The sequence below is a fragment of the Loxodonta africana genome, chromosome 18 (assembly GCF_030014295.1).
Source record: "Loxodonta africana isolate mLoxAfr1 chromosome 18, mLoxAfr1.hap2, whole genome shotgun sequence".
NCBI classification, from domain to species: Eukaryota; Metazoa; Chordata; class Mammalia; order Proboscidea; family Elephantidae; genus Loxodonta; species Loxodonta africana.
The window spans coordinates 80,655,194-80,727,282 of NC_087359.1; the positions used below are offsets into that span (position 1 = coordinate 80,655,194).

Below are 72,089 nucleotides of genomic sequence, written 5' to 3' on the forward strand. Positions count from 1 at the left end.
TCTCCTAGCTGTGCTTATATTCACAGGTCGAAGACTCAGGTTGTCTAGAACAAAGTGACTGGGATCCTCACAAAGACGGAAGAAGAGTCTCTCTCTCTCTCTCCTTTGTTTTGGCCACATTTTCCTCAGTCACAATAGCCACGTTATAAGTGCTCAGTAGCCACACATGGCTAATACCTACCATTTCGAATAGAGAAGATATAGAACATGTCCATCAGCACAGAAAGTTCTATCAGACAGAGGTGATAGATAAACAACCACAGAAAGTGTGGTGTTGCTGGCAATAATGTCATAAAATGTATTTATGGGAAATGCCTAGAACAGAAGCTGCATTAATCTCAGGAGAGAGCCAAGTGTCTCTGGGATGTACTCCAGTGTACTTAAGAAATTAGATTAGTAGAAAGTCAGACAAATAACTGAAAAACCTCATCATAATCATCTAGAAGTTATCTGAGCTCATTGAATGATAGGAAAAAAGAGAGCTTGCTGTGGAAAAGTAGCCCTACCGCCTCATCTGGAGCCTCTAGAGTTAAGTCAAAGATGTGAGGCAATTCCAAAAGGTATTTTGAAGCTTTAAATAGGAAGTGGTGGTCTTCAGACTATTAAGTTTTTAATTGATTTAAGAAATTGGCCCTTAAGTTGAAAAGGCAAAAAGAATTAGGTGGTATTTAGCTCAGAGAAATGAACATTGGGAGATAAAGTATAAGAGATAGTAGTTTATCTCAACCAGAAGACACTATTGGATGACCCCCCCCCCCCCAGACCCCACAGCTTACCCAGGTCTTCTTCAATATATTTCCATAATGTGTTACTTTCAATACTACCCCTTGGTCAGATTTGGTTTTACCAGCCATACTGTGAGTCTCTAGATGGGACTAACCATCTTCTTTCTTCCATTCTTCACATCACAATCAGAATGCTGTTTTAGGAATTAGAGATTATGTTATTCCTTGGCTTAAAACACTCCAATGGCTACATATTGCTATTGGGATCAAGATCAAACTCCCGTATCAAGGACTTGCTACATAATTTGAAGGGTCCAGAGAAAAATGGAAATATGAGTTCCTTGTTCAAAAATTCTTAAGAATTTCAAGATGGTGACAGTAGTGCATTAAACTAAGCATGGGTACTTCTCAACACAGGGCCCTGTGTAACTGCATAGGGCTCATACCCACATAAAGCCAGCCTTGCCCATATCTGACTCCTGTATATAACCCGTTGCCATCAAGTTGATTCCAGCTCACAGCAACCCTATAGACAGAGTAGAACTACCCCATAGGGTTTCCTAGTAGTGGTTGGTGGATTCAAACTGCTGACCTTTTGGTTAGTAGCCATATCTCTTAACCACTGCGCCACCAGCGCTCCTGTGAATAGCTCCTTAAATTACTGGGGTGGTGGGGGGAAGGGAGGAGGAGGGGTCTATCCCACCTCCACCACATTGCATATTGTTTTCTTACCTTAAATGTCACAACTTCAAGAAAGCCTTCCAGGATCCAATCTCTATGTATCAAATTCTCACAATTACCGAATCAATGTGTGATTATTTAATTAATATCCACCTACTCCACTGGACCCTAAGCTCCAAGGGAAGAGACCATTTCTACCTTGTTCATCATTTTATCTCCAGAGATTACTACATGTTAGAAAGTACTCAAGAAAAATTTATTTATTCAGTGAATGGGTAAATGAATGAATTGCAATTTTTCACATATTGTATCTTCAGAGAACTGGCTGGTGGAGACAGGAGGAAGATAACTGCAGGAGCTCCCAGCTCCCAGTTCAAGTGCCATTCCCCAGCAGAGTTTCACTCAGTACACCTGACTTTGTTTCTACAAGGAGTCCAACATTTTGATGTTTTCTCCATCTCCCAATTACACTCTAATTATGCAGATTTCTGTAAAATTGTGCAAAGCCAAAGACTCATAAGGATATGTGTCACCAAGCTCTTTAAAATTACTAGTTTGGGATTTGTACAAAGTCCTTCAACGACGTTGTGTAGCTCACAGCTTCAGCCCACTTGTGCCTCTCCCTCTAGTTGTCCAGCTGACAACTCAAACTTAACAGTAGAAAATCCCAAGCTTCTCTTATTTGTCATAAGGAGAATTCAATGACGGTATAATACTGCTGTGTAGACATGGATATATATGTATTGTATTAGGGATAAGGTAATATCTCTTGTATCTAACAACTGTATATTTTTTTAAAGTAATGAAAAAGTAAGACAGAAGAAGAATTGATACATTTAAATTGTAATGCTAAGAATATTGAATATACCATAGATTGGCAGAAGGACAAACAAGTTAGTCTTAGAGGAAATACAGCGAGAATGCTCCTTAGAAAGTGAAAATGGCGGGACTTCAGCGCACTTACCGGCGACACATCATCAGGAAAGACCAATCACCAGAAAAAGGCAGCAGGTTTGGTAAAGTAGAGGGTCAGCAAAAATAAGAAAAGTCTTCGGTGGGATGGACTGACACAATATCAGTAACAATAGACTCAAACATACCAATAATCATGAAGACGTCACAGTACTAGGCTGCATTTCCTTCTGTTATACATAAGGCTGCCATGCGTCGAAGCCAACTTGGTGGCAACTAACAGCAACAACATAGACCTTAGTTTCCCTGTGTGGTCTTTTATCCTATTTTCCATTCTTCCATCAGGCTGTATTTGTATACTAGTGCATAAATTATGACTATACAATGCCACCTATTCCAACTGGTATGTTCTCGCATTTTAGTTCCTCTCGGGCGAAAAATGGCTGTCAATGCTACAATTTAAAGCTATGAATAGAATAAATCCAAGCTCCAGATCTAAATCAAGGCTTTCCAATGCCACCATTAAAGTTATTATTAAGTTGCTTTATAAAATAAGCATCTGAAGCTATTTGGTCTTGCCTTATCTCCCCAAACCAAGCCCCTTGACTCTGACTCTTACTAGGGTTTAAATAACCTTCACAATAAGATACAAAAACTCCAGCCAAACAGGACCAGGTTCCTGCACAGCAATAGTTACCCAGAGCAGATTCATAGCCCTTCTTTAGACAGGGCACATATTCTTCAGTTTATCCCAGGCCTGCTCTCCACACCCCAACACTCTGTTGTTTCCCCAGCACAGAAGTTGAATTTTAGCTGCCATTTATCCTCAGGACTGAAGTGTTGTTTTTATTATAGCACAGCTACACCAGGAAATAAATAATCTTTATTTATGTCCCCTGGCTGCCCTAGTTGGCATTTAAATTTGCCATGGCAACCCTACAGCCTTTAAGAGTTTTGACATTAAACTTCTTTGGGTTGTTTTGGCTCTTATAGACTTGGAAACACCTGCACCTTTGGGCTGGCTCCTTCAGTGTTTAAAAGGCCTTCCCTTGTCCTATTTCCAATCCTAAATTTAGTCTTAGCCTGCTACTTCTAGAGATGAAGAAGGCACTTACCCCAATTTCTTCGCCAGCACTACTGCCTGCATTCTGGGAAAGCACAGAGTCTGAGTTTCACAGTAGAAAAATGACCACTCTTTATTTAGTCCCTGCATTCAGGTGACGCTTGTGGCTAGTGTTCTCAGTTAGGATAGCCTAGGCTGTGCTACAATAACAACTCAAGAGTGTTAGTAGCTTAAAACTACAAAAATATGGGTCTTACTCATGCTACATGGCCACTGTGGCCAGCGGGGAGGCTCTCCTTATTGTAGTCGCTCAGGGAACCTCTCACGTGTTGCTGATTGTCATGTAAAGGGGAGAGAACTTTGGAAAGTCTCACACTGGCAATTAATACTCAAGCCTGAAGAGACTCACATCCCTTCTACTCATAGCTCATTGGCCAGAACTAGTCACATGGATCCACTCACCTACAAGGGGGCCAGGAAGGTGGAGTGCTGGAAATATTTTTATGTACAACATCAATGACTACTACCATGGTTGGTAGCCAATGACAAAGTTTAACTAATGTGGCAACATCCTCAATTTTTTTCTTAGTCATAGCTTTTGCTCCAAATACAGAATAAACCATCATGTGGCTTTCTCATTTCTGCGTTGTGCACAATGGGTTTTTTCATCTCAAAATTATTTTATATTTTACAAATGGAGCTATCTTAGCCTGCTAAATTCATGCTAAAATTCTTTCCTGTGAAAACCAATCACATGTCTGTTATTTAAACACTTGTCATATAAAAAAAGTAGGATATAAAACAAATCACCTAGATATTTTACATGTAGCTCAGTCTTATGCCCCTGGTGGATGACTACCCCTTCAGTTTTCTCGTCTTTTAAGCAGGAACAAAATATCTACCAATAATCACTCTGGAATATTGGCACTCCCAAATGAGTGTGATATGAAGATCGTAAGTGAAAAAAAAAAGATACAAGGTATTCTCTCCTATATGTCTAACTACTCCTTCAGCAACAGTGTCTTCCTCTCTAAGTAATGAGACTAATAATGACTTTTTCTTTAATAATTATATTCATTCAAAATCATTATAAATTTCTGTGACCTTTTTCCAAGAACAAGTCCAAACTCCAAACCATGGTCAATTGGTTCAGACTAAACAATCTCCTACCAAGGTGCTATCTTTGCACAATTCCAGTTGGGATGGTGTGGTTTGTCTCCCTCAATGTTGCTGTTCCGTGCCATGGAGTTGATTCTGACTCACAGTGACCTTATAGGACAGAGTAGAGCTGCCCCATAGGTTTCCTAGGCTGTAATCTCTACAGGAGCACATCACCAGGTCTTTTCTCCCATGGAGCGGTTGGTGGATTTGAATCACCAGGCTTCCTGTAAGCAGCTGAGCACTAACCATTGCACCACCAGGGTTCCTTTGGTTCCCTCAATATCTACTCAAATATCTAACAATACTTCTGAACATATGCCTTGCTATACTGTAGAAGCTTAAACACTAAAAACTTCACCTCCAGTCTGTCTTACAACTCAGATTCTGCATGTGGTTTAGTTTCCACTAATGAGATGTACTGGTCCAAGGCTAGAATTTGGAACCGAGCTATGTGGGAAGAGAGGAAGGGTGTGTGGGGGTGGGGGAGCAGTGAATTTTACTCCTGTGGACAACAGAGGTCATGATCCTGGAGTCAGTAGCTGTGCCTGCAGCTTCCTGATTTACTAGAGGCGGTTTCTGATCCCAGCAGAGGCGGCATAGCTATGGATCTGGTAGCTGTAGTGGGGGCTTCACAAATGGACAGGCAGTTTCCTAGTCCTGGTAAGAGGCAGCTTCTGTGGTAGCCAAACTTAGCGATGTGGCTTTGGGAGCTGTTCAGGAAGGTCAGCCAAGAGTCTGTTTCTTCAGATCTCCAGTGACCTTACGAGCCATCTAATACCTTGTAATGAATCCCTTTCTGTTTAAACTAGTTAGAGGAGATTCTGCTCTCTATACCTGAAACTGATCAGGTGAGATGGCCATTGTTTCACCACCAGTTGGTCCTTCTCTCCCAGCCCTGAGCCTTTGCGCTTTCCCTTCCCTTCAAGATAAACGTTTATCCTGTTGAAGGTTGAATGCGAAACACATCTCAAAACTTCTTTCCTCAATGAAGGTACTCACCTGAATACCAGCCAACCACAACTCAAATGACTCTTGAAATTCACACCAAATGGCTGTGTCTGTAGATTTTTTGGCTTTTTATTGACTCTCGATCTCTATATTTCATAACTGGATTCCTCTCTACACTCCCTAACACTGCCAATCCACAATGCCTAGCACTCATTCTATTAATACACTACTGTGTATCCTAAGCTCAGTTTGAGCAAAGAAATACATTGTAAGATAAGGATTTTAAAATCAACAAGACAAAGAAAACCAAAACCAAAGTGAGAAAGAGAGGGACCCAGTTCCAAATTTCCTTTTCCTCTCTAGAGAAAGTTAGCTATTTCTCTAGCTACAACTCCCTGTATCGCTGTAACTCAAGCTTAGATGACAATTCAAGATGCATACACATACAGGAAAGAACCTATTTTGGTTAACTGGACCAAAATGCCAGTGTTAAATTGTCAATAAACACAATCACTTCCCATTTGGAATTGATTGTTCTTGAGGAGAAATATGCTGCCAAAGACCTAGGCATGTGGAAAGCAATCCCACCATCCATCAGAATCAAGGAGCATTGACTGCAGGATGCTGGAGGATGTGGGATGAGGAACACTATTTGTAGAATTGAGCGTGTTCTAGAAAATTATTGAGTTTTTTTTCCCCTACCTGACAAAACAAAGGTGGAGTATACACTTAGATTTACCCTTAAATTCCACTTAACCCATTGTGGTAGAGTCAATTCCAACTCACAGTGACCCTATAGGACAGAGCAGAACTGCCCCCATAGTTTCTGAGGAGCATCTGGTGGATTCGAACTGTTAACCTTTTTTGTTAGCAGCCATAGCACTTAGCCAGTAGACCTAAATTTCACTTAAAGACAGAACATAGAAGTTTAGAGCTAGGATTTAACAAAGTAAATTTATTGTACCAATGACATTGATTATTTAAAGATATTATATCTTTATGAATATGTTGGGAAAAATAACACATTGAAGATCATTTTCTTTTTAAAACTGCAGCCTTTAAAATGTCTATTTCATTCTAAACTGTTGTTGTTGTTAGATTCCGACTCATGATGATGCTAGGTACAACAGAAGGAAACTGCCCCGTCCTGTGCCATCCTCACAACCCTTGTAGTGTTTGAGCCCATTGTTGCAGCCACTGTATCATTCCATCTCATTGAAAGTCTTCTGCTTTTACGCTCAGGCTCTACTTCATGATGTTCCTCTTCAGGGACTGATCCCTCCTGATAACATGTCCAAAGTACTTCTAAGGAGCATCCTGGCTGTACTTCTTTCAATACAGATTTGTTCATTCTTCTGGCAGTCCATGGTATATTCAGTATTCTTCATCAGTGCTATTAATTCAAAGGCATCCATTCTTCTTCAGTCTTCCTTATTCATTGTCAGGCTTTCGCATGCAATAAGATGATTGAAAATGCCATGGCTTGGGTCAGGCACACCTTAGTCCTTAAAGTGACATCGTTGCTTTTTAACACTTGAAAGAAGTCGTTTTCAGCATATTTGCCCAATGCAATACGTTGTTTAACTTCTTGACTGCTGCTTCCATGAGCACTGATTGTGAAACCAAGTGAAATGAAATCCTTGACAACTTCAATATTTTCTCTGCTTATCACAATGTTGCTAACTGGTCCAATTGTGAGGATTTTTTTTTTTTCTGTATGTTGATGTGCAATCCATACTGAAAGTTGTAGTCTTTTATCTTCATCAGTAAGTGCTTCAAGTCCTCTTTGCTTTCAGCATGCAAGGTTGTGTCATCTGCATATCACAGACTGTTAATGAGCCTTCCTGATGCTGTGTTCTTCTTTGTGTAGTTCAGCCTTTTGCATTATTTTCTCAGCATACAGACTGAATAAGTATGGTGAAAGAATACAACCCTGATGCACACCATTTCTGACTTTCAACCACACAGTGCCACCTTGTTCTTCATGAGCACAATTAAGTGTTCTGGAATACCCATTCTCTGCAGTGTTATCTTTGCTTTTGTTATGATCCACACATAGTCAATCTTTCTGGTATTCTCTGTTTTCAGCCAAGATCCATCTGATCAGCAGTGATATTCCTCATTCCCTGTTCTCTTCTGAATCTGGCTTGATTTTCTGGCAGTTCTCTGTCAACGTACTGCTGCAACTGCTTTTGAATAATCTTCAACAGAATTTTGCTTGTGTGTGATATTAATGATATTGTTCAATAATTTCCATGTTTTGTTGGATCACCTTTCTTCGGAATGGGCATGAATATGGCTCTCTTCTGGTCAGTTGGCCAGGTAGCTGTCTTCCAGATTTCTTAGCATAGATGAGTGAGCACCTCCAGGGCTGCATCTCTTTGTTGAAACATCTCAATTGGTATTCCATCAATTCCTGGAGACTTGTTTTTCACCAATGCCTTCAAGGCAAATTGGACTTCAATACCATCAGTTCTTGATCATAAGCTAGCTCCTGAAATGGTTGAATGTCCATCGGTTCTTTTTGGTAGAGTGATTCTTTCTTCCATCTTCTTTTGATGCTTCTTGAATCATTCAATATTTTCCCAGTATTGTCCTTCAGTATTGTAACTGAAGGCTTGAATTTTTTTCTTCAGTTCTTTCAGCTTGAGAAGTGTGTTCTTAATTTTTGGTTTTCCAACTCCAGGTCTTTGCACATTTCATTATAATACTTTACTTTGTCTTCTCAAGCCACCCTTTGAAATCTTCTCTTCAGCTCTTTTACTTCTTTCTTCTGCTTTAGCTACTGTATGTTTAAGAGCAAGTTTCAGAGCCTCTTCTGACATCCATTTTGGTCTTTTCTTTCTTTCTTGTCTTTTTCATGACCTCTTGCTTTCTGCATGTTTGACGTCCTTGATGTCATTCCACAACTCATCTGGTCTCCAGTCATTAGTGCTGAATGCGTCAAATCTATTCTTGAGATAATCTCTAAATTCAGGTGAGATATACTCAGGGTCCTATTTTGACCCTTGTGGACTTAATCTAATTTTCTCCAGCTTCAACTTGAACTTTCATGGAGCAATTCATGGTCTGTTCCTAAGTCAGTCCCTGGCCTTGTTCTGACTGATGATATTGAGCTTCTCTATGATCTCTTTCTACAGATATAGTTGATTTGATTCCTGTGTATTCCATCTAGAAAGGTCCATGTGTGTAGTTACCATTTATGTTGTTGAAGAAAGGTATTTATTTGCAATGAAGAAGTCGTTGGCTTTGCAAAATTCTATCATGTGATCTCTGGCATCGTTTCTATCACCAAGGCCATATTTTCTAACTTCGATTCTTCTTCTTTGTTTCCGACTTTTGCATTCCAATCACCGATAATTATCAATGCGTCTTGATTACATGTTTGATCAATTTTAGACTGCAGAAGTTTGTAAAAGTCTTCAATTTCTTCATCTTTGGCCTTGGTGGTTGGTGCATAAATTTGAATAGTGGTTGTATTAATTGATCTTCCGTGTAGGCTTATGGATATTATCCTATCACTGACAGTGTTGTGCTTCAGGACAGGTCTTGAAATGTTCTTTTTGATGATGAATGCAATGCCATTCCTCTTCAGTTTGTCATTCCCAGCATAGTATACCATATGATTGTCCAATTCAAAATGGCCAATAGCAGTCCATTTCAACTCACTAATGCCTAGGATATCAATGTTTATGTGTTCCATTTCATTTTTGATGACTTCCAATTTTCCTAGATTCACACTTCATTGTAGGAACAGCTTGGGAGCAGCGTCTAACCTCCTCTAACTTCCAAGGTGGAAAGAGAATCGAGATCAACAATCCAAGGATGATTCCTATGTGCCAGAGGTCAAACACATCTCCTCTGTCCGCCATGTTTATCAATTCTGACACCAACTGTCCCTACCATGGCACTCTCTACTTCTCTCCTGGGTTTGATAATTCAATGCAATGGCCATGGAGAACTCACAGACCATACTCACGATTATGGGGTCTATTAGGGAAGTAACAGGTTACAATTCAGGCTCAGGAACACTCAAGGATATGATTTTTCCATCAGGACATCCTCTTCCCAGTCGTACTCCCAGGCAGAACCCTCCCTGGTCCTAAGCCTCTGCCCAAAGGCGCTCAGCTTTCTTGCTCCCTGGGCTGCAGCCTGCCCCGTGATTGGTATGCACCTTGCAGGGATTGGTCAATATACAATGCAAATGCAGTGACTATAGACTATGCAAACAAAGTAACTCTAATATATTATGCAAATGAAATCTCTGTGATCTACTAAGAGGGAATTGGTCAGTTCGTGGCCCTGGTTGCAGGATGATGCCTTAAAACTGATGAGGAGTTTGCATGTATATGCAGCCAGCCCCACAGAGGTGGTCAGATAGAAGCAGAAGGAAGAAAGAAGAGAAGAATCAGAGGGAGAGAAGGCAAAGAACCGTCTAAAAGAGCTGTAACATGGATCAAGAGCTGTAACACTGAAAACAGCTGTGGCAGAGTCAGTGGCAACAAGCCGGCAGTGTTGATGGTGACCACGGAAACCTACTGCTAGGAATGCAACTAAGAGAGCTGAACAAAATTGCTACACTGGCTATGAGTTAGCCATAGAGAGGCTGATGGCTGTTAGGCTAAAGGCAGAAAGGCCTGTCTTCAGGGGGCCGAAATGATGCCTATCCTCAGGGGGCTGAGAAGAAGCCTGTCTTCAGGGGCCCAAGAGGAGGCCTGTCCTAAGGGTGCTGGGAGGGGGTGGGCACAGCAGAGAGAAGGGCCTGTTTGCTTGCACGGCCAAGAGAAGGTGAGATGTGCTCTCCTCTTCAGGGGAGCCTTCTAGACTTTGCCTACATGCTTCCTGATCCTGAGTTTTAGCCTATTGACCCTAAACCCCAAGTTGTACCCTGTTGCTTCCTTAATAAACTACCTAACTGTAAGTATGGTCTCTGTGTTCTGTGTGGCCATTGCAATGAATTATCAAACCCAGCAGAGAAGTGGAGAGTGCAGTGGGAGGGACAGCTGATATCAGAATTGGTAAAAAGTTTGGAGAGTGGGGGTATCTTGACCTCCACCTCGTGGGAATCAGCTTCTGGTTGATCCTGGTCATTATCTGCCCTGAAATTAGATTCTGGCGCTACTACTCCCACCATTTTACAGAAGAAGAGCTAGCGCTTGGGCATGCCCTCTTGGAAAGGAATTAACACGATAAGATGGTGGTTAAGAGCTCAGACCCTAGTGTCAGACAAGGAGGTTGAACCCTCAATCCACCATGACACTATCTGAGTAGCCCTAGGCAAGTAACTTAACCTCTTTGGAGTTATATAACCCCTCTGAGCCTCCATTTCCCCGTTTGCAGAGTGGTGATAATAACATTATCTCATGAGATTGTTATAACAAGTAAGTAAGCAGTCAACAAATAGTAGATTCCCCTCTTCTCCAGGTACTTAGTATGGGAGAAGCTACTGGAAAATTGTTCTGGCTATCTATCGAGGAGTAACAAACTACCCAAAGCTTAGTTGTTTAAAACCACAATGTATTATCTCTCATGATTCTGATTGACTGGGTAGCTCTTCTGCTTCACATAGTATGAGCTGAGGCAATGAAAGCCCTAAAGGTTATAAACAGCCTTACTCACACGGCTGGCAGTGGTGCTGGCCTGAGCCTGAAAGCTCCTCTGGGGCTAATGGCCAGGGACTCAGTTCTCCTCCACATGAGCCTCTGCCTGTGACTGCTTGGGCTTCCTCACAGCATGGTGATCTCAGAGTTGTCGAACTTCTTACATGGCAGCTAGCCTCCAAGAGCATAAAGACAGAAGTTGCCAGGCCTTCTCAGAGCTTAGACCCAGAGCAGGCACAGTGTTACCTCCACCACATTCTGTTGGGTAAAGTGATCACAGAGCAGCCCATATTCAGGGGAGGAGACTGGACATGAAGACTTGGAAGCATGGTTATTTTCTCTCAAGAGCCTGGGAAACAATGACGGCACTGGGTGTGTGTGTGTGTGTGGTACCTTAGGAAACAGGAAAAGGTGGTTGTCCCAGCACTATTTTAAAGTGTCAGTGTTTTAATCTTTCTGACTGTGGTACGTGTGGGGCTCTGGAGCTCTGCCCGTGGCCCTGGCTCATTGTTTTCCTCTGAGCTTGTCTGGTCTCCTCTCTTCAGAAGCCCCTGCCTTTGACATAGAATGAGCTGGGGTCTGGAGGTGAAAATAAACAGCTCATTGCAAATAAATGAATAGCTTATATATACAGATATGATTTTGTAATCAGTAAATGCATAGGTTTTCCTAAAGAGCAAGTCGTCAAGTAAGCAGGGCACCATTTTGGTGGAAGTAGGGAAAGCACCCCTATGTATGAGCGACTACAGGGCTAAAAAGCAAAGGTGAGCATTTTGAAACCTAGTCAAAGATGTACCACTTCACCTTAAAGTTGACTTTCACCTTAAAAGGAGGAAAGACAAAGTAACTGAGACATAGAAGTAATTTTTATAGTTCCCACAGACCTCCCCATACACAATGGGGCATAATTAGACTATCAGCAAAAGGCTCCCTGTGCCCAACAGGCTCCCTCCTCACTCTACCAAGATGCCCTTACAGTTTCTTTTGGATTTATAGTGTGGTCTTAAGAAGTTCCTTGCTAAAGAAAAAAAAAAAAAAAAAATGGCAGCAGGAAGAGCGTGCCATAAGCTCCCACCAAGATTAGCAGACATCAAGGCTTCGAGGGAATAGGACATAGCACAAAGCAGAATCCTTCTGATATTGAAAGCTAAGGATCTGAGCTGAGAAAGAATCAGAATTAGAGCAGAAAATAACAGTATTTGTGCTGCACATCTCCATCCTGGACCCCTGCAGGTAACACCTAGGGACACTGAGTGATTCTTACCTGTTACATGTACATGCATGCCTGTATCTACACGTTCAGACAGGCTGTGCCTCAAACTCCCAGGCAGCCATAGGCTGCTAGGAATGAGGCATGTACACCGGTGGCATCAGCCATTCCATGGGTGCTACGTTCATCTGTGATCAAGACGGGCACATGAGACACGTAAACACAGTGTTGGCAAAGTGAAATGGAAAGCAAACAGTAGACAGTAAAAACAGTTTTCCAAAGGAACCACTTACCCTTCCTCAAATTATCCACGTCCATTCTTACGTCACTGGGCAGGCACCGTGGTTCAGGTCAGGTGCTGTGTTCATGTCACCGCTGCTTCTGGCTACCACCACGCAGCCCAGGGGGCCCGTGTGGCTGGCTTCTGAAGTTTCTGCTCTGTTGCTGGGCCTCACTGAGACTTGTTGCCACCTGGAAGACCCCTGCATGGGATTTTCCAAGCCTCTGCCTCTGGGTCCTTCTAAGCCTCTGCTGCCAGCTCCCGCCACGCTACCTGGGCCTGCAGGGCTCTCTGGCCACCACACTATCCAGACCCCCAATGCTGGGGGGAGGTGGGCATGCAACCCCTGCATGGGGCACACTCAGGTCTCTCTTGCTCTGCACAAGAAAATGTTACAGCTCTTTTAGCTCTGCTGGCAAGCCTCCTGCCCAGAGGCATCCAGCTCTGCCCTGCTGTAGGAAGACCCCTGCACAGTACCTTCTGAGGCAACCCCTGCACACTCAGGCCTCTGCCTTGCATGGGCAAGTGTCACAGCTCTTCTAACTCTGCTAGCAAGCCTCCAGTCCAAAGGCACAGCTTTCCATCTCTGGGCTGGGCAGTCTCATGCTGGGTCCGTTACCATCTTCAGTTTTTGCTTTTTTCTGGGTCTATGAAGTTCTCAATGCAGGGACCTGGATCCTTGGTTCAAAGGACATGCTCTGCTCCAAACTCTTCTTCTTGATGGTAGTGTGGTCCTCCTGAAACTCTGTGGGATTAGCCCTTTTAAGCCTAGCAGGATGGCAAACCTGACCAATTCCCTTGGTAGGTCATAGTCACCTTATTTGCATAGTTATAGTAAACTGTCTAACCCCTGCAAGGGTTTACACACCTTGTTTGCATACTCCCAGCCAATCATGTTGTTGGAATTGCAAGACCGTTGGTAGAAAGGCCATATAAAACAATTCACTACACAGCCCCTGTCTGAGCTCACGTGTGGCCTCAGAACCCTTTTCAATCCAACACTTCGAATAATCACCACCAATGGTTTGGAGGGGCCCTGGTGTCATCATCAATGGTTTAGAGGAGCCCTGGTGTCATCTTGATGGAGCAATTAGGTATTATCTTACCTCACTAGTACATGTGTATTTATCAGATCATATGTCTCAGTTTCTTAGTGCTACTGGAATGGAAATACCACAAATGGATGGTTTTAAAGAACAGAGATTTATTTTCTCAAAGTTTAGGAGGCTATGAGTCTGAAATCCGGGCTCCAGCTGTAGGGGAAGGCTCTCTTGCTGTCGGCTCTGGGGGAAGATTTTTGTTTCCTTCAGCTTCTGTTCCTTGGAACCTTGGCGATCTCCACGTGGCATCTATATCCCCCTTGTTTCTGCTTCCTTCCTTCTGTGCCTACTCTGCTCTTTTTACATCTCAGAAATGATTAAGTTTAGGACACATCCTACACTGATATGGCCTTGTTAACATAACAAAGAAAACCCTATTCCCAAATTGGATTACATCCACGGGATTAGGGGTCAGGACTCCAAGGCATATTTTGGGAGACACAATTCAATCCATGACACCATGTATCCCAGCACAGGGTTCGGAACACATGATCAAAGCACTCTGCCCAGAAGGCTGGTCTTGGTCATCAGCATCTGTGGTGAACCTAGAGCTTCTGGGAACAGTTAAAGGGCCAGGGCTAGAGGAGTGGGGACTGGAAGGGAAGATCTGGAGCACAATGACGAGCAGCAACTTCACCTTCTCTTTCTCCTATGTGCTTAGGATTAGGCTGGCATACAAAGGGAACGAATCCATCCCTGTTTTCAGTGCAAAACAAAAATTATAACCTAAAACCAGATCCCACGCTTCAGTTATTTACAGTGTGAATTCAGGACTCTAAAGTGCCAGGTAAGATGTTTATGACAGCACTCCCCGGAGACATAAATGGAAATTACTAAAATTATAGGTGACTCGGCTATTTAGGGGCAGTTAAACACGTTTCTAAATCTGAATGATCCTTGGGTAAGTGGAAGCCTTTGACATTCCAGTGGCTCTTTTTGAAGCCACATAATATTATAGATAGTTTGAGTCTGAATATATAAAATCAGATCACATGTTGGTATTTGTAATTCTGTGATTCTTAAACAGGGACACACTTTTTGAGTCTTGGATGTCCATGAACTTCAGCATCACAATATTTGCCCTCAGGAACTAACTACAACATTTTCAACTAGAAACCAAATGTTTATTTGCGGATTTGAGCTTTGCCCACAGTTCACCAAAATAACAAGAAAACTAGCCTGTTTCTATGTCTGGACTGCATTTTTTTCCCATCAGTCTCAGAAGGCCAAGTATATAAATTTAAGTAGAAGGACTCCACAAGCATATATTCCTCAAAAAAGATTAAAAAATTATAATTCATAGAAAAGAAAATTCTCCCCAAAACCCATGACAAATGCAAGGTATGTGGAATTTAGGTTTATTCTTACTGTTGCTTAAAAATGATGACTACTAACACTCAGTTACTCTAATTGCTAAGTGTTTGTGCTAAGTGTTTCCTTTAGAAACATAGAGAGAGTGAGAAAATCTTCTATTTGATTTCTCAAATGATATACTGAGATCACAAAAATAACCCTCAGTACAAGCTTATCATCAACTCTGCTAGCACTTTTAGATATTTGTGAAATTGACAAATCAAGGTCTTAAACTTTTAAGAAATACAGATTGAGAAAGAGAGAGAAAGGGAAAGGGGGCTTGAAGCTAATGGTAAAGCACTTAACCCAGAGCAAGGAGAACACAGGGGTCCAGAAAGAAATGCTGATAGGAGAGAGAGACCCACAGCAGGGAAAAATGAGAGGAAACCTTGCCTTCAGCAGTCACATCTTCCAATTCCAGAGATTCTGGGTCTAAAAGACTCAAAGCTAGCATATTACCTACATCATATCAAAATGAATTCCAGATGAACTAAACATAACTGAAGAAATCATAAAAGAAGTAGAAGTTATAAGTAAATTCTTATCTTGGAATGAGGAAGTGCTTTCCAAGTATAACTCCAAAGGCATAAATCATAAAGGAAACATGTATCAATTTCAACTTCTGTACATTAAAAAGCCATAAATAAAACTTAAAGGCAAGTGACATATAAGAATATATGTCCAATACATACAACAAAAGAATTATATAATTAATATACAGGAAAATCTTAAAAATAAATGAAGAAAAGATACTCAGGCATCAGAAGCAGACAAATAACAGAGTCAATTTCACACAAGAAATACAAATGCCTAATGAACATCACTCTGTATCACTAGTTACCAACAAAGCAGATAAATTCAGAAATAAGACATAATTTGTATACTATAAAATGGTAAAGAAGATAATATAGGGTTAGCAAAGGTCAGAAAGACAGGCCCTCTCACAAAAGTTGACAACACATTGCAAAGCCCCTTTTTAAAATGTGCATAATTTTTGATGTGCCAATTCATATTTAGGGAATTTATCCTAAGGAAAATATTAAAGATGTTTGCAAACATTTAGCCAATAACATTTCCATGGTTGTGTTGTGTATTATAGAGAAGAGTCAGACACAATATAAATATTCAATAATGGGAAACTGGTTATAAAAAATTCTGGTACTTCAACATAATAGAGTGCTAAAATGTCATTTAAAAATGAAGTTGTGATAAAATGTTTAATGACATGGTGAAAAAACCTGAGTTGGTGTGAGTAAGGTGTTCGGAACTGTGCCTGACACATAGTCAGTGCTTTGTAAATGTTAGCTATTTTACTCACTGTAGTCCCATTCTTGAGAGGAAAATATATGTGTAAATATAGAAATAAAATAAATATGTCTATCAAAATATCTAGTTAGTTTGATATGAAGGAATATGCAAGATTTTGAATTTCTTCCTACGTTTGTATTTTCTGAAGTTTCTACAAGCAACATTATTTCTAGACACAGAAAGGAAGAGTCTTTAAAAACGATATTGTGGATAAACAGTTAATGACATGAGAATCCATTTATGATATTTGAATAGCGGAGAAAAAACCCATTGCTGTCGAGTTGACTCCAACTCATAGCAACCCTATAGGACAGATCAGAACTGCCCCGTAGGGTTTCCAAGGCTGTGATCTTTACGGAAGCAGGCTGCCACATCTTCCTGCTGCTGCGGTGGGATAGATCGCTTTTGTGCGTCTTTCTCACATGGTCTTATAACCAAAGCGATTGGGTGAGACTGTGCAAATGAGTTAATTGTGGCCCACCAAGGGAACTGGTCAATTTTGCCATCACCTAGGCTTAAAATGAGCCACCCTGGAGGCAGGAAGGAGAGGATCTCACCACCACCAAGGAAGAAGAGCCAGGAGCACAGTGTGTCCTTTGGACTCAGGATTCCTACACTGAGAAGCTCTAGGAGACAGAGAGAGAGAGAGAGAGAGCTATAACACTGAAGACAGAGAGAAGTGGTGGCAGAAAAAGGGAAGCAGAACCAGGAGACAGCTCCGTGGACTTCGCAGCCCACTGAGCAAGAAAGCTGAGTACTTTCAGCCAGGAGCCTTGCTGGTGGAGTAGGGTGCCTCCAGGCACTTGGTGGGCCTAGGCGTGCTGCCCCACAGAGCTAAAGCTTAGCACCTTTGGGCCAAGGCTTACTGGTGGAGCGGGGTGCCTCAGGGCACTTACCAGCAGAGCTAAAAGAACTATGTAACATTTGCCCAAGCAAGGCAGACACTGAGGGCCAGAGCACACCTAAAAGCAGGCATGGCTGGGAAGAGGCTGTCCTGATCAAAGGACTGTATCCTGAGTGTTCCTGAACCCGAACTGTGACCTGTTACTTCCCTAATTAACTCCCTATTTGTGAATATTGTCTGTGAGTTCTGAGTGGCCATTGCGATGAATTACCCAATCCAGCAGAGAAGTAGAAAGTGCTGTGGGAGAGACTGTTGTGTCAGAATCGATAAAGACGTTGGAGAGAGGAGGCATATCTGATTTCCGCCTCATGACAATCAACCTTGGGCAGCTGCGATGTTAGAGGAAGTCACACACCATCCCCACTCCATTCTTACAGCCACAGAATGACTGATGGAGTCAAACCTCCAACCTTTTGGTTAGCAGATGAGCGCTTAACCACTGTGTGACCATAGCTCCTTGAATAGGGGAAAAAGAGGTTACAAATTAGCAGTATGGTCTCAAATGTGTTACTAAATATATATTTAAATACAAACATACATTATATTTATAAACATATGTGTATATATATATATATTTAGAGCCCTGGTGGCACAGTGGTTAAGAGCTTACCTGCTAGCCAAAAGGTCAGCAGTTCAAATACACCAGCCACTCCTTGGAAACCCTATGAGGCAGTTCTACTCTGTTCTATAGGGTTCCTATGAGTCAAATCCAATTTGACAGCACCTAACAACAACAAATTATATGCGCGTATACACACACACATATTTATAGGTGCCTTTGTGGCACAACAGTTTAAGCATTTGGCCACCAACTAATAGGTTGGCAACTGGAACCCACCAGCAGCTCTGCAGAAGAAAAGATGTGGCAATCTGCTTCCGTAAAGATTACAGCCTTAGAAACCCTATGGGGCAGTTCTACTCTGCCCTATATAGTCGCTATGTGTCGGAATTGACTGGTCAGCAACAGGTTTGGCTTGGTTTCAAAATATACATATACCAAAAAAAAACAAACCCAGTGCTGTCAAGTCGCTTTCAATTTATAGTGACCCTATAGGACAGAGTAGAACTGCCCCATAGAGTTTCCAAGGAGCACCTAGCGGATTCAAACTGCCAACCTTTTTGGTTAACAGCCGTAGCACTTAACCACTACGCCACCAGGGTTTCCATATACATTTATACTGTGTATATATTCATAGCAAAAGGACTGAAAAGATATACAATAAAATGTTGACAAATTTCAGTAATTATTTCTGATTGTGGGATAATGACAAATTTTCGATTTTTTTCTTTGTGCTCTTTTTCTATTTTCCAAAATATGGATCATATAAATATTTTTTACTTGTAATCAAGAAAAAACAGTTATTTTAAAAAATAAGCCCTGAGCCACCACAGGCTCTCCTAGAACTTAAGCAGTGCCCACCTAGCTTCAAGGCCTCAGTCACACTCTGCGCCTTAGTGCCCCATATGTGAACAGTTACCAAGACCAGATGATTTGTTGTCCTGTTTTGCATTTCCTCTTTCTGTTTCCACTGCCATCTCTCCAGTTCACAGTTTTGTTGCTCAAATATTGCTTTCATAAAGTCCATTTCCCTGAGCAAAGATGTCCAAACTCTTTAACCTGAAGTTCAAGGCCCCACCTACTTTTCCAGCCATGTTACTGATCGTATTTCTTCATATATATATATATATATATATATACACACACACACCCTACATCACAGTCAAACTAGTTTACTTATGATTTCTCCAAATGGCTCTATTTTTCTGTTTTTGCTCAAACTACCCCAACTACACACACCCAGAAGGCCTTTCCCCTTTTCTCTATGTATCCTTGAAGGCATAGCTCAAAATCCACTGTGATTTCCACCGTCTCAGAAAGAATACATTCCTCCTTTCCCGCCCATTCATCTTACACAGAAAATAACAGGAATAACACAAATGATCTTCTTTCTCTATTACATTGGTTATTTTTTTTTATATCCTTCCCACAGCCCAGAAGCTTAGTCAATAGTATAGTTAAGGTTTGGATGCAAACGAAAGGCTTCCCAAGACAGGAGACTGGAACATTTCTATCAATATAGCCCTTTAATAAATGAGTAAGTTAGCACTCCGTTAAAACCCTGCAACCCGCTCCAGCTCTACCATTACGTAGGATGGACGAGGGCCCCTAGCAGAAGCCCACCAGGCGCAGCGTGTTGGGGAAGCTTTTGCGCATGCCCATACACTTCTCCTGGTCTATGTAAAGGGAATTGGCTTTGACGGCCAGGTCGTGCTCCAGCGTGGCCTTGGTGTGCACCAGTGACTGCAGGGTGTCTTCCGCGTCCTTCAGGCGCTGCTGCAGGGTCTGGATGGTGTCATCCACCTCATACACCTCGTTGACAAGTCTGCAGGAGGGAAGAAGAGCCAGGAGAGCTTAGCAGAGGCCACGCTCCCCTTGCTTGTCATTAGCTGAATTAAAAACAGTTGCCATTGAGTGATTCTGACTCAGAGTGACCCCATGTGTGTCAGAGTAGAACTGTGCTCCGTAGGGTTTGCAGTGGCTGATTTTTTTGGAAGTAGATTGCCAGGCCTTTTTTCCTAGGCACTTCTGGGTGGATTCAAATGGCAACTTTTTGGTTAGTATCCGAGTGCTTAACTATTTGAACCACCCAGGAACCCTTTAGCTGAGTTAACGGCATGCATACTTATTGAATGGAAACCCTGGTGCCACAGTGGTTAAGAGCTACAGCTGCTAAATAAAAGGTCAGCAGTTCCAATCCACCAGGCGCTCCTTGGAAAGCCTATGGGGCAGTTCTACTCTGTCCTTTACGGTTGCTATGAGTCGGAATCAACTCGGCGGAAATGGGTTATGCTTACTGAATACCTGCTGAGGTATGGCTGCTGTGGGGGTGGCACATGTAGCCCTCAGCAGAGCTACTTCCTATAGCAGAGGGAACCATACTTGTGTGTGGCTCAGGGACCATGCCCTAGTACGCTGCTGCCAGAAGCCACTCCCATTAACCACACCCCATAATCCAAAACGCAAAGTAAGCATGTTCTTGGGGTGCCCCCCCAAAAAAAACCATTGCTGTCAAGTCGATTCCGACTCATAGGACTCTACAGGACACAGAAGAACTGCCCCATAGGGTTTCCGAGGAGCACCTGGTGGATTTGAACTGCTGACCTTTTGGTTAGCAGTCATAGCTCTTAACCACTGCACCACCAGGGTTTCCATTCTTGGGGCACTAGCACATAAACAAACACACAGATACACATTTGTATTAACTATGTAAGTGTGTACATTTTAACTACCACCCGTCTGTCAGTTTGTTGTACTGTGGGGGCTCTCGTGTTGCTGTGATGCTGGAAGCTATGTCATCAGTATTGCAAACACCAGCAGGGTCACCCATGGTGGACAGGTTTCACCAGAGCTTCCAGACTAAGACAGACTAGGAAGAAAGGCCTGGCGATCTACCGCTGAAAATTAGCCAACAACAACCCTGTGGATCACAAGAGAACACTGTCCTAAATAGCGCTGGCAGACGAGCCCCTATGTCAGCAGGCAGCAATCAATGGACTCAAGCATGCTGGTGATCATAAGGATGGCACGGGACCCGGCGAGATTCCGTCCTGTTATACGTGGGGTCACTATGAGTCAGAGCCAACTCCATGGTAACTAAAAACAAAAATACATGTGAAAAGAAAGAGGGAAAACTTTAAACCTCTGATATTGTCTAAAATAGGAAAACAGGAAAAATCAAAACGGACCTGGCTTCTTTACACCGATTTTATCGTTGAAAATTATTTTTATTTTGAAGTTAGTAGTTGGAAAGAAAGGGAGACAGCAAGCTTTTTTCAGTGGCTAGAGTCTCTAAAGGTCACACAACTCAGCCCAGTCCTATTGGGGCTGAGCTGGGAGGGAAGCGTTCGCAGGGCACTCCTGGAAATAATTCCTCTTTTAGTGCCCACACCCACCGCCGCGAGGCCCCAGGTACTGCCTGCACGTCCCAGAGTAAACATGAAAGCAGGCGAGCAAGTCACAGTTTTAAGTGTGCTGTGATGATGAAAAACATTACAGATTTTTCCATTAAGACAGCGAGGAGAAAAGGTGTCATTTCGTGAAAACACCTAGCATTTGCAGCCCAAATTACCCTAATCAATATTGTTTTAATTTGCATTTCTTTAATTATGAGTGACAGTTTCCTAAGTGTCTATTGATCATTTTTCATTTCCTTATTTACAAGCATAATAACATGTTCATAAATAACAACTTACAAGCACATAGATAGGCAGACACATATGCTGAACAGGGGAAGTGTAGTGTGAATTATAGGTTAGGCTGTAGATATTTTCACATACATATTTGTATGTACAGCATGTAAATTCACATATATAATAAAGCACAAAGGGGGCACAGTCATAGAAGCTTCCTAGACACATACAAACACCTAGAGGGACCGAGTTACTAGGGCTGAGGCCTGGGGACTATGGTCTCAGGGGACATCTAGGTCAGTTGGTATAGTTCATAAAGTTCATATAGGTCATAAAGAAAATGTTCTACATCCTACTTCGGTGAGTAGTGTCTGGGGTCTTAAACACTTGCATGTGGCCATCTAAGACACATCTATTGGTCTCATCCCATCCGGAGCAAAGGAGAGTGAAAGAAAACCAAAGACACAAGGAAAATATTAGTCCAAAGGACTAATGGGCCACTTGAATCCTAACCTCCAACAGAGCCTAAAAGAACTAGATGGTGCTGGGCTACCACCACTGACCAATCTGACAGGGCTCACAATAGAGGATCCCAGAGAGAGTGGGAGAGAAATGTAGAACAACATTTAAATTCACAGAAGAAGATCAGACTTACTGGTCTGACAGAGACTGGAGGAATCCCTGAGATTATGGCCCCTGGACACCCTGCTAAAGCAGAAATGAAGCTACTCCTGAAGTTCACCTTTCAGCCAAGGATTAGACAGTACTATAAATCAAACAATAACACACATCAGGGAAGTGCTTCTTAGTTCAATCAAGTATATGAGACCAAATGGGCAACACCTGCCCAAAAGCAAAGCCTAGAAGGCAGGGAGGGAGAGGAAAACTGGACGAATGGAAACAGGGAACCCCGGGGTAGAAAGGCGGAGAGTGCTGACATACTGCAAGGATTGCAACCAACGTCACAAAGCAATTTGTGTATAAATTTTTTAATGAGAAACTAATTTGCTGGGTAAACTTTCACCTAAAGCACAATTAAAAAAAAAAAAATGAAGTGGGGAAAAAAATAAAATAAATCCTACAGTAACCATTACACTTAACGGTTAAAGGGTGAGTACTTTTTTCCCTAAGATTTTAACAATGTTAAGTGTATCCACTCTCTCCGCTTCTAATTAGCACTGTACTAGAAATACTAGCCTACACAATAAAACAACAACAACAAAAAGAAATAAAAATGTTCAGATTGGAAAGAAAAAAAAAGACAGCAAGGAGAAATGGTGTTATTTCATGAAAAAATATCTAGCCTTTCCATCCCAAATTACTCTAATTAGCATGGTTTTAATTTGCATTTCTTTGATTATGTGTGAGAGTTTCCTAAGTGTCTATTGATCATTTTGTATTTCCTCTGTGAATTATCCCTCCCTGACTTTTCTCATTTTTTTTTACTGGGATATTAGTATTTATCTTCTTTATCTGAAAATAACTCATAAATATTAGGTATATTGATTTTTCTTTGCCTATTATGCTTGTGGCAAATAATTCGTTGCACGCTTTTTAGTTTTTTTATGATGTTTTTCTTATAACAAATTACAAAGGGGGCATTAATAATAAAATAGCAACTCATATTTATTGACTGTTTTAATCCTATCCATACTAATCTAATTGCTTTTCATAATCAGATAATTAAATCCTCATGACAACACTATGAAGCAGATACTATGACCATCCCCATTTTACAGATAAGGAAACTGATGTAGACAGAGTTTAGGTAACTCTCCCTACAATTTTGCGTGAACTACCCATACTAAAAGAAAAAAAAAAAAACATTGCCATCAAGTCAATTCCGACTCATAGCAACCCTGAAGGACAGAGTAGAACTGCTCCACAGGGTTGCCAAAGGAGTGGCTAGTGGATTCGAACTGCCGATCTTCTGGTTAGCACGCAAGCTCTTAACCACTGCTCCACCAGAACTACCCATATAAGCTGCTTCCAATTACCATGCTACACCCCTGACTCTAGTAACTTGAAGACACAACTCCAAATTATTCGTCAATTTTTTTAAATAATATTTTATTGTGGAAGTTTACACGGCAAATTCGGTTCCCATTTAACAATTTCTACACCGTTGGTTCAGTGATGTTGGTTACATTTTACACGGCATGTCAGCGTTCTCATTTTTTTCCGTTCTGTTTGTTCCATTTCCGGTAATCTAGTTTCCCTGCCCCTTGCCTTCTCGTCTTTGTGTTAGAGTAAGTGTTGACTCTTTGGTCTCAAACAGATGATTTTTTAAAGGAGCACAGTACTCACAGGTGACACTGTTTATTTTATGAGTCAATCTCTGTTATTTAGCTATAAAATGACCTCATGGAATAGTTTTGGCTCAAGATTTAAAGAGTATCTCAGGGCAATAGTCCTGGGGAGTCCTCCAGTCTCAACTGGTCCAATAAGTCTGGACTTCTTTATTCATCAAATTTTAACCAGTGACACAAAGTTTTCTTCACTTTGGTGTTCATTTATCAGCAGACTCTGGGTGCTTGGAGTTAATTATAATATACAATATTATAAAGAGAACGGTGACAATGAACACACAGATATGGACATCCCTAGAGCTAGGAAAGGATCCAGTGGCTATAGAGAAATCTCCAGGCCATACTATAATACTTATACGGAGGAAATTTTATGACTCCACAGAATTTCACAGATGGAAAACAAATGTCAGAGGTCGTCAAGCCCGGCTTCCTTGTTTTATAGAGGAGAAAACTGCGCCCAGGATTGATGAGCTGCCCTCTCCATAGCCCAGGGCTACACGTGTTTATACGCAGTGCCAATTATCCAGGAAGCCAAGAAGGAAACCAGGAGCCTTGGTGGCCATCATAAGGAAGTGGGCCCCACTTCCTGTCCCCATCCCCTCGAACTCTGTGATCAGAGAAAAGGACAGAAGCAGAGACGCTGGGAAGCCCGGCGCAGCACACTGCCCACTGCTCCTCGGGTCAGACCCATCACCTTTCTATTTGTGATCTCCACAGCGTGGGGTCACCAGAGAACATCCAAGATGTCCTTTAAATGTGAATTTTAGGTAACTAATAAAATTTAAAAAAAAATTTTTTTTTTTAATGAGCACATTTTTAGTATAAGCATTTTTATTTAAGTATTCTATACAATATGTGGGACATACTTATACTAAGAAATTATTCATTGTTTATCTAAAGTTCAGATTTAAGGATATCCTGTATTTTAGTTTGCAAAACCTGGCAACCTTACCACAGTGCAACAGTGTTGTGCCAGCCACAAACTAAGAGGTCATGGAGTATTAAGATGGCATACGAAGCAACTTACTCTTTTTTCTATTCAAAATTCCTAATACTTTACTTTTTCTAAAAGACAGATTCTAAATGATGGGCCAAATCATTAGCTGTTGTTTGGGATGAGGGAGAGGAAGGACTCTCATTTTTTACCCCATATCATCCCCCTGTTGCTGACTCATGACAACCCCGTATGTGTCAGAGTAGAGCTATGCTCCATAGGGTTCCAATAGCTGATTTTTCAGAAGTAGATCGCCAGCCCTTTCTTCCAAGGTACCTCTTGGTAGACTCAAACCTTCAACCTTTCAGTTAGCACCGAGTGTGTTAACCATCTGTTCCACCCAGGGACTCCTGACCTTAGAGCGGTTATCTGAAATGACCTGGCTAACAGCACCATGATGTCGCCTAAGAGCATGCAATCAAATGTAGACATCTGGAACCTCTCGGACAGCTAGACTGCACCCCGCCTTCTGGGCACTTCCTCCCTGTTGACATTCTGGCCCCTCGCTGACCCGGCTCTGAGGCTGGCTGAGGCCTTCCGGGTCTGAGGGGGACTGTGGGAGCTGACACCTCACCAGCACCCAGACTGCTGGATTTCCTATCCCACGCAATGATACAGCATCCTTGCAGACGCTGAAACCAGAACCTTCTAATTATCCTTGATCCTTCCCTGTTTCTCATGATCCCCAGTCCACGATCATGAAGCCGTGTTATTCCTACCTCACAAACAGCCTCAGCACAAGCCACTTCTCACTTCACTCTCTGCTCTGTAGGGCTGTCCTCGAATGTGCTGGCTCTACCCATATTGTTCCTGAAACCCATACTGTTCCTGAAACCCAGGATGCTTGGAGCTCACTCCTCACCCAGCTCAATTATGCCACCTCCAAATATCAGGTTAAGCAACACTCCTTTGCAGAGTCCCTCCTTAACGCTGGGACTAGTGGAGACAGTGGTGGCTCAGGGGTAGAATTCTTTCCTACCATACGGGAGATCCGGGTTTGATTCCTGGCCATCACACCTCATGGGCAGCCACCACCCATCTGTAAGTGGAGGGAAGCTTATGTGTTACTATGATGCTGAACAGGTTTCAGTGATGCTTCCAGACTAAGACAGACTAGGAAGAAAGGCCTAAGGATCTACTTCTGGAAATTAGTCAATGAAAACCCTACGGATCACAACAGTCCAATCTGCAACTGATCATGGGGATGGCACAGGCAGCATTTCATTCAGTTGTGCACGGGGACACCATGAGTCAGGGGCTGACTTGATGGCAGCTAACAATAACAGTCACCCTGGGACAAGACCACTGTCTGATGCTGTGTGTTCTGAGAGCTCCAACCCTTTTGTGGTCCCCAGGGTGCTGTCATTGCCTGAGGAACTGCAAACCCCACAAAAGTAGCATCCACGTGGGTCCATCTTGATGGCGGCTGTATGCACTGCCCCTTCTGCAGTTCACAAAACCAAACCAGTTGCCATTGAGTCAACGTCAACTCATGGCAGCCCCATGTGTGTCAAAGTAGAAATGTGCTCCATAGGATTTTCAATGAATGGTTTTTTGGAAGTAGGTCACCAGGCCTTTCTTCCAGAGTACCGCTGGGTGGACTTGAGCCTCCAACATTTTGGTTAGCAATCAAATGCTTAACCATTTGCACTACTCAGGGATGTCCCTGCAGTTCATAGGCATGCAAAAAAGACCAACTTCCATGTCCCAGATGAAGGAGGCAGAGTTAGGAGGCAGGAAGACTCCCAAAGGTCCAAGTCTACAGGGTCTACCAACAATAAGAACCAGACCCAAGGCCACAAAGTACAGGCAGGACAGATCCTGATGAAATCCCCTGGGTAAGGGGAGGGAGCACTGGTAAAAGGTCCCCGAGCAGGCTCCAAGAAGCGAACACATACCACACCACACATCTCCTTCTGTTTTGGAAACTGTACTATTTTCTTACTTTCAATGGTAAACTAGTTGCCGTCAAGTTGACTTCAACTCATAGTGACCCCATGTGTGTCAGAGTAGAATTGTGCTCCATAGGGTTTTCCATGGCTGATTTTTTGGCAGTAGATCACCAGGCTTTTCTTCCAAGGTACTTCTGGGTAGACTCAAACCTTGAACCTCTCAGTTAGCACCAAGTGTGTTAACAGTTTACACCACTCAGGGGCACTTTCAGTGATGGAGAAATGGGACTAAAACTAAGTGCCAACGTTTCTTTTGGTCTGATGATGGTACATAGAAATTTGAGACTGATCTTAAAACACATTTTTATGTTGTTTAGATCAAGTTGGGTTAAAAAGAAAGTCTTTTTTTTTTTTTCATACCAGGGTAAAGACACATCTTCAGGGAGGCTGCTGCAGATGGCTACTGGTAAGGGATTTATGGCACAGGTTGTTTATAATCACACTGGACCTGCCTCTTGTCTCCCGCTCACCTTGGGTCGCTTCCATTGACTTCAAAAGAGCCCTGAACCCAAACGCAGGAAACAGAGCAGGATGATGTATGAGTCTCTACTCCTCGTAGCCAGACTCTATTCTAGCGGAAAATTTGTCTGTGAGGGAACTTTTGAAAATGCACATATTAAAATATCCATGGTTAAAAACAAAAAAAGGAATTCAAGATACATAGTCTGGCTGCACACAGTGACGTCCTTGTTTCGCCACTGCTGCGGGGACACAGCCAGGAGACTCTGCACTGCCCTCAGCCTCAGAGGTCAGAGGTACAGTTTCATCATCGCCTTCAATTAATCAAAAATAAAAAAAATAAAGGAATCTGTTCTCTTTCGAGGTCACATTTCACCTCTCAGTTTCGTTGTTCTTGGCAGATTGCAGAGAGTTGCTCTGCTAAAATCACTTTTTTTTTTTTTTCAGAATTACAGAACTGAAAATACAAATAAAGCTACTGTAGTTTAAAAAAAAGAAAGAAAGAAAAGTATCAAGATTATATAAGTAAAGTCAAGCCTGGTTTGGCCTGCCACCAACGATGCCAAGAATGTTTAGAATTACTTTTGAATGAACCTGTTTAGAAAATTGTAAGTGAAGATAAAAGCCTTATAGTAAAAACGGCAATTTTCTCATTCTTGACTCCCTTGGGTTTATGATCTTTATTTTTCCTTAATCTTTCAGAGCAATGAGTTCAGTAAGGAAAACAATCTTCTCCTCCAATAATAATCCAAAATTCCACTGTTTTTACTCTAGGACCATAGTTTTGGCCAGGATATTTTAACTAGAAATCTTCATAGAAATAAAACTAAATTTTGCCCTAAAGTCAATAAACTGAGGAAATAGACATACTCTGAAGTCCACAGGAAGTAAAGGAAAAGCAAATTCTGTTTTACTGTGAAGGGGAAAAAAGAGTAAAAATCATTCAGCTTCCCGGAGCAAGCTGTGAATGCTTCATTGTTTGATAACTCCCAAAGTCATATTAGACAACTTCTCAAAATCCTTTTTAAAAAGCGACCCTGTGTTTACCTAACAGCAGTCTAAATGATTTATTTCCATCTCTACTTTTGACAACGCTGCAGAAATTTTGGGGGAATGAAACTTCAGCCCAGCTTCTCCTAAGTATGTTTGCATAAAGTCACAATTGGTTTCCTCAAAAAAACTACTGAAACTAATAGAGTTCAGCAGAGTATCAGGATACAAGATAAACGTACAAAAATCAGTTGGATTCCTCTACACCAACAAAAAGAACGTCGAAGAGGAAATCAATACCATTTACAGTAGCCCCCAAGGAGATAAAATACTTAGGAATAAATCTTACCAGAAAAGTAAAAGACCTATACAAAGGAAACTACAAGACACTATTGCAAGAAACCAAAAGAGACCTACATAAGTGGAAAAACATACCTTGCTCATGGATAGGAAGACTTAACATTGTAAAAATGTCTATTCTACTAAAAGCGATCTATACATTTAATGCAATTCCGACACAAATTCCAATGGCATTTTTTAATGAGATGGAGAAATGAATCACCAACTTCATATGGAAGGAAAAGAGGCCCTGGATAAGTGAAGCATTACTGAAAAAGAAGAACAAAGTGGAAGGCCTCACTCTACCTGATTTTAGAACCTATTATACCGCCACAGTAGTCAAAACAGCCTGGTATTGGTACAACACGCACATAGACCAATGCAACAGAATTGAGAATCCAGACAGAAATCCAACCACATATGAGCAGCTGATATTTCACAAAGGCCCAAAGTCAGTTAAATGGGGAAAAGACAGCCGTTTTAACAAATGGTGCTGGCATCACTGGATTTCCACCTGCAAAAAAATGAAACAAAACCCATACCTCACACCATGCACAAAAACTAACTCAAAATGGATCAAAGACCTAAACATAAAGTCTAAAACAACAAAGATCATGGAAAAAAAAATAGGGACAATGTTAGGAGCCCTAAACATGGCATAAACAGAATACAAAACATTACTAAAAATGCCAAAGAGAAACCAGATAACTGGGAGCTCCTAAAAATCAAACACCTATCCTCATTCAAAGACTTCACCAAAAGAGTAAAAAGACTACCTACAGACTGGGAAAAAGCTTTTAGCTATGACATTTCTGATCAGCACCTGATCTCTAAAATCTACATGATTCTGCTAAAACTCAACTACAAAAAGACAAATAACCCAATTAAAAAATGGGCAAAGGATATGAACAGGCACTTCACTAAAGAAGACGTTCAGGCGGGCTAACAGATCCATGATGTAATGCTCACGATCGTTAGCCATTAAAACCCAGTGCCGACGAGTTGATTCTGACTCATAGCGACCCTATAGGACAGAGTAGAACTGCCCCATAGAGTTTCCAAGGAGCACCTGGTGGATTCGAACTGCTGACCCTTTGGTTAGCAGCCGTAGCACTTAACCACTACGCCACCAGGGTTTCCATTAGCCATTAGAGAAATGCAAATCAAAACTACAATGAGATTCCATCTCACTCCAACAAGACTGACATTAATCTAAAAAACACACAATAATAAATGGAGAGGTTGTGGAGAGACTGGAACACTTCTACTCTGCTGGTGGGAATGAAAAATGGTACAACCACTTTGGAAATCAATCTGGCACTTCCTTAAAAAACTAGAAATAGAACTACCATACGATCCAGCAATCCCACTCCTTGGAATATATCCTAGAGAAATAAGAGCCTTCACACGAACAGATACATGCACACCCATGTTCATTGCAGCACTGTTTACAATATCAAAAGTTGGAAGCAACCAAGGTGCCCATCAACAGATGAGTGGATAAATAAATTGTGGTATATTCACACAATGGAATACTATGCATCAATAAAGAACAATGATGAATCCATGAAACATTTCAAAACATGGAGAAATCTGGAAGACATGCTGAATGAAATCAGTCAATTGCAAAAGGACAAGTATTGTATAAGACCACTATTATAAGAACTGGAGAAACAGTTTAAACAGAGGAGAAAATATTCTTTGATGGTTACAAGAGGGGGAGGGAGAGAGTGAGGGAGGAAGAGGGGTATTCACTAATTAGATAGTAGATAAATTTTATTTTAGGTGAAGGGAAAGACAATACACAATACAGGAGAGGTCAGCACAACTGGACTAAACCAAAAGCAAAGAAGTTTTCTGAATAAACTGAACACTTCGAAAGCCAGCATAGCAGGGGCGGGGGTTTGAGGACCATGGTTCCAGAAGACATCTAAGTCAATTGGCATAATAAAATCTATTAAGAAAACATCCTGCATCCCACTTTGGAGAGTGGCATCTGGGGTCTTAAATGCTAGCAAGCGGCCATCTAAGATGCATCAGTTGGTCTCAACCCACCTGGAGCAAGAAAGAAGAACACCAAAGACACAAGGTGAGCCTAAGAGACAGAAAGGACCACATAAAGCAGAGACTACATCAGCCTGAGACCAGAAAAACTAGATGGTGCCTGGACACAACCAATGACTGCCCTGACAGGGAACACAACAGAGAAACCCTGAGGGAGCAGGAGAGCAGTGGGATGCAGACCCCAAATTCTTGTAAAAAGACCAGACTTAATGGTCAGACTGGGATTGGAGGGACTCCGGAGGCCATGGTCCCCAGATCTTCTGTTAGCCAGGACAGGACCCATTCCCAAAGCCAACTCTTCAGACAGGGATTGGACTGGAATAGGGGATGGAAAACGATACTGGTGAAGAACGAGCTTCTTGGATCAAGTGGACACGTGAGACTATGTTGGCATCTCCTGACTGGAGAGGGGTTGAGAGGACAGAGGGGAACAGAAGCTACCTGAACGGACACGAGGAGAGAGAGTGGGGGCAAGAACTGTGCCGTCTCATTGGAGGGAGAGCAATTAGGTGTGTATGGCAAGATGTATGTAACTTTTTGCATGAGAGACTGACCTGATTTGTAATCTTTCACTTAAAGCACAATAAAAATTAATTTTAAAAAAAAGAATGAATAATCCAATCTTGTAAGAAATACAACCAAAACGTTCCTTAGAAGTGGGGATGGAGAATCTTTGACTCACTTTGTTTGTTTTTTGTTTTTTATTGTGCTTTAGGTGAAGGTTTACAGAACAAATTAGTTTCTCATTAAACCCTTAGTACACATATTGTTTTGTGACATTGGTTGCCAATCCCATGACATGTCAACACTCTCCCCTTCTCAACCTTGGGTTCCCCATCTCCATTTGTGTAGCTTTCCTGTCCCCTCCTGCCTTCTCGTCCTTGTCCCTGGGCTGGTGTGCCCATTTAGTCTCATATACATGGTTGAGCTATGTGTATTATTGTTTGTCTTATAGGTCTGTCTAACCTTCTGCTGAAGGGTAAACCTCAGGGGTGACTTCAGTACTGAGTTAAAACAGAGTCCACGGGCCATACTCTTGGGGTTTCTCCAGTCTCCATCAGACCAGTAAATCTGGTCTTTTTTTTGTGAATTTGAATTTTGCTCTACACTTTTCTCCATCTCTGTCAGGGACACTCTACTGTGATGCCTGTCAGAGCAGTCAGTGGTGGTAGCTGGGCACCATCTAGTTGTGCTGGACTCAGTCTAGTGGAGGCTGTGGTAGTTGTTAACTCACTTACTTTGTACATGTCATCAGGAAAGATCAGTTACTAGAAAAGGACATGATGTTTGGTAAAGTAGAGGGCCAAAAAAAAATGGGTGAAACCCTCAATGAGATGGATTGACACAATAATCACAACAATGACCTCAAACACACCAATGAACATAAAGATGGTGCTGGACGGAGCAATGTTTCATCTGTTAAACGTAAGGTCACCATGAGTCAGAGCTGACTCAGTAGCAACTAAAAGCAACAACATTATTGTTGATATTATTATCACCATCATATTTTATTATTATTTTCATCAGTGTTGGTCTCATAAAGATCTCTCTTTCTTTCTGCTCCAGGAAATATACTGTCTCAACCCACTCTCTGTTTCACTGGCAGTGTTCAAAAGAATTTTATCCTTAGAAGAAATCCTTCACAATGATGAGACAATTTTATCACTTAACCAAATAGAAGACAAGGCCAGTGGCATCTGGCATTGGACCCGAAAGGATTTTAAAGTTTAAATGCTGCCTCTTTATCCCACTGCTTGCTATAAATTGAATTCACTTCTGCATTGAATGTTTCTTGACCTCAGAATAACAATGATAAAATCCACAAAGAAAAGCCAGACTGCAGGTATGAAGCCAAAATGTGAGGAGAAAAAAATCTTGGCCAATTCCTCACAAGCCCATCCTAAAAGGAATCTTGAAAGTTAAAATCATAATAATAAAACACATCTAGTGTTTCGCAGGTAAACTGTTGAGTCAGATTCTTCCCTCCATGTATATGTGGGAGCCGTGCTTGATGAATACCAGCTGCTTACTATTCCTACTGAGAACAGAACGAAGTGAAATGAATCTAAAGGAGAGCATCAGGACTTCAGGGTTGGTTGTGAGGATGGTGTTAATGACAAGACTAATGACAAGTGCAGACAAGAGCAAGCAACTGCTGAAAGAGGCCAGCCAATGGAATTGGTACCACAAGTCCCTTTTCCGATAAATCCTCAGTTTTTACCACTACTGTCTCATCCAGGCCTTGCTAATCTCTCTCCTGATGTTTGCTGCCAAAACTATTCAACAAATGACGTGGGCCCACTCCCTCCACTTTCTGCTCACCTAGTCTCCTGGTGGAGTCCCTGGGCGGTGCAAACGGTTAACATGCTTGACTACTAACCAAAAAGTTGGCAGCTCAAGTCTATCCAGATGTGTCTTAGAAGAAGGGCCTAGCAATCTATTTCTGAAAAATCAGACATTGTGAAGCACAGTGTTCAATGTCACCATGAGTCGGAATAAACTCAATGACAACTAAAAAACCAAAACTAGGCCCGTTGCCATCAAGTCAATTCTGACTCATAGCGACCCTATGAGGACAGAGTAGAACTGCCCCATAGGGTTTCAAGGGGCACCTGATGGATTCGAACTGCCAACCTTTTGGTTGGCAGCCGTAGCTTTTAACCACCAGAGCTGCCCAATGACAACTGGTCACTGGTAAATCTTCCAGTAGTTCTTGTATTCTGTCTCTGGCTCTAGCTGTACTCTCATTAGCACTGAGAAATATACATAGAACTTGTGAACTCTGCTGCATACAAGAGAGGTGTTCCGGAAACTCCAAAGCCTCCAGGGAAGTGTAAAGAACTCCAAATGCCACCCTGGCCTTGCTGAATGGGGCTAAATGTTCATTAACTCTTCTAAAGAAGGCCCACGCATGTTGAACATTACTATTAAAAAAAAAAAAAAACTCATTGCCATCAAATTGATTCCAACACATAGCAACCCTATGCCCCTTCCAAATCACCAGTGTGCTAGCAGAAAAGGCCTTTATGAACTTCCCAGAATCACATTCAGGCTGGCAGCTTGTACCAAGGTGAGACTGAAGCCTCCACGAGGCTTCCCCTGCTCTACCGGGGTTTCTCACCTCCCCTCCCCATTCCCCCACCTCCATAACCTCTACAACCCCAGCACCAAGCTGCCATTTCTAACTGCAGTTTGGCCAGACCACGCGAGGCCCTAACCAGTTTGAATTTGGCGCCAGAAACATGTGCATGCATGAACCAGGATCTTGGCGCATGTGCAGGACCTGAAGACCTGTGTCCTCAGCCTGACCCCAACCTGAGCATCATTGGAGAGGAAGACGTTTTCCAGCACACCACAGTGTCTGAGACCATTTGCAAAGCAAAAAATCCCTTCTTTTGCAGCATGACTCAGTACCTGGATTTCCTAATTTGGGCATGGCAGGGTTTGGGGTTTTAGATTTTGGGTGTCAATCCCTGCCCCCTGGGAACTTGGAGGACATAAAAGCTCCCAGCTCCCCTGGGTCTTTTGGTCATGAGGTCCCACATTGCTCCTTATTTGTGCAAACAATAAATTCCCACTTTCTGTCTCTCTTGCAACTGGTGGTATCATGTCCACCTTATTTCAATCAGCTAATAGGACAGGACGAGAACCTGAGTTCGGTTGTAAGACCAAACCTTCACCTTCTATAAGAGCTGGGCTCTCATCTTACCGTAACTGAGCCATATCTCGGCAGAGCTCAATGTTGGGTCTCCGAGTGCGCTCATCCAGCCTGGTTTGAGCTACCTTCAGGAAGGCAGACTTGTCCCTGATGGCCTTCCTAATGGATTCTATGGTCATCTCAGTCTGGAAGATCTCCTGCAGGGTCTGGAATGAGGAGACACAAATGCCAGAGATTTTGGAGCTGTCCCCTCAGCAACCTGCTTCCTCTCTTGCCTGCCCACTTGGTGACTGGCACCTGTCTTGCCCTCTTTGATGAGGTGGTTGAGTCATTGAGAGCCTTGCTCTGTGTCCAGCTCTGTACTTAGGGACTCTGCAGTATCTGCTGGAATTGGTTTGCACCCATTCAGAAGAGCTGGTTGAGCATAACAATTCCCAACTCCAGGTTCAGTGATGTCATGCCCATAGCTTGGAATTGCCCAGGGTGGAAATAGTTACACCTTGGAAATGTTAAATACTACAAAGCAGGACTTTCTTCCCACCCCTCTCCCCAGCACATAACTGTGACTAACTCTGAGAAAAGTGAGGCCATGAGATTTGAGTGGCCATAACTTCCCTCATCATATTAATATGCCCTTGCCTTTCTAACATCCCACTTTCTCTTTCTACCATCCCACTTTCTCTTTCTACCAACTTCAGAGAGTTGTGTGCCTCCTAATGGAGGATTTGCCTTGAAGCTAATCAAGTTTAAGCTTCAGGGTCCCTCACTTCCAAAGGAAGGGAACTGGCCACTTTGCATTCCTAATTGTTTATTCTTAAAGAGGTTTCCCCAATTTGCATAAACCTGGATCCCTAATTTTTTTTTTTTCTATAAAGTGAGCCCCCTCCTAAGATCTGAAAGCCCTCCCTTCTCCTATCTACTCCAGGGGCTTGGTCTTGGCAATCTTATTTCTCAACATCCTCCACATTATGCTCCATCTTCATTGGCTCCTTTCCTGTGGACTGGAAGCACACCCAAGTATCACCATTTTTTTTAAACCACATGCCTTTACCACCACTCTCTCATTGAGGCCTCTCTAATCCCTCTTCTGACATTTGCTGCAAAAATATTCCACAAATCAAATGAGAATGAAAACACATAATACCAAAACTTTTGTGACACAGCAAAGGCAGTCCTCAGAGGTCAATTTATAGCAATAGATGCACGCATCAAAAAAGAAGAAAGGGACAAAATCAAACATTAGCTACACAACTCAAACAAATAGAGAATAGCAAGAGAAGGCCACAGCCACCAGAGGAAAGGAAATAATAAAGATCAGAGCAGAAATAAATGAAATAGGAAAACAATACAATCAACAAAACCAAAAGTTGGTTCCTTGAAAGGATCAACAAAATCGACAAAGCACCGGCCAAACTGACAAAGGAAAAACAGGAGAGGAAACAAATAACCCAAATAAGAAACGAAATGGTGGACATTACAAGACCCAACTGAAATAAAAACAATCATAACAGAATATTATGAAAAACTACATTCCAACAAATTCAAAAACCTAGAGGAAACAGACAAATTTCTAGAAACATACTACCTACCCAAACTAATGCAAAATGATGTTGAAAATCTGAACAGGCCCATAACAAGAGAAGAGATTGAAAAGGTAATTTAAAAAACTCCCAACAGCAAAAAAGCCCAGGCCCAGATGGCTTCACTGGAGAATTCTACCAAACATTCAGAGAAGAGCTTACACCAGTACTACTAAAACTATTGCAGAACATAGAAAAGGCAGGGATACTTCCAAATTCATTCTAAGAAGCCAGCATCACCCTGATACCAAAACCAGGCAAAGACACCACAAAAAAAAGAAAATTACAGACCAATATCTCTCATAAGTATTAAAAAAAAAAAAGTATAGATGCAAAAATTCTCAACAAAATCCTAGCCAATAGAATTCAGCATCATATCAAAATAATAATAATAATAATACACCACAACCAAATAGGATTCGTACTGATTGTGCAAGGACAGTTCAGCGTTAGAGTTATCAGTCAACGTAATCCACCACATGAATAAAAGAATCACACGATCATCTCAATTGACGCAGAAAAGACATTTGACAAAGTCCAACACCCATTCCTGGTAAAAACTCTCAATAAAATAAGTATAGAAGGGAAGTTCCTCAACATGAAAAAGGGCATCTATACAAAACCAACAGCCAACAACATTCTTAATGGAGAGAGGCTAAAAACATTCCCCTTGAGGACAGGAACAAGACAAGAACGCCCTTTATAGCACTCCTATTCAACATTGTGCTGGAAGTCCTAGCTAGAGCAATAAGGTAAGAAAAAGAAATAAAGGGTATCCAAATTGGAAATAAAATAAAACTGTCCCTATTTGCAGACAATATGATACTATACATAGAAAACCCAAAGACTCCATGAGAAAACTACTGGAACTAATAGAAAGATTCAGCAGAGTAGCAGGATACAAGATGAACATACAAAAATTAGCTGTATTCCTATACACCAATAAAGAGAACAATGAAAAGGAAATCGGAAAAACAATACCATTTATAATATGCCCTAAAAAAAATAAATAAATTTCTTAGGAATAAATCTAACCAGGGTTATAAAAGACCTATACAAAGAATACTACAAAACACTACTGCAAGAAACCAAAAGAGATCTACATAAACGGAAAAACATACCACGCTCATGGATAGACAGATTCAGCATTGTACAAATGTCAGTTCTACCCAAAACATTTTACAAATACAATGCAATCTCAATACAAATACCAACAATATTCTTTAAAGAGATGGAAAAACTAATCTTTAAATTTATACGGAAAGGGAAGAGGCTCCAAAGCACTACTGAAGAAGAATAAAGTAGGAGAACTTGCACTACCTGACCTCAGAACCTACTATACAGCTACGGCAGTCAAAACAGCCTGGTACTGGTACATTGACCGATTGAACAGAATTGAGAACCCAGATGTAAATCGATCCACCTATGGTCACCTGATCTTCGACAAGGGCCCAAAGTCCATCAAATGGGGAAAAGACAGTCTTTTTAACAAATGGTGCTGGCAAAACTGGATGTCCATCTGCAATAAAATGAAACAGGACCCATAACTCACACCACACACAAAAACTAATTCAAAATGGATCAAAGACCTAAATATAAAACCAAAAACTATAAAGAGCATAGAAGAAAAAATAGGATCAATGTTACAGGCCATAATACATGGCATTAACAGGATACAAACCATAACTAACAACACACAAACTCCAGAAGATAAGCTAAATAGCTGGACTCTTCTAAAAATTGAACACTTATGCTCATCAAAAGACTTCGCAAAAAGAGTAAAAAGAGAACCTACAGATTGGGAAAAAAATTTCGGGTTTGACAAATCAGACAAAGGTCTAATCTCTAAAACCTATAGGAAAATCCAATACTTCTACAACGAAAAGAAATTTAATCCAATTAAAAAATGGGCAAAAAAAATGAAGACACTTCACCAAAGAAGACATTCAAGTGGCTAACAGATACATAAGGAAATGCTCCCGATCACTAGCCATTAAAAAAAAACACCAAAAATGGGGAAATGCAAATCAAAACCACAATGAGATACCATCTCACCCCGGCATTACTGGCACGAATAAAAAAAACAAATGTTGGAGAGGCTGCGAGGAAATTAGAACTCTTATGCTCTGCTGGTTTGAATGCAAAATGGTATAACCATTTGGGAAAATGATATGGCTCTTCCTTAGAAAGCTAGAAATAGAAATACCACATGATCCAGCAATCCCACTCCTAGGAATATATCCTGGAGAAATTAAGAGCCGTCCACACGAATAGACACATGCACACCCATGTTCATTGCAGCATTGTTCACAATAGCAAAAAGATAGAAACAACCTAGATGTCTATCAACAGATAAATGGATAAACAAACTAAGTATATACATACAATGAAGCACTACGCAACGATAAGGAAGAATGATGAATCTTCGAAACATCTCACAACATGGATGAATCTGGAGGGCATTTTGCTGAGTGAAATAAGTCAATCACAAAAGGACAAATACTGTACTACCCCAAAAACTCATGAAATGGTTTACAAGCAAAAAGAAACCATCTTTGACGGTTACAAGGGAGGGGAGGAGTGGGAATGGAAAAACACTAAAGAGACAATAGATAAGTGGTAACTTTGGTGAACAATAAGACAGTATGCAATATGGGGGAAGCCAGCACGACTTGTCCAAGGCAAGGTCATGGAAGCCTCATAGACACGTCCCAACTCCCCAAGGGACCAAATTACTGAGCTGAGGGATGTAGGGACCATAGTCTCGGAAAACATCTAGCTCTACTGGCATAACATAGTTTATAAAGAAAATGCTCAACATTCTACTTTGGTGAGTAGTGTCTGGGGTTTTAAAAGCTTGTGAACAGCCATCTAAGATACTCCACTGGTCTCACCCCATTGGGAGCAAGGGAGAACGAAGAACACTAAAGACACAGGGAAAGATTAGTCCAAAGGATTAATGGACCACAACTACCACAGCCTCCACCAGACTGAGTCCAGTACAAGTAGATGGTGCCTGGCTACCGCCACTGACTGCTCTGCCAGGGATCGCATTAGAGGTCCTAGACAGAGCTGGAGAAAAATGTAGACCAAATTTCTAACTCACAAAAAAAGATCAGACTTGCTGGCCTTACAGAGACTGGAGAAACCCTGAGAGGAAGACCCCCGGACACCTTTTCAACTCAGTAATGAAGTCACTTCTGAGGTTCACCCTGTAACCAAAGATTAGACAGGCCCATAAAAGGAAATGAGACTAAAGGGGCATACGAGCCCAGGAGCAAGGACTTGAAGGCAGGAGGGGACAGGAAAGTTGGTAATAGGGAACCCAAGGTTGAGAAGGGAGAGTGTTGACATGTGGTAGGGTTGGTAACCAATGTCATAAAACAATATGTGTACTAACTGTTTAATGAGAAGCTAGTTCTGTAAACCTTCACCTAAAGTATAATAAAAAGAAAAAAAATTCCACAAACAGCACATGCCCCCTCCCTTCATTTTCTGCCCACCTCATCTCCTGGTAGCTCTTACAGTGCAGCGTAATGAATTGTCTAGATTCATGATGGATAGGAATCAGGATCAGCACAAACCTGGTTCCTATGAGGCAGAGGTCAGGTATACCTCTGTCTTCCCACTCCATTATTTCTGATACCAGCCAGTCCCCCCACAGCACTCTCTACTACTCTGCAGGGTTTGATAGTCTGTTGCAGTGGCCACGCAGAACTCACAGACACCACACTCATAGTTATGTGGTTTATTAGGGAAATAACAGATTACAACTTGGGATCAGGATCAACTTGGAAACAACAGGAACAACCCAGGATCTGGATCATGAAACACACAGGCAAGGTCTGGAAAGATCTCTGAAGTGGAGAGCACTTCCCTCCCTTCTTCAGTGAAGGACAGCTTCCAACCAGAGCAGCTCTCTCAGCTCCTCTGTGCCGTTGGTCCTCTCTGCCACCAGGCCTCATCTCCACCATTAACTGGCCCAGCTCACTGCCAGTGTCGCAGTTTGCTCAGGTCTCTTAGCTGCTCTCTGCTATTAGGCCTCTGTGCTGTTGGGCCCCTGTGCTGTGGGCCTCAGCTACTAAAAGGCTCAGCTCATAGCCAGGGTAGCAGTTTTGGACAACTCAGCTCTCACATGGCTCCACTTCTCTGCTAGCTTAGCTCTTAGCCAGCATCTCTCTCATCCAGGAAGCCTCTAAAACCTGTGTTCATCCATTTATATATCCCAATCCTCCCTTTTCATTAATATCTTCTACAATCTGACTCTAACCTACCCACTCATTCTTCTCTCCCAGGACATAGGTCATCTATTCCAGCATTAAAAAAAGCATAACTGGGCTCATTTCAGACCTAAAATCGACCTCTGATGTGCTACCTCCCCGGCTTTGTTCAAGATGCTACCCCACCTGTAATGTTCACTTATTTCCTCTAAACCCTAAAAATACTTTCTGTATTTGTTTTTTGGGTACCACAATTTGTAATTTTCTACTGTTATGAACTGTTCATGATCTTTGCACATGTATATATCTCTTCCCCATAAACATAAGCTTTCTGGGAACAAAAACTACATTTTAAACTTCTCTCTACCCTTCACTGTATATAGCACACAGTCTTGCTCAACAAATATGTGTCACCCAAAGAAGATACCATGAGAAGGAAAGGTAAGTTGCTGCAGCCTGGGAACATGAAGCCTTCAACCGGGTAACACTAGCTTAGAGCAACACGGCCAAGAGTGTAAGGTTTTTAAGAAAAGAAATGGTAAACTATATGCAGCATGGTCCACACAAATAACCACAGTGCCAGGACTAACACTAAGTAAAGGAAGAGCTCCTCATTTATCTTGAAACATATAAACTCTGTTTGAATCCTTCATTTCATCATCATAAAACTCTTATACTTAAACCCAAACAGCATTATAAAACTCTTATACTTAGGGCACTTGAAAACGTTAATACCAGAAATGCTTTGAACTACCAGATTGTTTCCCATATTTAGTTGTTTTTCAGAAAAAGGGCCCAAAATAATTTAATAGAAAACTTTCCTACCATATGTACTAATAATAAATTCACTTCCTAGTTACATACAATGATTCATTAAACTTTAATAATGATATTTTTGTTTCTGTTAAGCACTAAGGCCTTTTCATCACATAGTACATTCTTTGTGTTCCCCAAACCAATGAATTTCAATTTCATTTCGACACCTGGTTACCTGGTTAAAATAAATGGTATAGTCTGTACTTTTTTTTTTTTTACTCTGTATGGTCAGGAGGTCACATGCTTTATGGTGCCTTTCAGGGTGAGGTAAAAAAATTTGTGGTTCCAGATGACCCTGCTCCGTCCAGGTCAGCTAAGTGGTACCAACAGGGGTTGACTTACCTTGCCTAAGTGAATCTGAATCTTATTTTTAGCATCTGCCGTCTCAGCAACGCGGTTGGTGAAAGATAGGTTGACTTTGTTGAACTGATTCCACATTTCATTGGCTGTCACAACCAAGAGGTTTTCAATGTCGTCTCTTAGCTTAGCTGAGGCTGCGCGTTCACTCTGAGAGCGAAGAATATTGTCATCAGTGAACTTGGCCCAGGACTCAGGCACGGAGACCCTGAGAAGAGGAAGTAGAACCGGACAGTGGTGATAAGGATGAACTGGCCGAGATAATCTGTAGGCAACCATTCCTATGAAAGAACAAACCTCAAATCACCAATCCTAGTTTTTTTGCATGGGGACATTAGGAGTTCAGTAGTAGAATTCTCATCTTCCGAGCAGGAGACAGGGGTTTAATTCCTGGCCAAGGCACGTCATACACGGCCACCACCCATCTGTCACTGGACGCTTGTGTGTTGCTATAATGATAAACAGGTTTCAGGGGAGCCTCCAGGCTAAGACAGAGTAGGAAGAAAGGTCTGGGAATCTACTTCAAAAGATCAGCCAATGAAAACGCTATAGATCACAATGGTCCAGTCAGCAACCGATCATGCATATGGCATAGGACCAGGTAGCATTTCATTCCGTTGTGCAAGGGGTCACCATGGGTCAGGGGCCAGCTCAACAGCAGCTAACAGCAGTTTTATTGCAAGAAAATGTAAATATCTGAGCAAAGCATATTTTAAACTTTTCTTAATTGTCCCTTATTTTACTGCAAACCAGTTTTCTATACAACTATAACTTCTCTGCTAGTTTAGGGGAAAAAAAGGATTACCGATGTGATGTGTATGGGTATGTAGGTCCATTACAAATATGCCACACCCACATAAAAACCATATTAAAAAAATTCAACCTCATGAGTAACCAAAGAAATACTAATAAGAGCAACAGTGTACTATGAATTCTTTATCAGAATAGCAAATATTAAAGAAAATGGTAACTTGCAATGCTGGTGAGAATATTGAGAAAAAAATTCTCTCATATCCTACAGGAAGGAATATTGAATCAGCATGATCATGCCAGAGGGTAAAAAGGCAACATAAACTTTCCAAATGTATGTTGTTGTTAGGTGCCATCGAGTCAGTTCCGACTCATAGTGACTCTATGCACAACAGAACGAAACACTGCCTGGTCCTGAACCATCCTTACAATCCTTGTTATGCTTCAGCTTATTGTTACAGCCACTGTCTCAATCCACCTCGTCAAGGGTCTTCCTCTTTTCTGCTGACCCTGTACCCTGCCAAGCATGATGTCCTTCTCCAGGGGCTGATCCCTCCTGACAGCATGTCCAAAGTATGTAAGACACAGACTCACCATCCTTGCTTCTAAGGAGCATTCTGGTTGTACTTCTTCTAAGACAGATTTGTTCGTTCTTTTGGCAGTCCATGGTGTATTCAATATCCTTTGCCAACACAATTCAAAGGTGTCAATTCTTCTTTGGTCTTCCTCATTCATTGTCCAGCTTTTACATGCATATGATGCGATTGAAAATACCATGGCTTGGGTCAGGTGCGCCTCAGTCTTCAAGGTGACATCTTTGCTATTCAACACTTTAAACAGGTCGTTTGCAGCAGATTTAGCCAATGCAATGCGTCTTTTGATTTCTTGACTGCTGCTTCCATGGCTGTTGATTGTGGATCCAAGTAAAATGAAATCCTTGACAACTTCAATCTTTTCTCCGTTTATCATGATGTTACTCATTGGTCCAGTTGTGAGGATTTTTGTTTTCTTTGTGTTGAGGTGCAGTCCTTACTGAAGGCTGTGGTCTTTGATCTTCATTAGTAAGTGCTTCAAGTCCTTTTCACTTTCAGCAAGCAAGGTTGGGTCATCTGCATAATGCAGGTTATTAATGAGTCTTCCTCCAATCCTGATGCCCCATTCTTCTTCATATAGTCCAGCTTCTCGGATTATTTCCTCAGCATACAGATTAAATAGCTATGGTGAAAGAAAACAACCCTGACGCAGACCTTTCCTGACTTTAAACCAATCAGTATCCCCTCGTTCTGTACGAACAGCTGCCTCTTGATCTATGTAAAGGTTCCTCATGAGCACAATTAAGTGTTCTGGAATTCCCATTCTTTGCAACGTTATCCAAAATTTGTTATGATCCACACAGTCAAATGCCTTAGCATAAATCAATAAAACACAGGTAAACATCTTTCTGGTATTCTCTGCTTTCAGTCAGGATCCATCTGACATCAGCAATGATATTCCTGCTTCCATGTCCTCTTCTGAAACTGGCCTGACATTCTGGCAGTTCCCTGTCGATATACTGCTGCAGCCATTTTTGAATGATCATCAGCAAAATTTTGCCTGTGTGTGATATTAATGATATTGTTCTATAATTTCCACATTCGGTTGGATCACCTTTCTTGCAAATAGGCATAAATATGGATTTCTTCCAGTCAGTTGGCCAGGAAGCTGTCTTCCATATTTCTTGGTATAGACAAGTGAGCACCTCCAGCGCTACATCTGTTTGTTGAAACATCTCAATTGATATTCCATCAATTCCTGGGGCCTTGTGTTTTGCCAATGCCTTCAGAGCAGCTTGGACTTCTTCCCTCAGTACCATCAGTTCCTGATCATATGCCACTTCTTGAAATGGTTGAACATTGACTAATTCTTTTTGGTGTAACGACCCTGTGTATTCCTTCCATCTTCTTTTGATGCTTCCTGCGTCATTTAATATTTTCCCCCATAGAATCCTTCACTATTGTGACTTGAGACTTGAATTTTTTCTTCATTTCTTTCAGCTTGAGAAACGCCAAGCGTGTTCTTCCCTTTTGGTTTTCCATCTCCAGCTCTTTGCACATGTCATTATAATACTTTACTTTGTCTTCTCAAGACGCCCTTTGAAATCTTCTGTTCAGTTCTTTTACTTCATCAATTCTTCCTTTTGCTTTAGCTGCTCAACATTCAAGAGCAAGTTTCAGAGTCTCCTCTGACATCCGTCTTGCTCTTTTCTTTCTTTCCTCTTTTCAATGACCTCTTGCTTTCTTCATGTATGATGTCCTTGATGTCATTCCACAACTCGTCTGGTCTTCAGTCACTAGTGTTCGCTGCATCAAATCTATTCCTGAAATGGTCTCTAAATTCAGGTGGGATATACTCAAGGTCATATTTTTGGCTCTTGTGGACTTGCTCTGATTTTCTTCAGTTTCAGCTTGAACTTGCATATGAGCAATTAATGGTCTGTTCCACAGTCAGCCCCTGGCCTTGTTCTGAATGATGATATTGAGCTTTTCCATCACCTCTTTCCACAGATATAGTCAACTCGATTTCTGTGTGTTCCATCTGGCGAGCTCGACGTGTACAGTTGCCGTTTATGTTGGTGAAAGAAGGTATTCACAATGAAGAAGTCATTGATCTTGCAAAATTCTATCATTCGATCTCTGGCATTGTTTCTATGGCAAGAACTCGTGCCAGAAGTGGAAGAGGCCCTTAATGGAGAGCTAAGTGGTCATAAACCTGTCCATAATAGGTGAGACTGCGGGTATTTGAAAAAATGGTGGCATAGCTTCCAGCATCACAGCAGCATACCAGCCACCACAGTACAACAAACTAACAGACATGGTGATATGGTGAGAAAATAATCTGAGAAGCTAGACTATATGAAGAAGGAGTCAGCATCAGGAATAGAAGAAGACTCTTTAACAATCTATGATATGCAGATAATACAACCTTGCTTGCTGAAAGTGAAGAGGACTTGAAGCACTTACTGATGAAGATCAAAGACCATAGCCATCAGTATGGATTACACCTCAACATAAAGAAAACAAAAATCCTCACAATTGGACCAATAAGCATCATGATAAACAGAGAAAGATTGAATTTGCCAAGGATTTCATTTTACTTGGATTCACAATCAACAGCTACGGAAGCAGCAGTCAAGAAATCAAAAGACGCATTGCATTGGCTAAATCTGCTGCAAAGGACCTGTTTAAAGTGTTGAAAAACAAAGAAGTCACCTTGAAGACTAAGGTGCGCCTGACCCAAGCCATAGTATTTTCAATCACATCATATGCATGCGAAAGCTGGACAATGAATAAGGAAGACTAAAGAAGAATTGATGTCTTTGAATTATTGAGTTGGAGAAAAATATTGAATTTACCATGGACTGCCAAAAGAATGAACAAATCTGTCTTGGAAGAAGTACAACCAAAATGCTTCTTAGAAGTAAGGATGGCAAGACTGTGTCTTGCATACTTTGGACATGTTGTCAGGAGGGATCAGTCCCTGGAGAAGGCACAGGGTCAGCAGAAAAGAGGAAGACCCTCAACGAGATGGACTGACACAGTGGCTGCAACAATGAGCTCAAGCATAACGACAATTGTGAGCATGGCACAAAGACCGGGGAATGTTTTGTTCTGTGGTACATAGGGTCGGTATAAGTCGGAACCAACTCCACGGCACCTAACAACAACAATGGAATGCGTGCCTAATTGCCTCCACAAACGACTGCCTCCTTTGCCATGAGACCAGAAGAATTGGATGTGCCCGATTTTCATCAAAGATTCCATAGATGAATCTCCATTAAAAAGGGTAAATGCAGAACCGAATTTCAAATTCTCATGTACTCATGTACTCTGGAGCCATGTGGGGTGGATGAACCCCTGAAACTATTCCCCTGAGATAATCTTTATACCTTAAACCAAAAATATTCCCTTCAGTCATCTTAAAACCAAACAATAGTTCAGCTTAACTAAAAACAGTCTGCCTTGAGCATTATGCTCTTTTAAAAACTATATGGGATCAAGTTGACAACAGCAACTCAAAATATTAGAGAAGAACCTTAGGGGGTGGTGAGTTTATGCTAAGGAGGGAGGAACAACTCACAAAAGGAGGGTGAGAATGGATGAATGTAATCAGTGTACTAAATTGTACATGTAGAAACTGTTGAATTGGTTTATGTTTTGCTGTATATATTCTCAACAACTAAATAAATAAATAAATAATACAGGATGTGACTGAAGGCTTATTGTAAGATGTGTGGATCTTTATCCTTTCCACAACCTTCAAGCTGCACCAAGCTAAATGAGGTCTAAATAGCCATAGAGTTGTGCTGGCTTACGTTGCATCGACCTTCTCCACCCCTCTGAAGTAGCTGACGCCATCTGAGGTGTTGCGCAGGTGGTGGCACTTATCATCGATCCGGTAGGCCGCCTGCTTGTCACTCAGGTCCTTCTCCAGCTCATGCTGGGAAGCTCTGTCAGATCTGGAACATGAAGTGGGAAAACAGAGTTTCAAGTATGGGTCACAATTTACTATAAGGAAGCAGAGTGGCCCTTCTGGGCTGGCTCCTCTCATTACTGCTCTCCTGGTCTCTCCATACCACGTTTGACTCCACAATCAAAAGGAGCCTTTTGGGGAGATGTCACTGCAGGGAGTCATTAAATCCTTTACTCCTGCCCTGCCTCCACATCCTGCCCATGTAGGGGTGGGGGTTGTGAGAGGAGGTGTAGATAAATAGGAGTTGGGGATCTGGAGCCCCAGGCCTGCAGCCCACCTCACTAACATACAGACTGTTCCAGACAGGGCTCTAATTTACAGACACTGTCCACCTCTACACCTTCTTCTCCTTCTTCCTTTTCCTCTTCTATATCCCAACCCCCTTCCTCCCTCAAGAAATTCTTAGGCATTTATAGCCAAGTGTCTTTCTAGCCATGGAAGGTGACCTTAGTTTGCAGTAACGGTAAGGCTCAGAAGTTTTCCAGGAGATAGAAACCAAGGGTCAAATTATCCTCCGAGGCAGGAGTTAGAGAGCGCTTAGAAAGAGATAAGGGGTTGATAGCCCACTCAGACTCCAGCAAGACCCCGCTGGGGAGGAAGGAGCCTTGGTCACTCTGAGATGCAGCACCTTGCCCGCCCTGCCAGGCAGAGAGGATACTCTACAGCCAGAGAAAGAGGCCTGGGTGGTGGGCCCAGACCCCAGTTGAGCCACATCTTTGCTCATGGAATAGTACATTCTACAGAAAATTACAGAGTTCCTACTCTGTGCTAGGCACTGTTCTAAACAGGGCTTTAAACCAGTTAGTTCCAGTTCAAACCCCTGCTGAGAAGTTGCACTTCTAACTAGTTCCTAGGTGATGCTAACTCTGCTGGTTAGGGAGCAATTCTGAGAACCACCAGTAGAGCCCAAACAAACCAAACCCATTGCCGTGGAGTTGATTCCGACTTATAGTGACCCTACAGGACAGAGCAGAACTGCCCCCATAGAGTTTAAGGAGTGACAGGTGGATTCAAATGGCCAATCTTTTGGTTAGCAGCCTGAGCTCTTAACAACTGCACCACCAGGGCTCCACTTGTAGAATAAAACAAACCAAACCCATTGCCGTGGAGTTGATTCCAACTCATAGCTACCCTACAGGACAGAGTAGAACTGCCCCATAGAGTTTCCAAGGAGCAGCTGCTGGATTCCAACTGCCAACCTTTGGTTAGCAGCTGAGCTTTGGTAGAGCAGTGGTTCTCAAAATCTATTATACGTAAGAATCACCTGGGGATTGTGTTAAAATGTAGATTTTGATTCAGTGTATCTGGGGTGGAAATGCAAATTCTCAGCAGAATGAACCACTTCAAAGCCTTAGTTCTAAGAGCCTGTGAGGCATCAAATGGGCAAAACAAACATCTCTTCCCTGAACTGATTAACCTTCTACTGGGAGGAGGCAGACAATACTCATAATAAGCAAATCATGTGAGTTGTTGGAAGTACAATGCAAAAAGAAAACCAGGAAAAGGGGAGTAGGAATGCGTGTTATGGAGAGCTGTGATTTGAATGTCAGGGTGGATCTTCTCAAGGAGGGGATGTTTGAGTAAAGACATGAAGGAGGAGGATCAGATCATCAGGGCCTTGTTGGCCATTTTAAGGACTCAAGTTTTACTCCAAAGGAGGCCATTCACTTACAATTCGAAAGGATCATTCTGGTGCTTGGTCACGAAGACTGAAGGGCTCAAGGAGACCCATTAGAAGACCACTGTAGTCATCTGGGCAGGAAATAACGGTAGCTGGGGCCCAGGGGTAGCAGTAAAGGAGGTGGGAAGTATTTGGATTCTGAATGTGTTTTAAAGATACAACCAGGAGAATCTCCTACACAGTAGGACATCAGTGAAAAACGAGAGCTAAAGTTGAGTGATTGGAAGAACAGAGTTCTATCAACTGAGATGGGAAAGACTTTGGGTAGGTAGGCTGGGGGAGAAGATGGATGTTCAGCTGAGGAGCTGTTAAGTTTAAGGTGTCCATTAAACATCTACTGGAGATACCAAGAGAGCTATTGGAATTCGGGGGAGAGGTCTGGGCTGGAAGTAAAAATTGGGGAGTTGTTAGCACATAGATAGTATTTTAAAAGCAGAGCAGCTAGATGATCTTAATCATTTCTGTATTCCCAGCACCCAAAAATGGTCTTGACATACAGGAACCACTCAGTAAAAACTGCACTGAAGTGAATGAATGACTGTAGTTTCCCTTTAGCTTCCCTGTGTCACCTGACATGTCAGAGCTAATTTCTTTCCTCTCTAAAGTGGAAATGAGAGTGGCATAATGTAAGTGATCTTCATTTTGTGAATTATGAAAACTATACATGTACAAAGGATAAAATATTAGAACCCTGCCTCTGCTTGCTACTTCTGTGTTCAGCCTCTTGCCCTAGGTCATGATGTTGGAACTCTACCACTAACTGTGCCAGGAGGAGGCTGAAATCAATTACAAGGGCTTTCTCACTTGTGGTCCAGCAACAAAATTCCCCATGGGCTTCCTCTCACCCTTAACAAGGAAGGGCTGTCTAGGGCTCCTTTGACCTGACCTCACAGTCTCCTTAGGACAGAGCTCAAAGCAGCACCCCATCACTCTGCCTCATAGCCTCAGATGGGAAGAAACATGGCCACCGTGTTGCTGCCTCATAAGATTCCATTTTCAGCTGAGATCCAAACTGAGGGCTTTATTGTTCCTTCCAAAACCAGAGGAGTTGAAAATCTCAGCACATTCGCTAGACAGAGCATAGGGGCCACAGTTAGAGATCCAGGATCCTGGAGAAGCCAATTCCAGAAAATGAGGTAGGCATCTTGCCCACTGTGCATTAAAGGAAAGCCAAGCTCCTTAGAAGGATCGCCAACACAGATTCCATGTGTAAAGTCCATTTCAACCAAGTGCACATGCTGAGACCAAATTTTCTGCAAAGGCCTGCAGTAAGGCCAGGAATGAGACCATTTGTAATGGGGACTGGCATGAGGATGTGGCTGTTCTGGGTGGGACTTGGTAGGCCAAGAAAAGCAAAGGCACATAGAATGAGCAGCAGACTATAGAATATGAAAGAAAATGAGGATTGGGAACCAGACGAGAAGAAAACAGAACGGAAACAGCTCTTCGAACCACACTAAGCTAAGTGCTTCTGCAGTCCCTAAGGAGCAGAAACCAGACATTAATGTCAGAATTGCACTGCCTTATGGTTTGTTAAAAGAAACTGTACTGTTAACCAAACCATGCGTAGTCAGTCATTCTTAATTAATCCTTTGCCTATTCTTATAAAGTTTGGAATTAAAGAACCTTCCATTCACAGCTCAACAGATAGCAACGCAAACTTCACTGATTTTAGCAGCATCAAACCTGTTGTTGTGCACCATGGGCAAACTGAGTAAGTAATTACAACTTCAATAACACTTATCCCTTTGGGTGGGTCACACATTGTCCTTGACAACATTAGTATAAGCATTGTCATTCTTTCTTTTGTTTGATATATTTGACACTACATCTTTGTATGGCCGTAAGGAAATAGACATTGATCTTTCCACACATGTTGGGCAGCACACTCAGTCAACGCTTTTCTATGCTCACAGCTGGTATCATTGCTTAAGACCTACTTTTTATTATCATTCCCCCACCCCCACCCGTAAATATCAGCACCTACTATTGTGGCACAGTGCTTAAGAGCTGTGGCTACTAAAGAAAAGGTAGGCAGTTCAAATCCTCCAGCTACTCCTTGGAAACCCTATGGGGCAGTTCTACTGTGTCCTATGGGATCGCTATGAGTTGGAACTGACTCAAGAGCAACAGGTTTTTTTTAATTGTCAAGAAAAGACAGAATTTGTATCCTGGTGGGGAATAGGATAGATAAACAACCACCACGCAATGGGGTGAGATGGACACTGCAGTGGTATAACCAGAGCCCTAGGAGGGAGCACCAGAGTCTGCAGGTGATCAGCTAAGGCTGAGGCTTTAAGGAGGCATAGGAAATGAACACAGGTCAGCCACGATTCATCACTTTTCCAACTGCCCTTCCTCGAAATGCAGGAACTCTTAGGGCTGAATATATACACGTCAGTCTCTTATCAAAGAATAAAAGTATTTTGAGTTAAAAGAAATCTTAGCCAAATTCCCAGTTAGGGCAGAAATCCTTTACACAGCATGTCAAAATTATTTCTTTAGAAGTTTAAAGCAAATTTATCCAAGTACCCATCTTAATGTCTGAATAAAAACGTGTTTGCATGTGTGTTTGCGTGTGGTCTTATAAAAGCTAAGAGAGATCTGAATGAAAGCATGAAAGATTTAATGATAGATTATAGAGAGGTAAAGCTCTTACGCGAGTTGGGCAATAGCCTTATCCAAATGTAGCTTCATTCTTTCTTGACAACACAGGATAGTATCAACTTCCTACTCGATTGAAAAAAAAATTAATATTTTCATCATTGGATCTAACAATCAAAGTCAATAACCTAATGGCTATCATGAGAGAAAACTTTGCAAAAAATAGTGAAGTAAGACTAGAGAATAATTCTCCATCACTTATTTACCTATACGCCCTGTGAGACTGTAATCTAATTACTGGACTGAGGTCTATCCTTTATAGGGCTTTTGGGAAATTACATTACGGAACAAGTTTTGACACAGTTAAAAGGTTAGGGTTTTCTTTATATCTCTGGTCCTTAATTAAACCACCACCACCAACAACAAAAAATCAAAATTCCAGTGACACTCAAGGCTGAACTTCAATGCGTGGCTTCTTCTGTAATAGCTACTCTTCAGAAACAAAGCAAACTCAGGGAGGGACAACAGGGCGGCCAAATGGGCTTCTCTCTGGCAGCGCACCTCACCTGCAACAGACAGATCTCTGTCTGCCTGTGGGGGCTGACTTCAACACAGCCAGCACAGCTCTCACCTCCGTCTCCATCTGTGCACAGCAGCCCAACTCCTGTACTCTCCCAAGCGCCCTGTTAGCGAGGCCTCTTACTGACCTGTGGCATTTTGATACTGCCAATATATATATATATATATTTTTTTTATTACAGGTGTTATTAAAAAAAACTCTGATACAACACATGCTTAGTAATAAGCATGTGTTGTATCAGAGTTTTTTTTAATAACACCTGTTTCCCTCTGAAGTTCATACTCATGTTAGAAAATTTTGGAAACCAAAATAGCACCATGAGGAAAACAAAAAATTGCATAATCACCATTGTCATTTTTTAAAGCAAAAATGTCATCATACCCCATATACTGTTTGGTGGCCTGCTTTTCATTTTAAACCTTGAACATTTTCCCATGACATTAAACAATGCTGCTGTGAAAAACCTCGATAAATATTTAGGTACTACCAAAGAGTGTGCCTTTTTTAAGGTTTTGACAAGTACAGCCAAACTGCCCTTCAGACCATTATACCCATTTACAACAATGAACCCGGATGCGTTTCTTCACCTTACCCACGAAGTGGCCATTACCATTCCTCTCAACCAATACCAATGTGATAGACAGACAGCTTCCAAGGAGTCAGCTCTGACTCATGGTGACCTTATGTTCAACAGAATGAAACGTTGCCAAGTCCTGTGTCATCCTCACGATTGCCAGCATATTTGAGTCCATTGTTTCAGTTATTGTGCCAATCCATCTCACTGAGGGTCTCCCTCACCCTCGCTGGCCCTCTACTTCACAAACATGTTATTCTCCTCCAACGATTGATCCCTCCTGATGACACAGCCAAAGCAAGTGAGCAGGAAAATGTTATGCTGTGATCCATGACGTTTTAACTGGCTAATTTTTGGAAGCAGACCATCAGGCCTCTCTTCTTACTCTGTCTTAATCCGGAAGCTCCGCTGAAACCTGTCCACCATGGTCAGCCTGGCCAGTGTGTGAAATACCTGTGGCATAGCTTCCAACATCCCAGCAACATGCAAGCTACCACAGTACGATAAACTGGCAGTTGGTGGACCAATGTGCTAGGACCTCCCAAAACAGTAAATTGCTTGAATTTGCATTTTATTATTACAAATCCGCGTGCTTCTATATGTTTGTTAGCCATTTGACTTTCTTCTTCTGTGAACTGTCTGATCACATGCTTGCATGACACCATGTTAGTATCAAGGTTCAATTAATCTCTGTCTCAGAACAGAACCCCCCTGGGGTGGACCACACTGAAAGATCTCCTTCTTCTGGAATGCTGAAAGACTCTACAACGATAGGTCTAATCAGCTGACATCTCTGAAACTCATTCTTGCACGGGCTCGGGAAACCTATGAGACTGTCATGTTTTGCTTTCTGCTTCTGCAACATGAAGGAGGGAGAAGCCGCTTGTGAGAGGAAACTGGCCAGCTAGGGCCTCAGCCTGGGCCCAAGCAGTAGTCCCAGCCCACATTCCCAGGAAGGCCAGGGCAGGCTGCATATTGGATGGCTCTGCAGACTTACTTGGCATTAAAGTCCAAGGGATTGGCATGATCTGGGGGTCCCAAGAGGATGGGACGATGTCCTATTCCCCAGGAAAAGTCCTTTTGTAAAAATTTGTGGAATATTGCTGATTTAATGTGAATAACAGAGTCAACAGAATTCATGAGAAATACTTCATTGCACCTGAATATTTGCTTTTTTTTTTTTTCAAAAGTGGGTCTTTTAAGGCTACCTGGTTTTTTGGCTAATGCTTATTTATCCGTTCTAAAGATTGAGATCCATTTTCCCTACCTCGAGTAAGCTACACATGCAGAATACCTTCACTACTTGAATCAATTAGTCTTAACCAAGGCAGGTCCTCAGTGATGAACTATTACTGTAATTGCAGATTCAGTTATTTAAAAAAAAAAAAAAACAGCCTCTGCGACTAACCTGGAAAACCTAAACCTCTAAAAAGCAGTGGTTCTTAACACTGTTATTTATCAAAATCATCTCAGAAGTATTTTACAAATACCGATGCCCTAGGTTCCACTCCATATTCAAATCAGAATCTCTCAGGGTAGGACCCAGACATTCATATTTTCACAACATCCCAGACGATTCTAATGTGTAGATGGGTTTGAGAGCCATTACTGGAATAACGGAAACACCGGAAGTCGCCCAGATTCAGGAAATCTCTTGGAAAGGCAAGGTTAAGCTGTTAGAACCAGCTTATAATTTACTTGCTGCAGAGCATCTCAGGACCGGTAAGAACAAGAGGCCAGGGGACTGACAGATAAATAGCTCCTGTCGAGTCAGCTCTGACTCATAGCAACCCTACATACAACAGAAGGAAATGTGGCCCGGCCTTGTGTCATCCTCACTATTGCCAGCACATTCGAGGCCATCATTGCAGGCTACTCATCGAGAGTCTCCCTCACCCGTGCTGGACCTCTGCTCCACCAAACCTGATGTCCTCCCCTAGTGATTGACTTGTCCAAAGCAAGTGAGGCCGACAAGGTTCTTTTGTGACCCATAAGGTTTCCACTGGCTAATTTTCAGGAGGAGAAAACAAGGACTTTCTTCCTAAGCCAGAAGCTCCTCTGAACCTTGTTCACTATGGATGATCCTGCTGGTGTTTGAAATACCAGTGGCATTGGTCCAGCATCACAGCAACCATAAGCTACCACAGTATGACCAACTGATAGGTGGGCTGGTAAATTCCTGTCCATTTAGAATGACAAAATAGATGACGGATTATTTCACCAGAGACTGGGAAAAAATAAACAGCAGAGTAATGAGCCATCATTGCAATATTTCATTCAGGATGTCCTATTCATAATTCTTAGTGTTTAGCAGTAGGAGGGGTGGGTTTACAGAGTAGATTATATAGGCTCTCTGCAGTGGCCAAAGCTTTACTGAGTATACAATTTTAACTCAGATTCCTCTTAGAAAACCAGACAAGGAAAAGGAGAGAGCAAAGAAGCTTTCGCTTATCATCCTCAGTGCAATGGTTCACTGAAAGAATTTAATGCAATGCTAACAGGGATTGTAGACACCTTGTGACAGTGAAGTGCCTCTGATGACCAGGTCACTGGCTCGTCTTACTTAATTCTTTATCAAGGGCTCACTGGGTCGCATCATTCAAACAAAGGCAAAGATGATTCAGGATGGAGAAGATTAATAAGCTGCAGGAGAGCTTGTTGAGTCACAGTGGGAAATGAGATTGACAAGTTAGATTGGAGCCAGATAATGGAAGGCCTTAGTGGGTTTTCTCCTGTAGGAATCAGGGAGTCAAGGAAGGGTTTTAAGAAGAAGGAAGAAGCTGGAGACGATGTGTAGATCCAAGTAAAACTGGGTGTTACAGACTGAATTGTATCCCCCAAAAGTATGTGTTGTAAATCCTGACCCCTAAACTTGTGGATGTAATCCCATTTAGGAACAGGGTTTTCTTTGTTACGTTAATGAAGACATGCCAGTGTGGTGTGTCTTAAACCTAACCACTTCTGAGATATAAAAAGAGCAAATCAGACACAGAGAGAAGCAAGCACAAAGGAGGAAAAGACAGATGCCACGTGGAGATCTCCTAGGAGTGTGAAAAGAATGCTAAAGAGGCTGAGACAAGGATTTTCCCCCATAGCAGAGAACCGTCCCTTAGAGTCGACACCCTGAATTTGGACTTCTAGCCTCCTGAACTGTGAGAAAATAAATTTCTATTAGTTAAAACCACCACCTGTGTTATTTCTGTTATAGTTGCACTAAGAAACTGAGACATTAATGGAAGGGAAAGTGTTGAGGGATTTCAAGTTAACCAGCTTTGAAGCGGTAAAGGGTGAGTTAGAACAATGGTAGGGGGACTGGAATGGAAAGGTCAGGGGCAAGAGGCAAATCAGAGGAACGATTTACAAGAGCTGCAGAACGATGACAGGGTTGAGGAGATGCTGGTCAGCAGGCCATAGCCAAGGTGAGTAGAGAACATTGGTGCCATCAGGAGAAGCAGAAAGACAGAAGAGTGAGCCAGGCATCGGGGGGAAGAAAAGTTTGCTCCTAGGGGTCATGAATATGAACTAAAAATGAGTTACCAAAGTAAAAATGTCTGGCAGGCCTTAGGGATAGAGAAGTGATGTTTAACAGGGTGTCTGGGCTGAAGGAAGAGACAGGGAAGGGCACCAGGCTCATGATGGCAGAAATCTTAAGGGACAGCAGACATCTTGGGGGAGCAAGTCTAGGAGGTGAAGGTCTGAGAACTTGGACTAAATTATATATCCTTTTTTTTTTTTTGGTGGAAGGTAGAGGAGAGAGACTAGCAGGAGGATACGCGTAACAGAGTAGATATGACCATGAGCTTCTGGATGGCAATTTGGCTATATGTCAAAAGCTTTCCAAAGGCACATACCCTTTGACCCATCAATTCCACTTTCTGAAATGAATTCTAGGAAAAAAATGAGAGTTACATACAGTTGTCATTAGTAATATTTTGAACACTTCAGTGTTATTAAAATGGGGGGAAAGAGGGGAATAGGGAAGCAACCTAACTATTCAACAAGAGGGAACTGATTTTTTAAAAAATAATAGAATCTTCCCATTGTGGAACACTATGCAGCCATTATAAATCACATCTAAAAGAATAATGATATGGGAAAATTACCCCAATATAATTTTAAAAGAATAAAGCAGGATTCAAAGTTGTATATAAAATGCAATTCTATTCTTAAAGACATGTCTGAGTGTATTTGTGTACTAGTGTTTATCTAAGCACGATTTTTTTAGAAAGACTGAAACCCCAAATTTAACAGTAACTTTCTGTCTACTAGAACTTCAGATGACTTTTATCTTTCTTTACCCTTTTCTGTATTTTTCAAATTCTTTCAATGAACATATATTACTTTTACAACTAAGAAAAAAAAGTTATCATTTCTAGAAGCTATGAGCATCTGATACAAAAATTCTTATTAGTGTTTTTATATAAAACCATTTTTTGTTTCTACATATTAAGCACATGTTTACAACTATGCTTGTTGTTATTCTTTCATTTCCCCCCAAATTTACTGTGAGCAGTTGTGTTTCCACTTCATCATGAACTAGATCTATTCCCATTCTCTTCTCTCGATGAAATAGACATTCTCGGGCTACCTACAGATACACAGATAATGAAAAGCATTAATACAAACCGACTATAATCAGTGTCTAGTAGTCCTAATGACTAAAACAAGTCAATAGATACTCCCAATACCAAATTATCCAACATTTTGTTGAAAATATAGCACGAAACAGACTATTACAAATAAGTAAATCCCTGCTGTGAGCTAAAAGGTAGAGAGTTAGCTCTTCAAAGTAGTTTGAAAAAATTCCTAATTTGGAGAGGTGAGAAAATGAATCAGATGGCATTTACTTGATCCCCATAAATTAGCATTCATTTCTTTCAGAGAAATAGTTCAATGACATGAAGCATAGTCTTGCAGACATTATTTCCAAATATTTTCATCTGAGATAACTGAGGAAGAAACAAATGATAACATTTAAAGACATCAAAATATTTGTGCAGCCAACAATCCAGGTGATTATTTTTAAAGTACTATTTATTGCTTTCCTCACTGTACAAAAAAAAAAAAAAAAAAAAAGCCTTATCCATGGAAAATATATATATACAGAAAAGAAAGAAAATATGACTTGGCCATAATCCCATCACTGTTTGGTTTGTTCATTTAACAAACTGGAGGTTATAATGTCCTTACAGCTTTATAGTATGCTTTTTAGAATTAACATTAAATAGAAGGCCTGAGTCAAGAAATATTCTTTGAGAAAAAGTATATTAACGACCTCAGTGGAAAACAGCTTAGAATGCTGATGATAAATTATGTATGCAAAAACATTATGCAGTTGTTAAAATAGTTCTGTCCAAGACTATTTTATGACAAGGGATGACTGTATAATGTTAACTTTTTAAAAGCATAAAATATAGTGCACACTAATATCTGTATATAATATCATTGAACAAAATCTTTGAGTGACTATGCTTTTTTTAATAGTGTAATTTACATTTACTAGAAGAATTAGTTTAGTACCTATTACTAGATTGCTTCCCAGGAACTTTCTACCAATAGACAGTGCCACTAGCAATACATAACAGTGTCCACTTTCTGCATTTTTGTAAACCCTAGATGCTATCAGCTTTCACTTTTGCAAAGTTGATAGGCCAAAGACAGTTACCTCATTGATTTAATTTGCACAGTTATTAAGTTTAATGTTTTCCTGATATTACTTGATCATCAACATTTTCTCTTCTGAGAAATTAACTGTTTCCCATTTTAATCAGGACCTTCCAATGTTGTCTTGATAGTAAATGTTCAAATACAGAAAAATATCTGGACAAAAACTGCAGAAAAAAATTTAAATTAGATCCATCTCACTGAAAGCTCTCATCACTGAGGGGGACTAAGGGAAGAAACAGTCGAGTGGCTATCGTTTTAAGGATACTTCAAATCCTTGAAGACAAATTGGAGGAAGGGGTGTAGAATAGACTAGTTATTCTCAAAACAAGGCCAGGCTCAGAGAAGGGCTTCTGATCCAAAACAATTCATGATGAATTAATTAAAAGATATCATTAGTGTACACTGGACCTCTCTTGGCATTCCTGGGGATTGTGTGTATTTGCCTTTGTGTTTAGTGGGAAGGGGATGCAATAAGAAGTGACATTGTGCAGGGGTCACCAGCAAACTCTTCAAGCCACTAGACTTCATTAATTCCCTAAACTCTTTTACTACAGATGCAAAGACCTACTGTTTATCCCATGGGAAATAAGTCACACAAACATGGAAAAAAAAAAATGGTGGTTAGCTTTTCTCATAGAAATATATACAACTTCTGAAATAATTTCTATAATTTGCAGACCCTCAGATAAGATTGTCTTTTTTCAGTGGTGGTGGACAGAGTGAGGCTGGAGGGCCCATCACAGGCTCAGAGTGTCAGAGGGGATTGGAGCCCATCCAGAACCTGGTCAGAGGCCAGCCATCAGCTGAAATATTGCTTCTATTGTGAAGGCAACTGGCCTAAACTCAGTTCCATTTCTCACCCAAAGTGGATTTTCACTGTGCCCTGAAACAGAATCAAAGTACGCACAGGAGGCATTTCATGACCCAGACTAGAAGGGCAAAGTTTTTTCTCACATGTTATTTACTTAATCTAGGGAAATCAAAGATGAACCAGCCAATTTGAAAGATGGGAAGAATGTTCACCATAAAGCATTGCATGTCCTAATGGTATCTCTTTAATGAATCTTCTTTGTTTTCCATTCAGAATTCTTTCCAGTTAAGTGGCTGCTCTGTATAATGTGTAAAAACGACAGTGCTTTTACCATTGCTAAAACCAGCTACAGATTTGTTGCTATGGGATTGGCTTCTATAGGTGAAGTAAAACGTAATTCAATATATAAATAGCCTCAGAAATTCAACCAGGGGATTATAGTAATGAAAATGTAGACTCTTTTATCACAGGGTCTCATAGTTACCTGAAGAGGAGCTTCAGTTTCCATCAAAGCCCTCTCCAATCTTTTCCTAATATCTGTGAGTGCATTGGTCTCACCAATCATTTCATCCAACTCATGAAGGATTTCGGATTTCCAAAATCCTATGTCATTCACTCGTTCTCCCAAATTTTGGGTGGAATCTGCCTGGGTTTTCCTTGTTTGTTGATATTTGTCTTGAATCAGGCGAGTTGTATCTACCCTTAGTCTCTCTGAATTATGGCGGGAGGTGTTGGACTCTTGATAGTTGGTTAAATTCGACCTGTACCAATCATCAGGAGTATACCTGGTGAAGAGAGTGGTTCTATTGGAAACAAAGGGAAGCATGGTGCTCTCGGACACCCTCTGAGATCTGGTGCAGTATGGAGCCAAGGTTGGTGAGTTGGAGGCCACTTTGTAGTACGTGCTCGGTTTCCACGGGAGGCTCAAGCTATGGGTCAAGTTGTGGTGGGGGAAGCGGTCCCTATAGGTTGATGCCACGGCACTGATGGCTGGTAGGAAGTTGGTTGGTGTTGGTCTAGGGTGGGCATAAGTTGCCGTTAAAGTAGAACCTAAAAGCTCCATGTTGCCCAAACACTATTTGTAAATCTCTCCTGTTTAAAAAAAGTAAAAATAGACAGTCACATAAATTAAACTCTGGCGAAATTTTACAAATAAAAGGCCACATCTTAGTACCAGTAGCATTGCTCCTTAACACATGAGATAGATATTTGTTCTGATTTGATACCCACCTTGATTTTTTTTTTTTTTTGATCAGTGATGGCATATTCCAAAATTTTTTTCATCTCTCTGTTTCAAATAAATTTTTTTTATTTATTTTTTGTATTAAAATAAATTTTTTAAGATTGTCCATTTGAATTTTTTTTTAATTACAAGAGTAACATTGTCTTGTTTCAACAAATTCAAATTAAGACCCTGAACTGTGCATTTTAACAGATAGGGATTCAAATCTTGGCTCTGCTATTTATTAGCTGTGACATTGAGCAAATCACTTGAACTCTTTGTGCTTCATTTTCCTCATCTATAAATTGGGAATAATAGTACTAACTTCTTTGGATTGTTATGAGTAGTATTAGCAGCAAGGGGTTGCTTGGAGAACTAATTGCCCCCTCCCATGTCCATCAGCATCACCTAAACACACACACTAAGTCATTCTAAATAAACACACAATCTAGGTAACAATGATGTGCCTGGCATGGAAACAGCTTTCTTTTTTCTTGACAGCTTAACACCTTTAAGCACTTCCAATGTAGAAATTCTGCTGTAGCCACAGGGTTATGAAAATTTAAGACAATGTAAGTATTTGGAATGCTTAGCACAGCACTGGGGGGGGGGGGGCACATAGTAAGTATTCAATAAGTGTTAGTTTCTTAAATTACTAATACGGGGGAGTATATAAAGTAAAAGATAAATATCTTTTCTCCTCTGAGAAGTGAACTACTCAGAAGCAGACACTGTGAATAATTCATTGATAGAGGTATCTTCCCAGATTTTTCTATTCGTATACCAGCACAGATTATATATGTGTATGTATGTATACATACACATATATAATCTGTGTGGTATATGAATACATATATACATTTATACATATACACAGAGATTCTTAATCTAAAAATTGAATTCTCTTAATCACTATACATATCATTTTAAAATGTACTTTTTCTTCTTTTTAACATAAATGTATATTTTGGACCTTCCCCCATTAGAACATATAGATCTACTTCACCCCTTGTGCCAGTTGAAAAGTGTTCCATTCTCTGGAACTTTTGGTTATTACTAGTTCAGAAAGCCCAGAATGCCATAGACTATGGCATATTTTCAATATCTAAGTGTCATTCTGCTTTGGCGTAATGTCTATGGACCTGTTCATTGAAAAGAGAAAAAAAAAAAAATTCGGGCCCAATTCTACAGTCTGCTCAGGAAAAAAAAAAAAAAAAAAAATCCTTCAGTGATTATTTAAATAGCTATGTCTTGAGGTTTTTGGTAACCAAACCACAAAATAATCTATTTGTAGAATTGTGGTCAAGTCAAAAGCCACTCGTACCAGGTGTGATGAAACAGCTGCCCACTGCCAGAGTTCCCTGTCTCAAATTCTTCACACCCATATCCCCCAAACAACCATGGCCAAGCTTAGAGAATGAGGGTGAAAAATAACACCTTAATAACCACTTGTACTTCTTCACTTCGGTTTGACACCTAGACACTGTTTTTTGAAAAAGTAAATCTAAAGTATCGTGAGGTCTTAGGGTCCTATGGCTGCCTTTAGTTCTAACCCCCTATCCATGTCAAATACAGAAATAACCCAGTCAGTTTTCTTCCAGCAAGCAGTTTCAAGTGACGTTGGACCACTCCCTACTTGGCTTTGCTTAGTTCTTGACAATAAAGGATCTAAAAACTATGGTCACTTGGTTCTTCAACCCTGGAATTCCTAGAATTACCACATGCATTCTCCCAACAGTAGTTAAACTGAGTTGTTAAATTTTGAGGTATCTCAACCCATGTTTGTCAAACACTGAAACGTGAGTCATCTACCCCAAAGGGTGATATGTGAAGGGGTGATATCATAAACCAGATAAAATACATGGGTTGAGAAAAATCAATGTAGTTTTACAAAAGCATCCTGATGATTTTTTCTTTTTTAATAAGGGATAGGATATAGGTTAGAATATGGAATTTGAAGAATAAAGCTCAGTTGTTTAAAGCTCACAGAAGTAGAGCTCCTCATGTATGACAGTAAGTTTCACATGGAAAGACAAAGTCCTATAGCCACAACTGAAGTTCTAGCTCCTATCAGCCATTTTGTAAGTCATTTGGAAAAACTAAATAAAAGACAATAAAATGCCTTGAAGCTTTGGTACCCAAACCACAAAATAATCTGTAATAACTGTATTTTTGGCTTATTGGTCAAGAAAACTGAGAGTATCATGGTCTAAGAAATACTTAAAAACTTAATAAAGACTCCTGCCTTCAACTATGATGCATAATGAGAACTGTACTTAGCCTCTTATGGTAAACATCTAAAACACTGGGCAAAATATATGAAACAGTTGTTTTCAGACATTGGACAACAAGCAGCACAGGACTCTGATCCCTGAGAAAAGAGAAACAAAATTTTATACCTCTGATTGCCTCAGCATTCTAACTGGAGGCAATTCTCAGACCATGGGCAAAGACAGACAAAAACTGAACAGAGCCTGGCAGCCTTTGTGAGCTGAGGAAGAGACTGGAATTCAGGGAGGCTGAGACAGCTGGAAGTTGTAAAGCATAATTCTGGAATAAAGAGAGTTATGCAGAAAAAGACCTCCAACATAGGGGTCTGTTTGAGTCTTTGGTGGGTAATAGGCCACACATGAATTGAGAGACACTACGTAAGCCTAGGCAAAGAAAGACGGCAGAGTTCTTAGCTAAACAATTTCTAGAGCTCATAGAGGGTAGAGAGACATTATGAAATTAAACCTACCAGAGTGGAGTTATCATCTCTAAGAGGGGTCATGCCTTAGCGGCATGGCTAAATATCCCTGAAGTGAAGGTACTAAAGATTCACTCTAGTAAAGCCTAAAAACAGGCCTCAAAGAGATAAAGACAATCCACAACTGCCAGACAACAACCAGACATTCAAATATGTAACAGCACAATGTCCAGAATCCAATAAAAAATTACCAGACACATGACCTGTAATTAGGAGAAAAAAAAAAGTCAATAGAAACAGGCCTAGAAATGACAGAGATAATGGAAATAGCAAACTTTGTACAACTATTTAAAGGAAAATACGAGCATAATGAAGAGAGAAAGGGAAGATTTGCAGAAGAACTTTAAGAATGAAACACACACATATAAAAAAATATATATAAATTTGCAAAATTCCACTCAGTGGGATAAACAGACGATCAGGCATTGCAGAAGTAAAAATAAGGACAACATTATTGCTGTTAGACGTTGTTCAGTCAGTTCTGACTCATAGCGAACCTATGTACAAAAGAACAAAAAACTGCCCAGTCCAGCGCCATCACAATCATTGCTAAGTTTGAGCCCATTGTTGCAGCCACTGTGTCAATCCACGTCATTGAGGGTCTTCTCTTTATTGCTGATCTTCTACTTTACCAAACATCATGTCCTTCTCCAGGAACTGGTCCCTCTGGATAACATGTCCAAAGTATGTGAGACAAAGTCTCACCATCTTCACTTCCAAGGAGCGCTCTGGCTGTATTTCTTCCAAGACAGGTTTGTTCATTCCTCTGGCTGTCCATTCAGTATTCTTCGCCAACACCATAATTCAAATGCATCAATTCTTCCTTGGTCTTCTTTATTCATTTTTCACTTTCACATGCATGTGAGGTGATTGAAAACACCATGGTTTGGGTCAGGTGCGCCTTAATCCTCAAAGTGACAACTTTGCTTTTTAAAGCTTGAAAGAGGTCTTTTGCAGCAGATTTGCCCAATGAAATATGTCATTTGATTTCTTGACTGCTGCTTCCATGGGTGTTGGTTGTGGATCTAAGTAAAATGAAATCCTTGACAACTTCAGTCTTTTCTCCATTTATCATGATGTTGCTTATTGGTCCTGTTGCGAGGATTTTTGTTTTTTTTACGTTGAAGTGCAATCCATACTCAAGGCTGTAGTCTTTGATCCTCATCAGTAAGTGCTTCAAGTCCTCTTCACTTTCAGCAAGCAAGGTTGTATCATCTGCACATTGCAGGCTGTTAATGAGTTTTCCTCCAAACCTGATGCTGCATCCTTCTTCACATACTCCCGCTTCTTGGATTATTTGCTCAGCATACAGATTGAATAAACATGGTGAAAGGACAGTAGCCTGAGGCACAACTTTCTTGATTTTAAACCATGCAGTATCAGCTTGTTCTGTTTAAACGACTGCTTCTTGGTCTATGAATAGGATTCACATGAGCACAATTAAGTGTTATGGAATTCCCATTCTTCACAATGTTATCCATAATTTGTTATGATCCACACAGTCGAATGCCTTTGCATAGTCAAAAAAACACAGGTAAACATCCTTCTGGTATTCTCTGCTTTCATCAAGGATCCACCTGACATAAAAGCAATGATATCCCTCATTCCACATCCTCTTCTAACTCCGGCTTAAATTTCTGGCAGCTCCCTGTCGATTTAAGGCTGCAACCGTTTTTGAATTATGTTTAGCAACATTTTACTTCCATGTGATATTAATGACTGTTGTAGTTGTTAGGTGCCATCAAGTTCATCCCAACTCATAGTGACCCTATGCACAACAGAATGAAACACTGCCCGGTCCTGCGTCATCCTTACAATCGTTGCTATGGTTGAGCTCATTGTTGCAGCCACTGTGTCAATCCACCTTGTTGAGGGTCTTCCTCTTTTTCACTGACCCTCTACTTTACCAAGCACGATGTCCTTCTCCAGGGACTGATCCCTCCTGATAACGTGTCCAAAGTATGTGAGACACAGTCTTGCCATCCTTGCTTCTAAGGAGCATTCTGGTTGTACTTCTTTCAAGACCGATATGTTTGTTCTTTTGGCAGTCCAGGCTATATTCAATATTCTTTGTCAACACCACAATTCAGAGATGTCTTCTTCAGTCTTCCTTATTCATTGTCCAGCTTTCACATACATATGAGGTGATTAAAAACACCTTGGCTTGGGTCAGGCACACCTTAGTCCTCAAGATGACATCTTTGCTTTCAACACTTTAAAGAGGTCTTTTGCAGCATATTTGCCCAATGCAATGCATCTTTTGATTTCCTCACTGCTACTTCCATGGGTGTTGATTATGGATCCAAGTAAAATTAAGTCCTTGACAACGTCAATTTTTCTCCATTTATCATGATGTTGCTTATGGTCTAGTGGTGAGGATATTTATCTTCTTAATGGTGAGGTGTAACCCATAGTAAAGGCTGTGGTCTTTGATCTTCATCAGTAAGTGCTTCAAGTCCTCTTCACTTTCACCAAGCAAGGTTGTGTCATCTGCATAAAGCAGGTTGTTAATGAGTCTTCCTCCAATCCTGATGCTCCATTCTTCTTCATATAATCCAACTTCTAGAATTATTTGCTCAGTATACAGATTGAATAGGTATGGTGAAAAGATACAACTCTGACACACACCTTTTCTGACTTTAAACTACGCTAATATCCCTTGTTCTGTTCCAAAGACTGCCTCTTGAACCATGTACAGATTTTTCATGAGCACAATTAAGTGCTCCGGAATTTCCATTCTCCGCAATGATATCCATAATTTATTATGATTCACAGAGTCCGATGCCTTAGTATAGTCAACAAAACACAAGTAAACATCTTTCTGGTGTTCTCTGCTTTCAGCCAAAATTCATCTGACATCAGCAATGATATCCCTGGTTCCACATCCTTTTCTAAATCCAGCTTGAATTTCTGACAGTTCCTTGTCGATAGATCACTGCAGCCGCTTTCGAATGATCTTCAGCAAAATTTTGCTTGCGTGTGATATTAATGATATTGTTCAATAATTTCTGCATTCACTTGGATCACCCTTCTTGGGAATAGGCATAAATGTGGATCTCTTCCAGTCAGTTGGCCAAGTAGCAGTCTTCAAAATTTCTTGGCATAGACGAGTGAGCACTTCCAGCACTGCATCCATTTGTTGAAACATCTCAACTGATACGCCATCGATTCCCAGAGCCTTGTTTTTTGCCAATGCCTTCAGTGCAGCTTGGACTTCTTCCTTCCGTATCATCGGTTCCTGATCATGTTACCTCTTGAAATTGTTGAACATTGACCAATTCTTTTTAGTATAGTGACTCTGTGTATTCCTTCCCTCTTCTTTTGATGTTTTCTGTGTCATTTAATGTTTTTCCCCATAGAATCCTTCAGTATTGCAACTCAAGGATTGGATTTTTTCTTCAGTTCTTTTAGTTTGAGGAATGTTGTGCTTTGCTGTGATGCTGGAAGCTATGCCACTGGTATTCAGATACCAGCAGGGTCACCCATGGAGGACAGGCTTAAGCTGAGCTTCCAGACTAAGACAGACTAGGAAGAAGGACCTGGCAGTCTACTTCTGAAAAGTATTAGCCAGTGAAAACCTTATGAATAGCAGCGGAACATTGTCTGATATAGTGCTGGAAGATGAGCCCCCCAGGTTGAAAGGCACTCAAAAGATGATTGGGGAAGAGCTGCCTCCTCAAAGTAGAGTCAACCTTAATGATGTGGATGGAGTAAAGCTTTCGGGACCTTCATTTGCTGATGTGGCATGACTCAAAATGAGAAGAAACAGCTGCAAACATCCATTAATAATTGGAACCTGGAATGTACGAAGTATGAATCTAGGAAAATTGGAAATCGTGAAAAATGAAATGGAACACATAAACATCGATATCCTAGGTATTAGTGAGCTGAAATGGACTGGTATTGGCCATCTTGAATTGGACAATCATATAGTCTACTATGCTGGGAATGACAACTCAAAGAGGAACGGTGTTGCATTCATAGTCAAAAACAACGTTTCAAGATCTATCCTGAGGTACAATGCTGTCAGTGATAGGATAATATCCATACGCCTACAAGGAAGACCAGTTAATACGGCTATTATTCAAATTTACGCACCAACCACTAGGGCCAAAGATGAAGAAATAGAAGATTTTTATCAGCTGCTACAGTCTGAAATTGATCAAACATGCAATCAAGATGCATTGATAATTACTGGCGATTGGAATGCAAAAGTTGGAAACAAAGAAGAAGGATCAGTAGTTGGAAAATATGGCCTTGGTGATAGAAACAATGCCAGAGATCGAATGATAGAATTTTGCAAGACCAACGACTTCTTCATTGCAAATATCTTCTTTCACCAACATAAACGGCGACTGTACACATGGACCTTGCCAGATGGAACACACAGAAATCAAATTGATTACATCTGTGGAAAGAGACGATGGAAAAGCTCAATATCATCAGTCAGAACAAGGCCAGGGGCCAACTGTGGAACAGACCATCAATTGCTCATATGCAAGTTCAAGCTGAAACTGAAGAAAATCAGAGCAAGTCCACGAGAGCCAAAATATGACCTTGAGGAAATTTTTTTTTTTTTTTTACTCAAAGCGTATATTCCACCTGAATTTAGAGACCATCTCAAGAATAGATTTGATGCATTGAACACTAGTGACCAAAGACTAGATGAGTTGTGGAATGACATCAAGGACATCATCCATGAAGAAAGCAAGAGGTCACTGAAAAGAAAGGAACTTTTACACAGATCAAGAGGCAGTTGTTCGTACAGAACAAGGGAATACCGAGTGGTTTAAAGTCAGGAAAGGTGTGCGTCAGGGTTGTTTTCTTTCACCATACTTATTTAATCTGTATGCTGAGGAAATAATACAAGAAGCTGGACTATATGAAGAAGAATGGGGTATCAGGATTGGAGGAAGACTCATTAACAACCTGCGTTATGCAGATGACACAACCTTGCTTGCTGAAAGTGAAGAGGACTTGAAGAACTTACTAATGAAGTTCAAAGACCACAGCATTCAGTATGGATTGCACCTCAACATAAAGAAAACAAAATTCCTCACAACTGGACCAATGAGCAGCATCATGATAAACGGAGAAAAGATTGAAGTTGTCAAGGATTTCATTTTACTTGGATCCACAATCAACAGCCATGGAAGCAGCAGTCAAGAAATCAAAAGACACATTGCACTGGGCAAATCTGCTGGATAGGACCTCTTCAAAGTGTTGAAGAGCAAAGATGTCACCCTGAAGACTAAAGTGCGCCGGACCAAAGCCATGGTATTTTCATTCATATCATATGCATGTGAAAGCTGGACAATGAATAAGGAAGACGGAAGAAGAGTTGACACCTTTGAATTGTGGTGTTGGCGAAGAATCTTGAATATGCCATGGACTACCATAAGAACGAACAAATCTGTCTCGGAAGAAGTGCAGCCAGAGTGCTCCTTAGAGGCAAGGATGGCGAGACTGCGTCTTACATACTTTGGACATGTTGTCAGGAGGGATCAATCCCTGGAGAAGGACATCATGCTTGGCAGAGTACAGGGTCAGCGGAAAAGAGGAAGACCCTCAGTGAGGTGGATTGACACAGTGGCTGCAACAAAGAGCTCAAGCATAACAACGATTGTAAGGATGGCGCAAGACCGGGCAGTGTTTCGTTCTGTTGTGCATAGGGTTACTATGAGTCGGAACCGACTCGACGGCACCTAACAACCAAGGAAGTTTCCGTTGTGCCCCTATTTTTTTTTAAGTTAGGAGTGAGTGTATAAATATAGATACTTATTAACTCATTGTGTGAAATATTGCATTTTAAAAAAGAAAAAAAAGTAGAATATTTTATCAGATAACCTCAAAACACTTTGCCTATCAGTAAAACTATTTCTGCCTTTTTTCGCCATGACCAAATGAGTAATTTCACTCATTTCTAAAATGGTTATTTACCTACAAAGCCATAAGCATTCAGGGAGAAAATATAAAGAGGCTTCATCTAACTTGCCAAAACAGCAGTGACAACTTCACAACCAGAGCTAAACAAAAGACTGAGAGATCCCCTGCCTTTACATGAATTTCAGGGGGCGCTGTCTGAGCCGGAGGCCCAGTACCTGTGCTGCCTTCCCCTTGGAAGACCTGGCTAATGAAACAGAGCCAACAAGGACCAGTGTTTGGAGGGACGAGCAACACACTGCTAACGGAATTACGGAGTTAGCAAAGTGTCGGGGTTCGCGCGCCCCTTTCGTGGTCCCGCATTTAGAAATAATTTCCTTATCCCTGAAAAGCACGAGGAACGTAGACAGGACGAGGGCTTGGGAGGCTGGGAATGGGTGCCTTGGCCTTTGTAGGCGTATCTGGTAGGGACAGAGAAGTGTGCGACCCTGCCCAGGCTCTGCAGACAGCCACTGGAGGTCTGACTGGGGAGGGGGACTCTTAGGGGTCGTCCAAGTGGGCAGGCAGGCGCCAGCGAGACCACTCACCAGTCAGCGACGCCCTGCGAGGGAGGGTAGAGGAGGGTGGCGGCGAACAGCAGGGACGCAGCCCACCACCCACCGCCACCAGAGGCTCCGCCCAGGCCGGCCCCGCCGTCGCTCCGCCTTCCTCCTGTGACGTCAGGTCCCGTGGGCCACTCAGAGGCCGCCTCGGCCGGCTTCCCGGCAGCGGATTGGCCGGCCGGAGAGGAGGCGCTGCTAGGCCGGGAGGAAACCTTAGTGGTGGCGGTTGCCATGGACGCTCTCGCGCTTAGTAACAGCAAGGCGTTCGCAGGTGTAAGGGGCAAAGGCCCCCAGGGGAGAGCCCGCCATAATCCCCTCGCATCTGCTACCGTACCGAATTCGGCACTCTTCTGGTCAAGAGCTCGGTGGCCCAGTCTAAGGCGAGCCAGGGCTCTCTGCTCAGACCTAGGATCAGAGTAAATAACACAGCACTAGGCACCACGCTGACGCCTGTCCTCCCCAGAAAAAAAAAAAAAAATTCTCCAGAGAGTCTCTCAAATGATGGGATTGTATCTAGCGATCTTCCCCTCCTTACTCATCAGAGGAAAAGCTTTGGGGCTTTTCTTCTCTCCTTAGCAAAAATTTCTGTTATCAGTAACCCATTAACCCATTGTCATCGAGCGGATTCCGACTCATAACGACCCTATAAGACAAAGTAGAACTTCCCCATAGAGTTTCCAGTCCTGTAATCGTTTAGGGAAGCAGATTGCCACTTCTTTCTCCCTCGGAGCAGCTAGTGAAACAATTGTTAATAGTAGCCCTTACTATTTTCTCCAGATACTAGGCAACAGGTTTTACACACATCATTGTCGATCTATGCAACATTCTTATGGCCCTGCTGTTGTTGTTAGATGCCTGTCCAGTCGGTTCTGAGTCAGCAACCCTATATACTGCATAAGGAAACACCGCCAGGTCCTGCATCATCCTCACAACGGTTGTTATGCTTGAGCCCATTGTTGCAGCCACTGTGTCAATCCATCTCCTTCAGGGTTTTCTTCTTTTTCACTGACCCTCTATTCTACCAAGCATGATGCCCTTCTCCAGGGACTGATCAATCCCCTCCTTATAACACGCCCAAAGTATGTGAGGCGTAGTCTTGCCATCCTTGCTTCTAAGGAGCATTTTGGCTGTACCTCTTCCAAAACAGATATTTTCCATCTGTTTGCAGTCAATGGTATATTCAATATTCTTCCACAACACCATAATTCAAAAGCATCAATTCTTCTTCAGCTTCCTTATTCACTGTCCAGCTTTCGTATGCATATGAGTCTTCAAGGTGACATCTTTACTTTTTAACACTTTAAAGAGGTTTTTTGCAGCAGATTTGCCCAATGTAATGCATCATTTGATTTCTTGACTGCTGCTTCCATGGCTGTTGATTGTGGATCCAAGTAAAATGAAATCCTTGACAACTTCAATCTTTTCTCCATTTATCATGATGTTGCTCATTGGTCCAGTTGTGAGGATTTTTGTTTTCTTTATGTCGAGGTGCAATCCATACTGAAGGCTGTGGTCTTTGATCTTCATTAGTAAGTGCTTCAAGTCCTCTTCACTTTCAGAAAGCAAGGTTGTGTCATCTGCATAACAGATTGTTAATAAGTCTTCCTCCAATCCTGATGCCCCATTCTTCTTCATGTAGTTCAGCTACTCTGATTATTTGCTCAAAATACAGATTGAATAAGTATGGGGAAAGGAAACAACCCTGATGCACACCTTTCCTGACTTTAAACCACAGTATCCCCTTGTTCTGTTCTAACGACTGCCTCTTGATCTATATATATACATAGGTTCCTATGAGCACAATTAGGTGTCCTGGAATTCTCATTCTTCACAATGTTATCCACAATTAGTTATGATCCACACAGTGGAATGTCTTTGCATAGTCAATAAAACACAGGTAAACACCTATCTGGTATTCTCTACTTTTAGCCAGGATCCATCTGACATCAGCAATGATATCCCTCAGTCCACGTCCTCTTCTGACCCTTTGAAATTTTCTGTTCAGCTCTTTTACTTCATCGTTTCTTCCATTTGCTTTAGCTGCTGTACAATCAAGGGCAAATTTCAGAGTCTCTTCTGACAACCATTTTGGTCTTTTCTTTCTTTCCTGTCTTTTTAATGACCTCTTGCTTTCTTCATGTATAATGTCCTTGATGTCATCCCACAACTCGTTTGGCCTTAGGTCATTGACTCTATTACTGAAATGGTCTCTAAATTCAGGTGGGAATCCACTCAAGGTCTCATTTTGGCTCTCAGAAACTTATTTTAATTTTTTTCACCTTCAACTTGAACTTGCATGTGAGCAATTGATGGTCTGTTCCACAGTTGGCTCCTGGCCTCGTTTTGACTGATGATTTTGAACTTCTCCATAGTCTCTTTCCACAGATGTAGTTGATTTGATTCTTGTGTATTCCACTTGGTGAGGTCAACATGCATACTCACCATTTACATTGTTGAAAAAAAGGATTTACAGTGAAGAAGCCTTGGTCTTGCCAAATTCTATCATGTGATCTTTGGTGTTGTTTGTATCATCAAGGCCATGTTTTCCAACTACCAATCTTTGTTTCCAACTTTTGCATTCCTCTCACCAGTAGTTATCAGTGCATATCGATTGCATGTTTGATCAATTTCAGACTGCAGAAGTTGGTAAATATCTTCAATTTCTTCAGCTTTCACCTTAGTTGTTGATGAGTAAACCTGAATAATAGTTGTATTAATTGGCCTTCCTTGTAGGCATATGGCTATTATTCTATCACTGACATTGATGTACTTCAGGATAGATCTTGAAATGTTCTTTTTGATAATTAGTGTGATGCCATTCCTCTTCCATTTGTCATTCCCGGTATAGTAGACCATATGATTTTCTGATTCCGGTCTATTTCCTCTCACTAATGCCTAGGATATAGATCTTTATGTGGTTCATTTCATTTTTGATGACTTCTAATTTTCCTAAATTCATACTTTATACATACCACATTCTGATTATTAATGGATGTTTGCAGCTGTTTCTTCTCATTTTGAGTCCTGCCATATCAGCAGATGAAGGTCCCGAAAACTTTACTCCATCCGAGTCTTTAAGGTTGACTCTACTTTGAGGAGGCAGCTCTTACCCAGTTGTATTTTGAGTGCCTTCCAATGTGAGGGGCTCAACTCCAGGCAATGTATCAGGCAACGTGCTGCTGCTATTCATAAGGTTTTCGCTGGCCAGTTTTTTCAGAAGTAGACCACCAGGTTCTTCTTCCGAGTGTATTTTAGTCTGAAACCTGTCCACCATGGGTGACCT

General features: G+C 41.5%; 1 protein-coding gene across 1 annotated transcript; it reads right to left on the bottom strand.

Annotated features, from left to right (window-relative positions):
• Window positions 1-19,412: 19,412 nt before the first annotated feature.
• Window positions 19,413-59,413, bottom strand: TEKT3 (tektin 3). Its single transcript, XM_003420586.4, has 7 exons — window positions 58,835-59,413; window positions 56,377-56,460; window positions 50,774-50,844; window positions 46,276-46,419; window positions 41,160-41,382; window positions 34,253-34,407; window positions 19,413-19,629 (listed from the first exon to the last, which is right to left on the bottom strand). The coding sequence occupies exons 1-7, from the start codon at window positions 59,411-59,413 to the stop codon at window positions 19,413-19,415; spliced, it is 1,473 nt and encodes a 490-aa protein (XP_003420634.1).
• Between the last annotated feature and the right edge of the window lie 12,676 nt (window positions 59,414-72,089).

Excerpts from the sequence above, each read along its gene's own strand:
- TEKT3 (XM_003420586.4), bottom strand. The coding sequence starts at position 59,413 with ATGGAGCTTTTAGGTTCTACTTTAACGGCAACTTATGCCCACCCTAGA. Across the intron at positions 46,420-50,773 it reads AAGGCTATTGCCCAACTCGC|ATCTGACAGAGCTTCCCAGC; the intron begins GTAAGAGCTTTA and ends TTCATGTTCCAG. Across the intron at positions 41,383-46,275 it reads GTGGAGAAGGTCGATGCAAC|GGTCTCCGTGCCTGAGTCCT; the intron begins GTAAGCCAGCAC and ends TCCTCTTCTCAG.